Source organism: Adiantum capillus-veneris, chromosome 6 (assembly GCF_014529385.1).
Source record: "Adiantum capillus-veneris isolate H3 chromosome 6, ASM1452938v2, whole genome shotgun sequence".
Lineage (NCBI taxonomy): Eukaryota > Viridiplantae > Streptophyta > Polypodiopsida > Polypodiales > Pteridaceae > Adiantum > Adiantum capillus-veneris.
In genome coordinates, this window is record NC_140936.1 from 37,720,017 (window position 1) to 37,792,105 (window position 72,089).

The 72,089-nt window shown below is 42.4% G+C and overlaps 1 pseudogene; it reads right to left on the bottom strand.

Moving 5' to 3' along the window:
• Positions 1-14,021: 14,021 nt before the first annotated feature.
• LOC147455362 (uncharacterized) lies at positions 14,022-43,735 on the bottom strand (annotated as a pseudogene).
• Positions 43,736-72,089: the final 28,354 nt, after the last annotated feature.

The following is a 72,089-nucleotide window of genomic DNA, read 5'->3' on the forward strand; positions in this document are numbered from 1 at the left end:
TGGTTTAGGCATAAGTGACCTAGTGCCGGCCTTTTGACACAACTTACATGTTTTGCACCAGTGGTGTACATCACGGTTGAGGCTAGGCCATATGAAGCCTGCCTGCAAGATTTTCCTACTTGTTATGTCTAGGGCAAAGTGACCACCACAAACCCCGTAGTGACAGCTAGCAATTACTCCCGTGATTTCCTGAGAGAGAGGGACCTTCCTGAGTATTTGGTCCTTACCCTTACAGTACAAACCGTCATTGATGAGTCGATACCTTGTGGCCTTCCGCGTCAGCCATTGCTTCTGTCCCTTTGTTAAATCTGATGGGCATTCCCCTGTTTCCAAAAAATGCATGATGTCAGGCAAGGCATCACTTCCTTGAAATAGAGGGAGCTTTAGTTTTATTGCTCCAACCACCACTTCCTGTAGTCTTTCACTTGCTAGGGCATCTGCTTCTTGGTTTTGAGCCCTTGGGATATGGTGTATTTGAACTTCTTCAAACTTACCCAACAAGGTTTTTACACCACTTAAGTGAGTCCTTAAACTAGGATTCTTGCATGTCCATGCTCCATTTACTTGCCTTACCAGAAGTAGAGCATCCCCAAATACATTAAGGCGTTGTACACCTTGCGAGACGCACCATTGTAGACCCTTGGTTAGTGCTGCATACTCAACTTCATTGTTAGAATGTGAATCTAACAATTGGCCCAACGAAAATACCTTTGTCCCTTTGTCATCAAAGACCACTATGCCTGCAGCTGCTTTGTCGGACGCTCGCTTGTAGGCTCCATCAAAGTAGAGAGAGTATGCTCCTTCTACCATCGGTGGTACTGGAGGTAATCGGACTTCTCCTTCCTTAGATTGCTTCTCCTTCCTTTCAAAGACTTGGTAGGTCATGAGTCCCCCCAAACTTGCCCTTGTCGTGCTTTCTACCTGTACCGTGTAGTCAAACTCTTGCAGACGAACTAGCCATTTAGTAATTCTAGCAGACACATCCATGTGTTGTACAACATAGGGAAATATTTCATCCGTGGTTAGAATCACAAATTGCTTAGGCAGCAAATATGACCTAAACTTTGTAGTTGCAAATCTAAGAGCTAGGACTAAGTGTTCCACATGGGTGAAACCTTTCTCTCCTGTTGTCATCATTCGACTAGAGAAGTAGATTGGCCTCATGAAAGATGTCGTCGTATCCTTTTGGAGTAGCACAGCCCCCAATGAGTCATCACCAACACTTGAGGTGACATAGAATTTTTCATCCCACTTAGGTGGTGAGATAGTTGGCAGAGTGGCTAAGACCTCCTTTACCTTGTTGTAGTGATGTTCGCTTTCCTCGTCCCAAGTGAAAGTTGATCTTTGAGTGAGTTGTTGCAGTGGTAGAACAAGTTGTGATAGTAGATGTATGAATCTACTTAAGTACCTCACCTTCTGTAGAAAAGAGACCAGTTGACGTGCGGTCGTAGGTGAAGGTAGGGCTATGAGTGCGGACACCTTACTTGGGTCGGCGTTGATACCTTTTGCTGAAATTTCATGGCCTAGTAGAATGACTTTACTCTCCCCAATATGGCATTTATCCACATTTAATTGCCCACCTAGGCTCTGCAACCTGGCCAAACCTTCAGTTACCTTTTCTAAATGTGAAATACGGGAGCTATATATACAAAAGTCATCAATGAACACTCTTATGGATGTTCGAAAGAACGGTTGAAAAACATATGTGACATATCTTTGGAATGTGGCAGGTGCATTTGTGAGACCAAATGGCATAACCCTGTATGCAAAACAACCCCATGGCGTGATAAAAGTGGTTTTTAGCTGATCTTCCAAGGCTATGCGTATTTGAAAGTATCCAGAATAACCATCACAGACGGTATAGCATTCAAAACCCGCTACTTCATTCAGAATTTCATCCAAGAAAGGGAGAGGAAAGTGGTCTCTCTTTGTAGCTGCATTTAGTGGTTTGTAGTCAACACAGACCCTCCACTTACCATTCTTTTTAGGCATCACCACTATGGGTGACACCCATTCTGAGTTTTCTACAGGATAGATGAATCCCGCCTCCAGCAGTTTCCTTACCTCGGCCAAGAGTGCCTTTTCTTGTATGACCCCCAATCGTCGTAGCTTTTGCAGAACTGGTTTTACCCCTTCCTTCAGCTTAATATGATGTTCCACCACTGTAATGCCTGTGATTCTTTCATAGTTGTCAATGAACAAGTTAGGAAATCCCATCAACATTTGCAAAAAACTATCTTTCTCCTCAAGTGTTAATTCCGTAGACAACATACCCTTCAACCTACTTCCTTCTAGGCTAGGTGATTTTCTCTCCTCTTCATTGGGTTTCCCTTTTGGTGATGGATCACCAGTTGTGCTTACCCTTTGTGGATCCTTCATAATGATACCCATCACATCAATGGAACTATCACTTTCGTCGGTGGATGTGGTCTCCTCCTCAGAACTGGAAGATTCGCTAGTGGTTTCATCTGCCGATGTTTCCAGATTCATTTGCTTCTGCTTGCCAATCCTCATGTCGTAGTAGATTGTCTCCCCTTTCTTACCGGTCATGCGTAGAAGGCCAGTACCCCAGTCCTGTTTTTCCTTCATGGCCATCAACCATGGCCTTCCCAAAATTAGTGGATAGCCCTCCCCCTTAGTAGGCATTACAAAAACATCTACCTCTACCTCAGTGTTGAAAGCTTTGATTTTCACGGCACTTACCACACCCACACACTTTACTTTTGCGTTGTTTGCCATCTTTGCCTTGCATGGAGAAGGCCTGTCAACCTCGAGCCCTAATCGAAGCATCATAGCTTCGCTCATTACACAGATTTGTGCACCTCCATCAATGTAGGTGTTTCCAACCCTCTTTCCTTTTATGTTTACGTCGACAATTGGAAGGATGTCATCCATGTTGCATCCCGAAATTGCTCCGGCTACCTTTGTTTTGGAGCGTCTTGTACTTACCATTTTAGACCATTGTCGCCTTACTTTTGGTGCAAGATGTAGCAGTTGTGTCCATGTAATCTTTGGTCCTTGCTCTGCCACATCCGATGTTAGATCATAGGGCTTAGAACTTTCCCCTAGCTGGAAGTCGGTGATGCCCAATTTCCGTCGTGGCCTGGATGGCCTCTTGCTAGTTTCTCCTCTCATGCTTCTCTCATCATCTGATTGTGTAGCTTTCTCCCTTCTAGTTCTTTTCACAGTCATGGCTTCAAGTGGTTCTAAAAAGGTTACCTTCTCCTTACCCTTGTCCCTCTCCTTTGCTCTGGGTGGATCCACTACTATGGCTTTTCCTTTCTCTTCTAGCCTTATGATGTTTACAGGGCGATCAGGTGGTGGGGCTGGTGGAAGAGGTGGGATGGATGCTTGTAGTGGTGTCTGGGGTGGACGTAGAATTTGTGTTGGTGGGGGTGGTGCTCGGGGTGGGGGTGTTCTTTCTCTAGGGGGTGACAATTGGTTCCTCCTACCTCCTCTATTATAGTTTTGTCGTGGTTTGGGAGAGTAGTACATATCGTGACCGTCTTCTTCGCAGTTGTAGCAATGATACTTCCTGTTTTGTCATCGTGCTCTTCCAGGATCTTGATCTCTTTCTTGACTCCTCCCTTGTTGTATTAAGTGGACAGACAAATTCTACAGTTGGTCAGTAATATGGGCCAACATATCTTGTTGGTCATCTCTTACCCCAAGAGCCGGTGGTGGTGGTGGAATGGTGGTTGTCGTAGTTGCTAGTCAACGCGATGTTCCTGATTCTGTTGACTCGGTTTCTTTGGCTTTCATTCGCAGGTTCTTGTCTTTAAGGCGAGCAATCTCAACGGCTGACTCGTACGTAGCCGGGAATCTACCTTTCACCTTCTCCTTGAGAAGCGGCCATAAGCCATGCGTGAACCGATCTTTTTTTAGAAAATCGGGTGCAGCTTCCCCCCTAGCCAGTGACTCAACCCACCATTCCCACAAATCCACAAATTTGGACTCATAGGTGGCATATTCTAAAAGATCCTCCTGCTTCAAGTCTCTCAACTTGTCCCACAACTTTTCTGAAGTGGTACCTCCCCCAAAGCGCCTCTTAAAAGCGGTTTTTAAGGGTTCCCAGTCATCCTTGGTTGCTTGTGGAAGTGCATTGTACCATGATCTAGCTTCTAGATTCATGAGATGCTTAAAGATTCTAACCCGGGATTCATCCGTATCTTTGTTGCTCACTATACATGCTACTTCAAAGTCATCTAGGAAGTCTGTTACCAAATCCTCCCCCTTCTTTCCTTTAAATGTTGGAAATGCTACACTTGCCATGACACACTGCTTAACTTGCAAAAGTTTTTTTTCTTCTTTACAAGGAGGCGTGTATACCCTCTTATACTAGGACATAGATTAAAACTTCAAACGGTACATTGCCTTGTACCAAAGGTAAGACAAATGGTTGATCTGATCCCAGAACCTCCAAAAACCACTCCCCACCCGGCATGGTGTCAATGACGTGATGGTAGTGAGCCTTCAAATCCAGTATTACCTTGATTGAGCGTACACTTGTTGGTATGTGTGATCTGTCTTGAGGTAGGTTGTACTGATTCATGTGAAGCTTAGAGGTGCTTAGTCACTGTCCAAGCTTGTGGGAGAGGGTGGTGTTCTTTCCTGAAACAAACTTAGTAGATCCCTAGTTTCTCTAGTGAGAGTGTGAGCCAATGCTTCCGTTATCTGTGCTGCATCATCAGGTGCGACTTGAAAACTGACTGTGATAATTACCTCGGTGACTTGAGTTACCCGATTCTCAAAGTAGAATAGTGTTGATTCTCTATTGTGTAGAGCTCCTTCCATTTTGTTGTTGTGGGTTGGTTGTAGGTTGCGGACATGGTTTCGACCTTCTCCTTCTTCTTCTTGGCACTTGGCCTATGTATATCCACTGGGTTTGGCGTGTTGGTTGACTCTCCCACTGCAAATCGATTACCGTTACTCGTGGCACTCGAGCTTTGATGGAGATGCGGAGTTTGTCTAGTTGTGCTTGGAGCTCTTCTTCTTCTGTCGTCCAATTAACAAATCCTGCTAGCCATTCATCCATTCACAATAATTTAAGGGTTTCAGTCTTGTAAACTGAAGGGTTTCATGAAAAGATCCTCAGTGGGGGCACCAAATGACGGGAGCAAAGTGAACCCCGAACCCCGACGGCCTCTAAAACACCGGGGACCGAATGGCGCGCCTCGAGCCTGTCATGGTAAAGCGAACAGGGGGGGCACCACCTAGCTTCAGCGGCTAGGACGCAAACAACACACCACCATAACAAAGTTTTCATCCAAGAGAAATGGATGCTTGGGAGTAATGATGAAAAGGAAAGGGAATGAGATCAAGTGAGAGAGAGAGAGAGAGAGAGTGAGGGAGGGGGTATAGTGGCTTAGTACTTAGGCATCACAAAAGGATGGCGAATCCGCACACCCTTCACACATACACAAGCTCACTCCAAAACACAAGACTAGGTGGCGATTCCGCACACCTCACATGGGCAAAACATTGCAAGAAAACATACTCACAAAACCTCAAGCTTTATTTAGAGAATTAGGCGATGAAATGGGGAGCATAGGGTAGGGGAATGAGAAGGGAGAGAGTGGTAGAGCACATGGCGGATAGGTGGGAGTTGATGGCGAAGACTCGCAAGAGGATTATGGCCATCATCCTTCATTTAGTTGCCCTTCATCTTCCATAGCCAAGGGTGTAGAGGTCATGCTCAAGACAAGCATGGTGATTGCGGTGATGGTGATGGTGTGGGTGTGTGTGTGTGTGTGCACTAGGCACACACAGTGCATAGTGTGTTCTTTGGTGATGTTGTGTGTTTTTGTGTGATGGTGACCCCTCTTTATATAGGGGAGGAGGGGGGGGAGAAATTCTAGAATTTAGAAATGAAGAAATCATTATCTACATAGGCCATGTGACTGTGGGCCCCACTTGTCTGGCTGTGTGTATATGTGCCAGAACAGCAGTCTCATGAGAGAGAGACTAAGAGAGAGAGATGGGTTGATGAAAAAAAGTGAGAGGTGACATGGAGAATAAAGTAATTACAAGAGGGGAGAGAGAGGAGTGTGTTCAGAGGTGAATCTGTGTGCAGATGTGTGTGAACACAAGAAAAATCAGGTAACCACCGGGTGGGGATGGGTCTGTGGGCACCTTTTTTTAGTGAAACTGAGTGTGTGTGAGTGTGGGGGAGGTTATTTAGCTACAAGACAAGAGACAGGGCACCCTTTAGAGAGAGGGGGGGGTATTTGGGTCATGGGATATGATAGGAGAGAGAAAGGGGGGGTGGGGTATACTATTTTGGAAGATAGGGTAAGTTGCATGTGAGTTAGGGTGCATTATTGGTGAGTTAGAATGCATTATTGGTGAGAGGTGGGGTAGCTTGAGGGGAGAGAGAAAGGAGAAAGGACAAGGGGAAGAGAGAGGGGGTTGACCTTTTGAGTGGAAGAGAGGAAAAGGGACACACGGCGAGGCAACAGTGAAGAAAAAGGAGGCAAGGTGGGGATGGGCTGCCCCGCAGGCATGAGGTGGACTATTTTACCTTTCTCATATATTTACATAATCATACTTTTTTTTTTTTCTTACTTTTTCCAATGTCTTTTATCACTCCCTCCCGAAGAGGGGGTTTTTATGGGGTGGGGACGAGAGAAGAGGGGTATGGGAGCTTGGCTTGTGAAAAGCCCCCATCACTAGTGATGAGATAATTCACAAACATGGGAGCATCATCATTAGCACCTTCATGTGAAAAATCAAAGCTATCAATGTTCATTCTACTCTCTTAATTATTGTCAGCCATGTTAACAAAATTAATGTATGTACTTAGTGTATGCTTTGGCAATTCAAAACCTTAGTTGCCACTCCTCTTAGCCTTTGAAAATCGGCTCTTAAGTATCTACACCCACGGCTCAAAGTGGTTAATTATAGAGAGTAAAGGAGTAGGTCTAACATAGCAGAGTTGCCAAGGGCTAGCTCCTTTCGGACTACTTATGGCTCAATAATGGTAAAGTCGTAGGCGAGTCTAAAAAGACTCCACTATTAAGTCCAAAGCTCCTGAGGTGTGCACCATCCCCCACATAGTGGGCTCAACAAAACCGATAATAGATCCCAGTTCCACTTACCCTATTATAATTAACAACATCAACCATTTATAGGCTACTTAAGGACCTCTCTTCTTAAGCAAGAAAAGAGAAACCAAATGCTCTGATACCAATGTAATGGAATTGGCCTATTTAACTTGAGAGTAGCGGAAATTAATGAGAGTACTTTTGAGAAATAACTTTGCGAGCATAATGGGTGAACATAGTTGAAGATAGCAACATAATCATAGCAATTAGTTAACTTGGCATGAACAATACTTTTGCAAGAGAGAGAATTGAGAGAACATGACAACAGTTGAGGACCGGATTTATGTGGAGCCGGTCCCCCCTCCAATAGGCATTTGTATTATGATTTCTCCCATTAAGAGAGACTTGTTACAATACAGTCTTTGTGTTCCTTGTGACCTAGGTGATGCAATGAAGATGGAAATCTTCATGCATCACAATGATAACATAACATAAACGTGAAGAAAGCTTTAACTATACCAAGCCTCAGTCCCAAGACCTCAAACACCTTCGAAGGTGGAGAGAGCTAGCAGGGAATGAGCGCAGGGAAGAGGAAGAAGAAACATTTCGTAGGAGAAAGAATTAGTTCCTCACTTATCATACTCTTGTTGCTAGCATACATAATAGCAGAGTAATGAAGAAGAAGGAGATTGAAAGCTTAAGCATCGAAGCATGGCTCTTGGTTGGATTTGCACTCCATAGCCAAGAGTGTTGGTGTAGGCTCTCAACCTCTACTTGCTCGGAGAAGGAGAGGGAGCTCTTGCACTTTGCATAGTACACAATGAGAGTGCTTGTGAGTGTGTGTGGGTGAGTATACCCCTGAAGAAAGCCCCCTCCTTTCTAGGTCGACCCCCCCTTCTAGCTCATAATTGAAGCTCATTGGCTCTTGCTCCGCCTAGCCAATCATGAGCTTGGGCCATTTCTAGCATTAGGTGTAGGCTTGGGACAATTGTTCCTCTTTCCCCTTTGAGAGAGAGAGGACTTGATAAATGAAGAAACAATTAGATAATTCAAGTAATTTATCATTGGACCCCTTTGAAGCCTAGCCAATAGGCTTAAAGCAACACATGAAGGTAACATGGGTAGGGACCTGACATGTGTCCTTGCTGCCTCTTCAAGCTGGGGCTTCCCTTGTGAGTGTGAGTGTGTGTTCTCTCTATAATCCCTAGGAAAAGGGCTCGCCCCCCCTCTTGTAGGGATGATTTTGACTTTAGGAGCTCAAGACCTTAGTCATCAAGAATGACAAAGCACTCACGAAAGCATGTCAAGGCACCTCAAGCACCTTAATCAAGCGGCAAGTCAAGCACCTCAAGCACCTTAATCAAGCACCTCAAGCATGACAAGCACCTCAAGCACGACAAGCACCTCGAGCTTGGGCCGGGTTCCCACCTCAAGCTCAGACCTAGCTTACCTAAGATCAAAGGACTTTTACACACATTATTGGAGGTCTTCAATGAAGCTAACCCTAAGTTCTTATGCTCCATTGGTTAGCAATGCTCTTTGATAGACCATCTCTCATTTGGGCCCCTTTATCATTGGCCCCGTGTTGAGATAGATCTATAAGCACATATCTATATCTTAACACTTGTTCCCCTTTATTCTCCCACATTAAGTGATCAATTTAATATGAGAAAATCATTTGGGTTGGTTAGATATTAGATTTTATGACAGATTCTATTCTCGACTCCTTTAGCTCCTTGCAACTCTGTATATTCAGTGGCGAATAGATTTGGAAATTCCTTGAACATGTCTTCATACTCCTTTTTTTCTTTTTCTGTCAAGTCCTCTCCTAGCATGCTCCTTACATTCACTTTGGAAGGCTCTACAATTCCTTTTGGACTATCCTTCTCCTCCTTGACCTTCACATCATGCATCGGTGCTTCCTTTTCAACACTTATCCCAAAAAGATCAGGACATAATTGAATCAAGCCTTCCTCTACACTTTATTCTGATGATGTAGACGAAGCATCACTATCGTATGATCTGGTTTCTGTCGAATCCGTATCTTGCATCTCCACTAGGGGCTGTGTACGGCTCTTGTGTGTCTTCATGTTGTAGACAATGGTCCTTCCTTTCTCTTTGTCGGGGATGGTGATCAAGCCCGTGCCCCAATCCTGCTTAGCACCAAGGGTTATAAACCACTGGCTCCCTAAAATGATTGGATACGCATTCTCACCCACTTGCATCACGTAGAAATCAACCAAGCACTCAATCCCCAAGACTTTTATCTTCACATCTTTATCTATTCCAAGACACCTTGCCTTTTTGTGGTTGGCCATCCTCATACGGATTGAAGCATTCACTGACATCTTGACACTTTCTTCTTTCTTGATAGCCTCGATCATGACACACACCTGGGCACCACCATCCACATATGCTTGCACTTCCGTCTTCTTTCCTAGCATAGCTTCAACTATTGGCACCATATCCACTGGTTGACCAACCCTCAAAGATGACACCATGCTTTGACACTTTTCCTTATTGGAAGGGAGCCGGGTACTCACACACTTGGTCCACTGCCTCCTCAATTTAGCGTTCAAAGCCTCCAATTGACCAAAAGATATGTTTGCCTTTTGATTTCGTATGTCATCGACAATATCATAGTCTTCAACACCTTGGCCAAGGAGGTAGTCCTTTGGACCAATTTTCCTTCTTCGCCACCTCTTACTAATTTCGGGTTTGTCTTCTACCTTAGCCTTTCCTTTTATTACTCTTGTTTCCCTCTCTTCTTCTGTCTCTTTCTCCCTATCATGCCTAGCTCTCTTATTGGCCCTACCTTCTCCATTTCCAGGCAACAGTTGTGGTGGTTGTTGTGGTGGCGGTGCTTCTAGTGCCCGCTCTTGATGACTTTCTTCTATTCTTCCTCGACCACGTCCATATAAGGGGTATATCCCTCCTCTCTCTCTTGCTGGTTCAAGACAATCAAGGGCGTAGTGACCCTCTTCATCACAATTGTAGCATCTACCTTGTAGCCTGCGTTCCCTGCCTGTCCCAGCTAGCCGCTCCTCTCTTTGGTTCCTATTCATTATGTTAATTCTTAATTCTTGCAACTGACAAGCAAGATCATGCAAAACCCGGGCCGTAACAGGATCTGGACCTTGAACCACTCGCTCCACTCTATCATCCGTTGTCACAGGCACCATTGGTTGCACCACAACTGACTCGGTATGTTTTAGGCCTTGCTCCCACCTTCTCTTGATCTTCTTTCTCTTGGCAATTTCCACATCTCTTTCAAATGTAGCAGGCTCCTCTTGATCGACCTTATCACTTACACTTGGATGGAGACAATCCATAAACTGACGCACTTTAAAGAAATCCCCTGGAGGTACTTGGGATGCCGCCTCTAATTGAACCCAAAGTCCTTTGAAGTGTTGCAAAAACTCTTTAAAGTTAGCATCGACATCTTGCTGCAAACCTCTCAATTTTGTTGTCGCTTCTGTTGTGGTTAGTTTCTTTCCAAACCTTTCAAAAATTGCTAGCTTCACCTGCTCCCATGTTTGCTTTTTTTCTTCCTCTAAACCTTCAAACCACTCCCGAGCTTCTCCTTTGAATGCAAGAGGAAATACATGAAGCTTGGCTTTGTCATTCACAATGTGCATACCAAGAGTATGCCACTCGAAGTCCGCAATCCAATCCTTCACATCCTCCTTCCCTGTAAACACTGGCCGACTATATGCCATCCCTTTGAAGTTGCTTCTCCCTTGCGTGAGTAATTCCAAAAAATTTGAACTCTTGCACCTCAACCAAACCACCACTTTTCTTCAATGAAGCTTGAACTTCACAACAAAACTGCTTCACCTGGGTGCACAACCGGCAAATTTTCGCTCCCCAGCAGGATCGCCAAAGGATGATGGAGCAAAAGATGCCGTGCGCACACTCACACACCCAGACAACTCAACACAACACAAGGAATTTACTTGAATTCCTCACCTCACTCACTACCACTCAAAATCTCCCCGAAAAATCTACCCACAAGCTCAATTCAAACTCCAAACGCCTCGACCTACAAGCCCTTGCCTGCCTCCAGACACTACAATGTGAGTCGAGGTGATCAACACTTGAAATCACGCTTGATGGTGACCAAAATATACAACAAAAACCATAAAAAAACCAAAAACTCCAGCCAGAAAAGGCCACTCTCAAACCATTGCAAAAGCTTCACCAAACTTCACTTTGTTGGACTCTTTGGAGTAGCGCCAACCCTAATGGCATCGATACAGGGTCACATAGTCTTGCAGAAAGCCACACCTTCTTCCCTCAATTCCTTGCACACACACATCCATGGAAACCTCATAACTTTCATAGACTCTGCCAAGTGCAAAATTGAAGAGAGAAAGCTCTCATTGACTCCTCCATACACTCGAAAACAGGACGGGAATGCAACGGGACTGCACTAGACCACCTGTAGGAACCCTGCTTCCTCCCACACACAGAGGGGTGAAAGTGTTGATATTTCTCTTCTAAAGTCCTCCCTCAGCCTGGACCATCATGGCACCGTGAGTGATTTGGCAATTTTAAGACATTTCACACAGTGTCTGAATCGTGTGCAAGCATAAACCATATTGGTCATCACCAATTCAATTTCAGAAAAATCTCTTTCATGAGGAGTCTTTACTCTGCTAGCATAATGAATAGGATTCATATAAAGAGATTCCTTCCCCCTTTGCAATAACATAGCTCCAATAGCATCATCTCCCACTGATGGGTTGACATAAAACTCCTTTTTGCAGTCAGGAGCTTGCACAATAGGTAACGTACTCAAAACCTCTTTAACTTTGTCAAAAATATCATCACAGTCATGAGACCACTCTGAGAGATCATTCTTAACTGTTTGCTGCAATGGATAAAATAGTTGTGATGCCAAAGGTATGAAGTGAGACAGATATTTAACTTTTTGTATGAAAGTGGCCAACTGTTTGGTATCTTTCGGAGGTGACAGTAACAACAAAGCCTCCACTTTCTCGGGATCTGCTTCAATCCCATTTTCTGAAATTACATGCCCCAGAAGCTTCACTTGTGGCTGTGCCAAATGACATTTTTAGGATTGAGCTCACCCCCGCATTCATCATACCTGGAAAAAGTCATTTCAAGATTTTGAACATGCTCTTTCCTTGAAGTGTATACACAGAAATCATCTATGAATCCTTTGACAAAATTCCCAAGAAACGGGGTAAGGACCCATTCTACTTTTCTTTCAAAGGCTCCTTGCCCATTTTTCAACCCAAAAGGAAGGAAACAAAAGCAAAAACAACCCCATGGCATGATAAAAGTAGTCTTTTTCTTGTCTTTAGGAGCAAGGATAAGGTGAAAGTTTTACCCATCACAGACACTGTATCTTTCAAAACCAACCACTGCATCTAATAATTGATCAATAAAAGGCAAAGGGTAAGGATCTTTCTTGGTCACCGTATTTAGTGGTTTGTAATCAACACAAACTCTCCAATTCCCATCTTTTTTTGGAGTGATCACTATAGGGTTCACCCATTCAGCATTATCGACTGGCACAATGAACCCTGCATCCAATAGCTTTTCCACTCCTTCCTTTAAGGCATTCATCTTCTCCTTGACCATTCTCCTTCATTTCTATCGTATTGGATTTGCCCCTTCAACTAGCTCAATCTTCACAAGATCCCCAACAAAACCCCTTATTTATTGATACGAGGTAATGAAAAGATTTCGAAACCTGTCCAACATTGCTAAGTACTCCCTGCTTTCTCCTTGTCTCAAATCAATACTCATGATATTTTGAATCAACTCTTTCTTCACTGGCAGTTCCTGTTTAGGTTGCATCAACTCTTCAAGTTGCTCTAAATGGCTTGAAGCATTTATATTCCCTGATAATTGCAACACTTCACTAACTTGTCTTCAGAACTATCATCACTGGTAGTTTCGGACTCATCATTCTCACTCACATCTTCAAGTGCCATAGGTTGTTTGGTAGTCATATCAAGCACCCTCTTTTTACCCTTCTTGCCATGCACACCGATTGTGCCCTTGCCCCAATCTTGCACGGCACCAACAACTCTCAACCAAGGTCGTCCCAAAATGAGAGGAAAGGATCTTAGACGAGCTGTCATAACATGAAAGTTCACCATAAATTTCACTAAAGACTTCAACTTCCAAATTCTTGATCATCCCCAAACATTTCACCCTGGCATGGTTTTCTAGTCAAATCCAGAACCCACAACTTCCGCATGTAATGAGACCCAGTCTCTCAACACATGACTATGTGATCACACAAACTTGAGCACCTCCGTCCATGTAGGCTTCTCCCATGCCCACACCTTTGTGCCAAGCATTCACCACAGGACAAATGTCGGGTAACTCTCACACGGACAACACTCGAACTTGTCCATGCTTCGGCTCTTTTTCTGGATTCACTAATGACTTCCATTGCCTTTTAAGTTTGGGCACCATATTCATCAACTGTCCAAAAGTACAATCTACTTTCCTCACAATCAGGTCTTCCTTTAAACTGTAAGCTGTTTGGCCTTCTCCCAAAGGAAAATCTGCCACTTCAAATTGTCTACGAGGCTTTCTCTTTCTCTTGACTTTTGCATCTTTGCCCTCCTTCTCCTTCCCTTTCTTTATGCTAGGCCCTGGTGCTGCATAGCCTTCCCTATCTCTTTTGCCTACTAGCAACACATCTGCGTCTTTCTTTTCTACCCGCATAATGCCCACATGACCACCAGAGGTTGAGGCTTGATTTTCTTGTCCAGTACCTTGATCTCCCCGTATATCCAATGAATAATCATTAGCTCTATTAGGAATCTCTTGAGGAAGTGGAAACATATCCCCTCCCATCCTTGTTGGATTTGGACAATAAATGCTGATGTGACCAAGCTCACCACAATTTGAACAAGTAGGAATGAACCTCCTCTGCGGCTCAAAACCACCTTGTCCACGACCCACATTAGCATTTGGATGAGCCTCATATTCCTAAGCTATCCCTCTACCACGGCCACCTCCACCACCAAGAATAGTGAGTCGTAATTCTTGCATCATGGTAATCATGTCGTGCATATTTTGTTGGAACTGTTTGGTGTTAGCCCTTTGAACAATTCGGTCTCCAGCTTCTGCTTGATTCTCCTCCTTTTGGCTACCATTATTTTTCTTAGGGATTGCTTTCCCATATTCATTAAGCCTTGTACAAAATTTGGTGAGTTTTGGAGTCCATTTGGGGTTTTTCTTGCAAACAATGTCTGCCAGGGGTCAAAAAAGGTCACAAAATGACAAAACATGGTGTGAAAAGACTTCAATTTTCCAAATCACTCACTATTACAAGAGTGTTCCAGCTGAGGGAGTGTTTTGGAATCCAAGTCTTGGAACTTTCACCTCTATGTGTGGGGAAGGAAGCAGGGTTCCTACAGGTGGTCTAGTGCAGTCCCGTCCGTCGTGTGTGTGCAAGGAATTGAGGGAAGAAGGTGCGGCTTTCTGCAAGACTATGTGACCCTGTATTAGTGCCATTAGGATTGGCGCTACTCCAAAGAGTCCAATAGAGTGGAGCTTGGTGAAGGCTTTGCAATGGTTGGTGAGAGGCCTTTTTTGGATGGAGTTTTTGAGTTTTTGATTTTTTTTCTTGTATATTTTGGTCACCATCAGGCAAGGACTTCTAGGTCAGGTGTTTGGAGTTTGAATTGAGCTTGTGGGTAGTGTTTTTATTGAGCTCTTGAGTGGTGGTGTGTGGGTTGGAATTTAATCAAATTCCTCGTGTGGTGTTGAGTTGTCTGTGTTTGTGAGTGTGCGCACGGCGTATTTTGCTCCATCAACGTCTGCGGTTGTATCTTCTTGCCATTCTCTTATGTAGAGGTTTTCCACGATCGATTCTTCTTGCACCTCATGACTTCTTCTTAAGTCCAACCTTTACTCTCCAAAGCCGACAATGTAGCGCTCCACCAAAGATTGGTTGTGTATGAGTGTGTGTGTTTGCTTGTATAAGTGTCTGTGTGTGAAAGAGACTGAGAGTGGAGGGGGAGGGAGGTAGAGCTTGAGAGGGAGAAACGGACAGGTGGAGGCAGCAAACAGGTGCGATGACGGTAATGCTTCAAAAGCAAGGTATGCCCATAAAACGCGTCATATCTTGCTCTGTTTCTTTTTAATGATTGCAACTTATTATCGCGTATATTAACCCAAATGGTCAACATTCACAATGGTATCCTAGTCTTTTTCCTATTTTTCTACCCCCTTTAATATCTTTTTATTTTATTTTTAGCATCCCTTCCTTTTCTTACTCATTGCATTTTTTAAAATTATATTTTCAATACTATTTAAAAATAAAGTTTTTTTCTCTTTTCCTACTCATTGTATTTGATTTAAATATACGTTAAGTAATTTCTCTCAATTTTTGTATTCAAAATTGAGTTGACACATAATTTACTAATTGTTCATTGTTAGAGCACATGTTATTTTAATAAATTGTACTACTCATTTTACTTTCTTTAAATATATATTTACTTATTTCTCTCAATATCCAGCTAACACATAATCTACTAATAAATTGTTTATTTTTTGGAGCACATGTGATTTTTAATACGTCTCTCTTTCCCGCTTGTCGAGAAGTTTGTGGTCTTGCCAAGAAAGCACTGGGCTTCTTGCTGTGATAATTTGTGAGGTAGCTCCAAAAACTATATGAAGTAGTTATGCCATATATGCCATGAAGTCTAGAGTTTGGTAAGGAGTGCAACTAGAGAAGACCCATTCTCTCTCTCTTGCACTCACACACACAAAAGAAGAAGTTCAACACAAAAGAGAAAATCAAAACAGCAAAAAGATAAAAATGTCAAGTCTTTGGTCATATCTTATCATGGGTAGGATGAAAGGGTTAATAGATGAGTTAATGGCATTCAACCTTTGCAGACCAAACAAGCTACGAATTGTTCTTTGGAATTGTAGTTTTGTGCTTACTATCATATATATGTTTTGTCTAGTGATCAGGATTAATTGTGTGTACAAATCCTTTTAGTTCATAGCAAAATAACTACACTTATATCAAAAGAAAAGTTATAGTTTAGAAGGGGTAGTATGATACAATCCGGTGAAAGAAGTACTTTACTGATCGTTTCTAGACCAATGAGAAACACTATATGTTTGGAAGTGTATTTTATGGCTAATCCATACTTTAATTATAATAGATCGCACAGAGTCAAAGCGATAGAAATTCACATAATGTGGATTTTTCATCTAGAATATTTATAGTATGTGAAAATTGTAGATGTGAGAGAAGTGAAGAGAAGAGAATTTTCTCTCCCAAACCCTATTCTTGCTCAAAGGCAATAAGGATATTGCAGCGGGGAGAGATGTACCTGTACCAAGGAGAACCTAAAGTTTGTGGAAAGAATGAGCTTCTAAGAGTTAGAGAAATTTGTGAGAGTATGAAGATATATATACTCACCTTTTTCATTAGCATAGCTCTCCAAGAAGGTTGATCATAGCTTTGGGAGAGTGTTACAGCTTGAATGCCTTCAGTAATTAGGACACAAGAGACATGGACACATAGATAGAGATAGAGAGAGAAGTGTATGTAGAGATAGAGGTAAGGGTGGGTGTATAATTAGAAGTGGATAATAGCTAGGTTAGGGAATATATGTAGCAATAGAGATAGAGGTAAGGGTTGGGCTAGAGATGAAAATAAAAATATCAAGAAACCAACAAGATCACAAATCAAAACACACCTTGTTTGATAGTTCTTTCACAAATTTGATGGCGATAGAAGGAGAGGGAAGAACTCCAGCCTTGAATGATGCACCAAATCCATGTCCTTGAATTAGAGTTGATCTTACAAGGATTTCTCACAAGATCGATTAGTATTCCTCAAGGAGCAAGTGTGGGCTTAGACTTATGTTTATGGCTAATTACAATTAGACATTAACCCTATCAATCTCTAATGAATGGTTTTCAAGGAAGAAGAGGTCCCCTTTTATAGGTGAAATGGGTTGTCCATGCATGATGTGGGCAGCAGACTCGAGTCCACCATTTTGAGCATATCTCCTCAGCCGTGGCTCCAAGTACAAAAGTAAAAATAGAGACAGGAAATTAGCTCATAATTTATGACCCCCATTTTATATACTTTTTCCAACTCAGGTTGGAACCATGTGTAAAAAAATCATCAAAATAGGGTATCTTTCTGGCAGCAAAAGTCTTCTTATAATCCCCTTAGTTTAGACTTTCATTTGATTCCAATGGAAACCTCATGAAATATGAAAGCATGGCATTGCTCCTTAACAAGTTTTTGTAAGCATCCTTGCAATAATTCATTAAAATTGGTGTATCTTTGAAAATCATGCAAGCTAGGTTCTCGCTAGGATTTGATTGATTCCTAGTAGCTATTAAAAATGTATTATGAGAAAAACATATAGAATACATAGAAGATATATATATTGAAAATTACCCTAGATATATGATCTAGCTAGAGTGTGAGATGATAATGAGATAGTAGAAAGAAAGAACCAATGCTTTTTTCCCCAAGTTAAAGAGGCGGAGCTATTGACGCTATTTTTTGTAGTACTTTCTAATGATAAAGTAAGAATATGTTATCATTGAGATAAATAATAGGATGATATAGAAATATTATTATGATACGTAGATATGCATATGTACATTATGAAAACTATACTTGTGTATCTAAAAAGTCACAAAATAAATCTCCTAGCATTCGTTCCCACTATGTGCATGCTACCGCACGACATCCACCTCCTCTAAAGCTACACATCCTCTGGTATGTGCCATATTTTATTTTTTGGAGCTTCAACTTGCTTTTTGATCTTCCATGATTTCATCTTCATTATAGATTTAAATGCTTTATCTTCAATTTCATCTTTACCTGTGTTTTTCTCTTCCTCTTCCTCAACATCTTATGGATTACTATCTTCTCTTCTCTTAAATGCTTTGATCCTTTTCCTTGCAATGGGAACCTTTTCTTATGTACCATCTAGTTCATACAAGCTGTAAGTAGCATTTTCATGCACATGCTTTACAACATACAGTCCAAAACATATTTTTGAGAACTTACATATTCTTGTGTGGTGGTTATCAAGGTTACTATCATACACTAAAACCCACTCACCTTTGTCAATTGCTTTGCTCCTGAGATAATGTCACTTATCAAAGTAGTCCTTGTTTTTCAACCTTGCATTTTTCAGTCGCTCTTTTGCAGCCTCAATGTCTCCAGGTCTTCTCTTTACCTGCCTTATATACTCAATGCAAGGAGATCTTCCATGCTAATCCCCCCTTGCCAAGGTAGTACATTCCATGTGGGCATTGTATCTTCAATTGGCATGACTGACCTTTTGACCATACATCAGCTCCGCAAGCATATAGCCATTCACTGAGCTATGTGTTGGACGATTGGCCCATAAAGCATATGGTAACAATTTTGGCCATTCACCAACTCTTCCTTTGCACAAGCCTTGGTCAAATATTTGATGATAGGAGGATGCCCTCTTTCACTATTTCCATTGCCTTCATTGTTGTAAGCTGTAGTATGGGAAATCTTGATTCCTAATCTAGAAAAGAGCTCCCTTGCTTCCTCGGAATCCAGATCACCTCTGTCTGTAGTGATCTTTCCCACACAACCATAACGGAAACACTTCATCAAGAAGAATTTTTTTAACAACTTTTGTGGTTTTTTCTCTTGATGCTCTCACTTCAACCGAGTTAGGTAGGTCCTCTTGTGCAAGAACTAAGTAGCTCATATGCCATAGTCCTAAAGGCATTGTGACTAGATCCACCACCCATTTATAATGCATGGCTAGTGGATATGTAGGGTGCAGCCCATCACGATGTTGAACATTTGAATACATTTGACAGGCTACACATGACTCTAAAAATTGAGATACATCTTTATACATACCCTTCCACCAAAATTTCTCTTTCAACTTGGAGAAGATTGCCCACACACCCCTATGTCCATCCCATAACCTCTCATAAAAATCTTCCATGAGCTTTATTTGAGTCTCTTTTTTACATATAAGCCTTTGTGGTGTAACAAGCTTTTGTTTAGGATGCTTCCACAAATAACCATCCCTCAAAAAGTATCTGTATTCTTTCTTGCATATACTCTTGAATTCTTTCTCATACCAATCATCTTGCTTTGTGAGAGTACTCAAGTAGCTTCCAATAAGAATCCAATCACCTTCATAAAGCTCTTTCAAGAACAATTCAAGTGGATTAGACATGTTACCTTTGACATAAGAGATAGAATAGAACTTCATGTCCATATCATCTCTCTCATCAATCATCTGTGACTCATCTTCATACCTTACCCTTGATAGCATATATGCTACTATATTGTCTTTACTTTTAATGTGCTTAAACATGGGATTTAAAGACTTAATGTAGACAATCCACAACAATATAGCAATGTCCGGCATTGAGCAGCTTGTAATCATCCCAAGAAGTGGTAGACTATTTGTTTCTAAAATTACACATGCACGAACTAGGTACTCTTTCCTATTTTTCAAGGTTGTAACAATACTCCATAACTCTCTCTTTATCTATGGATATTTTCTTTTGCGAGCACTTATTAGCTTTGATCAAAATATCGCCACATAGATGTGTCCTTCATAATCATCTTTCCCTATTGCCCATCCAATTCCTGTAGGATTGGTATCTAATGTCACAATCAATGGCCATTTACACTCATAGTCTTCCTTTCTCAAAGTTGGTGCTGCTTGGATCAACTCATTTACACCCATAGTTTGCCTTTCTCAAAGTTGATAAAGAGAATCAAATACATGTGCATAATATGGACTCCAAATAACATAAAAGACACATGCTCCCAAAACCCTTCTAGCCTCAGTGATGCTAGTTCATGTTTCTTTCATTCTTTAAATGTCATCTACCTTTGTTGGAGAAGGTTTTCTACCATATGGCCCGCACATGTGTCCCACAACGAACACTTCATTGACACCAAACATAGACTTCTTCCCTGACAAAGTAAGATTTGCTTCCTTGAATCTAGACAAAAATTGATCAAAATAATTTATGTGATTTTCCACAAGCCTGTAGCACCCCCTCAGATCCAAAGCTTCATCTTTCTCACTTTGTTCACAACCTTTGATAGGAAAATCATCAATAAAAGGCATTGTGATTTGACAAATAAAGTCACGTAAGAAATTATTTATCCCATTCATCGAATGTGAAACAAAATTGACTACTCCCTATGACAATGTATACATTCTTACCAAATCTAAAGGTTTCCTCATGGTTTTCAAGTCTTTGCTTTCAATTACAAGGTGAAATTGATCATACTCTGAGTGGAGATCTCCCATTGAGTAGATTGCTCTCCCTGCAAACGCCTCTGCAAACTCATCCACAATCAAACATGTAACTACAAGTGTTTTGAATTGGCCTGCTCATTTTGTCTAGAAAGTTCAATGCGGACGATCTTGGCCAAAAATAGCAGGTTTCATGCGCATGCATAAAAGACGTGTCCGAAGTGCTTACCAGGTGGTAAACTACGGTTCATAATTAAATTTGAGCTAAAATGAAGTTCTCCACAAAATATAGGGTTTTTCCTAGCTTGTTTGGGCATTTTACAGACCAAAAGAAGCATTTCTTTGGGGAGAAAGGCAAAAATTGGCCATAAAATGGTCAAAATTGCCTGAAAATAGCACGAAATGGCTCAAAATACCACATCAATGATGATTCCATCGTTGATCAAGTTGAGAAGTAACTAATAAATACAATAACAAGCTCATTTGGGCATATAAGCAAGGAGATACAACCATTACAATCCATGGTGCTAGTGTAGTCCCGTGCTGCTTCCACTACATGTTCCAGGTTGTGAGGCCTCCAATTAGGGTTTCCCCTCATCAATTAACTACTTGGGATTCTCCAATTAAGTTCTAAAGCTTCCATGAAATGGTCACAATAGAATCAAAGCATAAATTTAGGGTTTTTAACAGGTCGAAAGAGCACTGCATTTGTGGAAGCGAGGCTACACCTAATCTTCACACACACAAGAGTTTTGAGTTAATCTTGGTTCTTTTTCAAAGTGGAGCTTTCATGGCTGTATTTTTGTGTGTTTTAAGTGTGTTTTTAGCTTCAAGTTATCTATGCCTTTCTTGATTTTTCTACAAATCCTCAGAGCTGGAGGCCCGACACTAGCCGCGCTGCACACTTCTTGACTCATTTTTTGTGAATCCGATGCAAGGTAGGCTAGGGTGAGGTTTCAAAATCTTCATTGAAAGTCTCAAATAAAATCATTAAAGGTATGGACCAACAAGAGCAACAGGGGGTGTGTTTTGATCCTATCACAATGCAAATGTTTCAAGACTTTGTGGTGTTTATGCAGTAAGCGACTGAAAAGAGGGAGCTTTCATCAACCAAAGTGCTTCAATTAGTGGTGAATAAATTGGACCACTTTAATGGTAAATATGTAACAAAGTATCTTTGTGGATATGTTAGGGAGATGGAGCTACATGGAGTGCCTGAAGCATAGATTGTACAAAGTTTTGAGCTAGTTGTGGTTCCTGAGATCATAAATCATGTAAGGGGAGTTAGAAATGATGATGGGGGAACTTGGGAATCATTAAAATTAGTCTTGAAGGAAGAGAATTTCATGGAGGACTCCAAAAAGGTAACAAAGAGGATTGTTTTAGAGTGGGTAGCTCGGCCAAAAGAGCAGATTTTTCATATCAAATTGCTAAGGGAATTTGAATGCTGATATGATCAATTGTCAAGGATTGAAAAGGCTACCCTAGACTTAGAGAATATGAGCTCTTTTTGCAAGCTAGAGGTAAAGAGATTCAAGAGAAGTTAGAGTTTCTACTTGAGGATAAGGATGTGGAAAATGCCTTGAAGACTAACTAGAATTAGGTCAAAGATGTAATTTCACTACTAGCCAAGACACAAAAATGGAGAGACAAGATGATAGTTAACCCCCTACTCAAGCCCCAATTGTTCCTGAGAGTCCCATAAAGCATTTTATTGTGGTTCCAAAGAGTGAAAAGACGTTCTAGATGATATTGTCAAGGGAATGCAAAAGCTAAAGTTAAATCCTACAAGGCTAGAAGAAAAGGGACAATCATAAAGCCAAATCAACAGGGAAAAGACCTCAAAACAAAGAAAACTTTGTAAATAGATGCATATGGTGTGATAGTACTGACCATGCAAGGAGGGATTGTGAAAGTTTCAAGGATTCCTTGATGAAGGATCTTGTTTTCTTTAAAATGGTAAGATTCACTTAGCTTAAACATGTACGGTCTTGGGAGAAAAGTTTGGAAAGGGCAGGATGAAGAGCCTAGTTGAGGACATGGCTACTAGCCATGCCATCTTGATATTCGAGGTGGCTGCCTATGGGTTAAAGGTGGAGACTATAAAACAAAAGTATCAGTCAAGGCTGGAGAAGAAGAATATAATGGGATTAGAGAGCTATGGCATGTGTAATAGAATTTGCAATGAAGGGAAATATGACTACAAAAGTTTTGCATGGAGCTAGAGATTGCATTCGTCTAGAAATAGGTTAGAATGACCATGTAGATTTTTTGTTAGTGCATGAGTAGATTGCCAAATTTCAATTCAATGACGCCATTGTTGAGGAGAAACAAAGGTGTGATTATGGGGATGAAGGACCTTCAAAAAAGGCCACAATGAGTGGAGGTAGAAAGGACACAATGCCTCGTAGATCAAGTTCTCCACAAAAAATGCCTACCCTTGAGGTGCCTATGCAGGAAGCCTCTAAAGAGAAGAAGAAGGAAGGAACAAAATACGAAGCAAAGGGTTTGGCCTACAAACTTTAATCCGATGTAGAGGTAGCAATGGATCTCAGAAATCCACAGTCTCTTACTAAATCTATCCATGTACAGGGTGAAGGAGAGACTTTAAATGCACAGGGTGTACATGTCTATGGTGAGCAAGGTGAATACATTGTTGTTGGATGCTACAAGTCTAGGGGAGGAGTAAAACATGTTTGCTTCGGATGATGAAGACGAGGTCAAGACTGCCTACAAGAGCTACTGCTTGAAGAGTCACTAGGCAAGAGAAACTATAGAGACCCTGGTAAAACTCAGAGACTTAGAGGAGCCATACATTGTGTTGATAGATCATGGGTTAGAAATTAACCTCATGTCAAAGAGTCTTTATAAAAAAGAAAAATGGACAATTGATATAAATCATGGATGGATGATTCGTGCAGCAAACAACTCATCAAGGGACTATAGGGGATGTGAAAGATGACCATTTTTTTTTTTTGTAGAGGAGATGTCTACATACCCTCTTATCTACATACTTGCTACTTGCATGGAAACCAAGGTGATGGAAAACGGGCCATCTTATGCTAGGATAAGGAGTAGGGATGAGAAGCATGCAAAACATAACCTTACTATTTTTGTGGAACTTGAAAGGAACACTGAAAGTCTTAGAGAGAAACCCTTGCCAAAGACAAACAAAGAATTCAAGCGATACATGGATATGAGGGGCTACAGCCATGTACCATTGTAGAGCAGGATTGTAGCGGTACAAGAACACAAAAGTTCTCGCATGATGTATATGCAAAGGAAGTTTTTTCTATAGGTTTTGTAGGATCAATAGACTATAATCTATTACTTTTACAAACAGTGAATACTTAAAGCGGGGTGAAGGACAGCATGTAAATAATGTACAAAATGGTTTGATGACCAATGGTTTGATATAAGCCAATGAATGCATTGCAGGTGTGTTAAATGAGTGCTCATTTGTGGATACTATGCAAGAATTAGAGTCTTTAGTGGATTGCAATTTGCGTATGGGAAGTGAGGTCATGAAAGTATGCTCAATAGAAATGTAGTGGTTCATAGTTCCAAATAAAAATGGTTATTTATGCTTTAGAATATGAAACCTATAAATAAGGTGAAAATAAAAAATGCAAGTACAATGCCAGTTGTAGATGAGTTTGTATAGGCATTTGCAAGAAGGGCAATATATTCTATGTGGGATTTGTACTCAGAGTATGCTTAGTTCCAACTAGCTATGGAAAGCAGGGACTTGACTACCATGAGAATACCTTTGGGTTTGGTAAGGACGTGCACCTTACCTCAGGGGGGAACTTATTCAGTTGCACATATGATGAACGGAATGAGCAAAGTCCTATGTGACTTCATACCGCAACTACGTCAATTCCGTTTCTTAATAATTATCCAATTAAAGGATGTGTTGTGAGTGATATAAATGTGGCTCTAGACTCAAAGGGGTGCCACAAGTATGCGGAAAATCATATCAATGATTGTGATGAGATCTTGCCAATATTGGAAGAAGTGAACCTTACCTGCCAGGGAAAAAGCCAGTGTTTGGTGTGAATGAAGCTCTTATTGTGGGACATATGTGCGGGCCATATGGTAGAAGGCCTTGTCCAGCAAAGATTGATGTGATTCAAAGAATTCAAGAGACATGTATTAATGTAACTAAGGTTCAAAGGTTTTTGGGTGCATGTGTGTTCTATGTTATGTGGATTCCGCATTATGTGCATGTGGTAGAACCTTTGTATCAACTTTTGAGAAAGAATTAAAAGTTTCAATGCGAAGAAAGCCATGAGAAAATTAAAGAAGTTACTTTCTTATGCCTCCAACTTTGAGGAAAGTAGACTATGAATGTGGAAGATATGTAATTGTGACAGTAGATACTACCCCACAGGAATTGAATGGGAAATTGAGCAAGATGACGATAATGGCAAGCAATATGTGGTGAGATTGGAGCAAAACCCCTAAGTGCTTGTCAATCAACTATCCACAAGTAAAAATAGACTTATGGGGAGTAGTCACAGCTTTGAAATGAGACAAAGAGTATTTGATAGGAGCAAGTGTAATAGTAGAGACTGATTGAAGTGTAATAGTAGAGACTGATTGTCTACCCCTTCTTGGGATGATCACAAGCTGCTCAACTCCCAACATTGCTTTGTCAAGATGGATTTCCTACATAAAGTCCTTAAATCCAAAAATGAAACATATTTCATGGAAAGATAATCCAGTTCCGGGTAAGCTTTCAAGATCAAGGTATGAAAATGATTGTCGAGGGCGATGATGTAGGCACAAGGTTCTATAGTTTCTATCATGCCAATGGTGATCATGTTTGACTGCCAAATGCACTTGAGTCATTTAAAGAGGATTTATATCAAGGTGACTGGTTGCTCATTGGACCCTATTTCAGCACTTCGACAAGGCAAGAAGGGTGGAATGATCAAGATTTCAAAAGAATACAAATAAAATCCTATGGATACTTTTTGAAACATGTGTACCTATGGAATCATCCAAAACAAAGAAATGGAATGTTGTCGAGAGTCATGAATGATAAGGACGCTCAAATGAGCTTATAAAAAATTCCATGTAAGGAGAGGGGTCCTACGGGCAAGGCCACCGGCACGGTTGGACAGTGTGTATGCTAGGGGGAGGCTATAAGATAGCATAGTTGGGTGGAGACTAACACACGCATTACTCGCGTCCTTTCACTGGTATCCGAGCTATTCTTGGGAAAGAAGAAAAACGGGTTTCATGTGCATGCAACATACATCTTCTCTCCCACGATCTGCAGGCACCTCTGTAGTGCAACAAAAAGAAGACATTCATCACAGAGTTTTGTGGGCACTGCGAGGAGACAAACCACAGACAGCAACCGCAACCGCCCCACCTACGTCCTCCACAACGCTCAACCAAGGCAGGCGACCAAGGCAAACTCGATCGAAAACTCTATGGCACTGAGCTTCGTTGATTGCACACATAGGAATGTCCTCTAAATCCTTGCATGAAGGAGGGTTGAACCCACCCCATGAGGGTAAGTGGCCAACACTCTACCATCCAAGTGCCTGCGCTTGATTTTCAACTTGCTCATCAATTGCCCGAATAAATCAACTTGAAATCCAGGTCCCTGATCGGAGAGAATCTCCAAAGGTGTGCCAAAACGACAACAAATGCACTCAAACTAGATGAAATCACTCATGTCCTTGGCTGTGATGTGTCTTGTGGGTCGAGCTTCTGCCCATCTGGTCAGATACTCCACCCCCATAATGATGTACTCCTTACCTGATTGAGTGCAAGGTAGTGGCCCTATTGCATCTATTCCACATTTTTCAAAAGGCCCGTAGGTTTTAATTGGGTGATGATTTTCATGAGCAAGACGCCTTGGTCTGGCTTTTTGGCAAACCTCGCATGTGCGGCAGCAGTGTTGTACATCTCGATGGAGGCTAGGCCATATAAACCCTTCTTGTAAGATCTTCGTGCTAGTGATCTCTTGTGCAAAGTGGCCACCACACACACCTTCATGACAGATAAACAAAATATGGTTGATCTCTTGGGATGATGGAACTCTCCTCATGACAGCATCTTTCCCCTTACAATACAAGTCCTCACTTACCAAACTATATCTAGTAGCCTTTTTTGCCAGCCACCTGCGTTCACTTTTACTCATACTAGAGGGCGCTTCACAATGCTCAAGAAAGTAAAGTAAATCATGCATCTTCTCCTTTCCCTAGTATAAAGGACTTTTCACAAGTATAGCACCTACCAAGAGAGTTTGTAGTTCTTTAGCTGTTAAGGCATCTAATTCTCGATTTTGATCTCGAGGTACAAAGTGAACTCGAACTTCTTTAAAACCCTTCAACATAGCCTTTGCTTCCCTCATCTTAATAGACATTTTGTCATTTTTACAGGCCCATACGCCAACCATTTGCTTAGCAATTAACATGGAGTCACCAAAAACGTTTAGCTTTGTGATGCCTTGAGAAAGACAACATTGTAAACCTACAACAAGGGCATGATACGCTCCCTCATTGTTAGAATGAACCTGTTCTAGGTGAAACGCTTTTGCAAAAATCATCTCCTTTTCTGGACCTAGTATCACTACATCTGTTGATGCCTTGTCTTTTGCTCTCTTGTAAGCTCTATCAAAATATAGATTGTGTGTCCCTAATAGAAGTTCAGGCTCCGGGATAGGTGGTACCTTACTAGGTGCCTCTTTCTTGATCTTCTCATAACACCTTTGTGTGAGGACATCTGCCAAACAAGTACGGGTGGAATCCTCTACCTGTAGTGTGTAGGCCAACTCTTGAAGCTGCACCAACTTTGCTATTCTTTGAGATAGTTCCATGTGTTGTAGGGCATATGGAAAGACTTCCTCAATTGTGATCACCACAAATTGTCTCGAAAGCAAGTAAGCCCAAAACTTTTCCATTGCAAACTTAAGAGCTAACACCAATTGCTTAGTTGTGCTGAAACCCTTTTCAGCAGCACCTGTCATCACTCTACTAGAGAAATAAACTGGTCTCATGAGAGATGTCTTTGGGTTTTTTTGCATCAAGACAGCTCCTAGAGATTCTGGGCCTACACTAGGATTCACATAGAATAATTCACCCCATGTGGGCTGCAGGACGACAGGCAATGAGCTCAAAATGGTCTTAACTTCTTGAAAGCACCTTTCACCCTCCTCACTCCATGCCAACGTAGTGTGTTTAGTGAGATGTTGCAAATGATAGATTGCCTAAGAAAGGAGATGTATGAATCGTCCCATGTAGCAAACCTTTTGAATGAAGGAGACTAGCTGCTTCACATTTGAAGGAGTAGGTAAGGCTAACAATGTCTATACCTTTTCAGGGTCAGCCTCAATACCATCTTGAAACACAACATGGCCTAGTAGAGTGACCTTACTCTCACCTATATGGCACTTGTCTTTATTTAACTGCCCACCCAATTGGGCGAGACGGGTGAAGCCTTCATCAACCTTGGAAAGATGCACTTCCCTAGAGTTGTAAATGCAAAAATCATCAATGAAGACTCATATGGATTTACTAAAGTAGGGTTGAAACACCAAGTTCATAAACCTTTGGAAAGTAGCTGGGGCATTAGTTAAGCCAAAAGGCATAACTCTGTAAGCAAAACACCTCAGGGCGTTATGAAGGTAGTCTTCCTTTGATCTTTATCTGCAATTCTGATATGGAAGTAGCCAGAGTACCAGTCACACACTGTGTACCTTTCATGACCAGCCCCTTCATTTAGTATCTCATCTTGGAAAGGCAGAGAAAAATGGTCCCTTTTTGTGGTTGCATTTAGAGGCTTGTAATCAACACACACCCTCCACTTCCCATTTTTCTTTGGTGTTACCACAACCAAGGACACCCACTCGGAATCTTCCACTAATTAGATAAATCCTCCATTGAGTAATCTTTTCACTTCCTTTAAGAGTGCATCTTGCTGCACTAGACCTAATCTCCTAAGTCTTTGCATCACTAGCTTGGCACCTTCTTTCAATTGGATATGGTGTTGAGTCACTGTTACTCCCTTAATGTGTTCATAATCAGTTATGAAGAGACTAGCATGCTTCTTCAGTACCTACAAATAGGGTCCTTTTTCTTCTTATGGTAGGTCTTTAGCTAACATCTCTTCTAGTCCCGTGACTTTGTCACTCTGGTAATCAGTTATGAAGAGACTAGCATGCTTCTTCAGTACCTACAAATAGGGTCCTTTTTCTTCTTCTGGTAGGTCTTTAGCTAACATCTCTTCTAGTCCCGTGACTTTGTCCTTTTTCTTCTTCTGGTAGGTCTTTAGCTAACATCTCTTCTAGTCCCGTGACTTTGTCCTTGTGTAGGGAGTCTTGAATACCCTCTCCTTCTGGGTCTCGTAGTACTATACCCATTACCTCCAAAGAACTAGCATCCTCCTCAAATGACTCACCCTCACACGAAGAGTAGTTTCTTGTGCTCCATTCATCCACCGAAGTCTCCATATCCGGGTCTTGTTGTCTACCCTGCTTCATGTCATACACAATTTTTTGTTGCTTGCCACCGGCCTTATGACTTGGGCACAACTCAAGGGAACTTGTCTCCCAATCCTGCCTGGCCTTCATAGCCATAAACCAAGGTCTTCCAAGAATTAATGGGTAGCCCTCCCCCTTAGTTGGGATCACATAAGCATCAATTGAGACTGCCACACCAAAAGCTGAAACCTTCACTCCATTAACCTTTCCCACACAAGCCACCCTTACATTATTTGCCATCTTAGCTTGTAAGAAAGCCTGTTCGTTTACTTCCAAACCCAACATGTGCATCGATTTCTCTGTCATAACACAAATCTTGGCTCCACCATCCACATACACATTGGAGACTCGCTGTCTCTTAATCTCTGCATCAATGACTGACACAATATCCTTCATGCCTCTTGCACTAATGGACCCAATTGACTTTGCCTTAGCCCTCCTAGTGTTAACCATCTTAGACCACGTTCTACGCATATTTGGGGAAAGGTGGAGGAGTTGCTTCCATGAGATCTTTGGTCCTTGCTTACTCACATCTGCTATGAGGTCATAGGGTATGGATCCCACCCCAAGTGGAAAGTCTTCTACTCCTATGTGCCTCCTTGACCTACTCTTCCTTTTCTTGTCTCCTATCACTTGGGAGGAACCCTCATTCCCTTTATCCGGCTCTGAATCTTCCATTCCATCAGTTCTTTGTCTCCTTACTCTCTTTATTGGCATGGCAACAGCTTACTCTCCTATGATAGAGACAACCCTATCCTCCCCACCTGATGGTAGTGGAGGGATCTTTGCTGGTGCTTGTGGTGGTGGAGGAGGGGGTCTCAATATTTGAATTGGTGGAGCCACATGTGCATTTTGTCCATTTGGTGGCCTTGCTCAAGGAGGGGTGACTTGTTGGCGGGAGTTCGTCTTTGATTACCATTTCCTTAATAGCGTCGTGGATGAGGGCAATAATACATGCCGTGACCTACCTCTCCACAACTATAGCAAATGTACTCACGGGTTTGCCTTTGACCCTCTTGTCTATTTCATTCATTTCCTGGTTGGGGAGCCTTATACCTTGAACCAAATTGATGGACAGGCTCTCTAGCTGATTGGTGATTTGTTGAAGGAGCTCTTGTTGAGAGGATTCTTGGTATGTTGCTCCTGTCCCTACTACTACCCTTGCCATAGGTTGAGCTAGCAGTGGAGGCTCCATTCCTCCTTGTAGCTAAGCTTGGAACTTTAATTTCCTATCCTTCTCTCTTGCATAATTCATAGCTTTCTCAAAGGTATCTGGGAATTTACCTTTTACCTTTTGTTGAAGGAGGGGGTAAAGCCCTGCTAGGAAACAATCCTTCTTTAGGAACTCTAGCACCCTTTCCCCTGTTGGGGTATAAAGCCCAATGTGGTCGCCCAGGTAAGTGGGCGGGCCGCCAGGTATGTACACATATTCTTTTGTTAAAACCTAATAAGAACTCACTTTGCTCTACACATTACAGTAGAGCGAGTTCACCATATCGTCGTGTTCTTCTTCTCGCACTCTCTCTCGTGTCGCACTTCCGCTCGTACTCCTTCAACTGGTATTAGAGCTCAGATCGAGGCTCGGGGCAGAACTGCAGGAGGCTAGAGTCACCAGCTCAGATTGGAGTGAAATTCATTCTGAGGTCATCTCGGTCACCGTTCGGCTTCGACAAAGTTCTGCGCAGGCCATTTTTGACTACGTGGTCTTAGCGGGTGCAGATCCGACTCTGCAAATTTGGGGTTTTCGGCCTACAATTACAGGTTCTAAGGATATCGACACTCCCAGAGTGTTGATTTGTGGCTGTCTACAAATTGAAGGACGGCTCATAGTTCTTGGAGGCGTGTCACATACGACACGGGCGCATCTACACACAGACTGTAGGCGACATCCACTAGTTCATCAGGTAGCTTGTGTTTGCTGCTTGATATTCCAGATTTCATCCTGACATTGTAGGTACTTCCACATGGGATGTATTGTCAGAGATGATGTATGTCTGTTGAGGGTTTGCTGGCTGTGAGTCACGCAGCAAACAACCGCCACAGCGGTTACAGCATACAGTGGGAAATTTGTGGATGTATGACTTTGTGGGAAGTCTATGTTAGGAAATAAGACGTAGCTAAATAGATAATTGAGTAGATTACTTAATGGAGAGAGACAGATTTATATACACAAGATTATAGAGTAGAGAGAGAGAGAGAGAGAGAGAGTACACACGATATACGTGGTTCACCCAATGTGGGCTACGTCCACGGGAAAGCAGCCACTCAATGACTTTAGTACTTCAAAACAAGAAGTAGTTTACAAAGGGATTATACCCTTAATGGAGCTCCTGCCTTGCTTCAGTCTCACCACCTCACACTCACCTTGTTGCATCAACTTCACACTCTGAAATGTGTGTAGAAATGGCCTCCTTTTATAGGCCAAAAGGGCTGCCCTCTCTTATGAGAGACAGCCATGTGTAGCCTCCCTTGTGCAAATAAGTCCAAATCGGACCCTCCAATCCGCCCATGTGTGGCCGCCCTTGAGAAGACAAGTCCGCTTTTGAATTCGGCCACCGGCCACCGGCCATTGACTTCCGACCACCGGCCATCGGCCATTGACTTCCGACCACCGGCCATCGGCCATTGACTTCCGGCCACTGGCCAACCGACCGGTTGTTTTCCGACCACTTTCCGGTCGCCGTCCGGCCATAATATTCCGGCGAAAAAGAATATGCCCCTGATTCTTGTCCGTGAAAATTTTGGTTTCCGGTGAGTGATTTTCCTTCACGCACGATGGCTTCTCCTCATAATGGGGGCCTTACAAATGTGCGCTTTTACCACAGAAAATTACAAGGGTAAATCAGGCTCTATACTTAACAGTCTATGTACTGTCAGATTTACTGCAGCCTTTGTTGAGGGTCGAGTGAGGTTTTATTGAGCTGGGGGATTCTCGAATGTTGAGATCCTTTCGGTGATACAGGTCTTGGAGTGATCCCTCGAGCACCCTTAGATAGGCAGCTAGGATGTATTGACTGTGAGTTAGACAGTTGGGATTGCATCTTTGCTTTACTGCCGTTGAGTCATTGTCATAGTCTATGCTTACAGGACAGTGACAGGACAGTGAGAGACAATACAGGTGCAGGACAGGTTTACCCGCAGCTTACAGTGTCAGAGAGACAGTGTTTTTTGAGCTGTTTTTTGGTCTGTTTTTAGTACACCAGAGCCATTTTACAAAGGAGACTCTCCCGAAATTTATGCAGAATATGAAGCTTTCTTGGTTCATTTGACAGGTTGATATTGGTTCAGAGGTCAGTTTACAGGGGAAACTCTACCGAATTTTTCCCTGGAAAGTAAACTACTGTGAAGCGTAGCTATGGCTGGATCACAGGACACTGCTCTTTACAATATCAAGAAGCTGGATGGAACCAATTTCCCATTATGGAAGAATCAGATTTGGCACGTGTTGGTACAAGAAGCAGATAAAACCTATAAAGCTCAAGGGGATAAAACCAGAAGATATGGACGAAGATGAATGGAGCGAAATGGATGAATTGGCACTTTCTACCATTATGCTGACTTTGGCAGAAAGCGTTTACTTCAATGTAGCAGACGAGATGTCGGCTTATCAAGCATGGTTAAAGCTGAGTGATCTTTATGAGAATCAGAGTGCAGCTTCACACGTATACTGGCTTAAGAAGCTTGTTGACTTGAAGATGAAAGAAGGGACACCTATGTCCAATCATCTGAATGAATTCAACACAATCTACAGTCAGTTGTCAGCTCAAGGTGTCAAGTTTGATGAACTTGTCAGAGCTATGTTCCTGTTGATCACATTGCCGGAAAGTTGGGACACTTTTCGCACAGCTTTGAGTAGTTCTGCACCTCCAGATGGTTTGAACATAGCAGGTGTAGAAGGAAGTCTGCTTACTGAAGAAACCAATAGAAAGACAATGGACAAAGGCAAAGGAACAGCCTTAGTTGTCAGAGGAAGGACCAAAGAAAAGTACAAAGGTGGAAAGTGGAATCAGTCTCGTAGCAAGTCCCACAGTGCTAAAGGCAAGAGTGACATAGAATGCTACCATTGTGGCAAGAAGGGTCACATGAAAAGAGACTGCAGAGAATGGAAAGTAGAAAAAGGCAAAGAGAAAGCTGAAGACCATGGTGAGAAGAATAAGTCCTCAGTGAAGATTCAAGAAATAAATGTGACAAACACTGTTGCAGAGGATGATAGTCTAGTGTCAGGAGACATCTACTTCTTGAAGAATACAATGGACTCAGCTCTTCTTACAACATCTGATGGAAATGCACTGAGTGACTGGATTATAGACTTAGGGGCATCACTTCATGTGTCTCAAAACAAGGAGTGGTTTACCTCTTATGTGACCACTAAAGATCATGTTCGGCTAGGCAATGGGCAGACATGTGAGATCTTAGGTGTTGGAGATGTTCAATTGAAGTTTCAGAATGGCTCTTCTTTCACGCTGAAGAATGTGAGACATGTTCCCGCAATTACAAAGAGCTTGATCAGCACAGGTTTACTTGATGATGCTGGCTACGTCACCACTTTTGGACAGAACATGTGGAAGATATCCAAGGGTTCTATGATGGTAGCACAAGGAGTAAAGTCTGGAGGACTTTACATGATTTATGTATCAAATGTCTCTAAAAATGTAATCAATGTAACCGAGCAGCCGATTTTTTCTTTGTGGCATAGCCGGTTAGGACATATGTCCAAGAAGGGAATGGAAATCTTGTCTTGTTCTGGTTATTTGCCTGGCTTTTCATTTAATGATTTTGAATTCTGTGAACATTGTCTGTATGGTAAGAAAACACAGCAGCCACATAAGCATAGAAGTAGTAGAAGAGATACACAGTTGGCACTTGTTCATAGTGATTTGTGTGGACCTATGCCTAACCTATCTCTAGGGGGAGCTTCTTACTTTATGACATTTATAGATGATTACTCGAGGAAAGTATGGGTTTACTTTCTCAAGCACAAGGATGAAGCGTTTAGTGTTTTCAAAACGTCTGTGACACTTGTGGAGAATCAGAGTGGCAAGAAGCTTAAATGCTTACGCACTGACAATGGTGGAGAGTATGTTTCGAAGGCCTTTCAGGACTTTTGTGAGTCAAAAGGTATAAAACGTGAACTTACTGCTCCTTACAATCCTCCTCAAAATGGTGTTGCTGAGAGGATGAATAGGACCATACAAGAGAAGGTCAGAAGTATGTTGTCTAATGCACAGCTGCCAAATGGGTTTTGGGCTGAAGCTGTATCAACAGCTGTTCATCTTGTAAATAGATCTCCTAGCAAGGTTTTGCATAAGGATTCAGTGCCAGAGATGGTATGGTCAGGCAAAATGCTCTCATACAAGCATCTCAGAGTCTTTGGCTGTGAGCCATATACTCACGTTCCAAAGGAATTTAGAAACAAACTTGAGCCAAAGAGTAGAAAGTGCATCTTTCTAGGCTATGGTAATTCTGGTGAGATGGGGTACAAACTTTGGGATCCCGAATCCAGAAAGGTTGTCCGCAGCAATGATGTTCACTTTAATGAATCCAAATATCATTCTAAACCAGAGAGGGTTGAGGAGATTAGAAGAGTTTTCTTCCAAGAAGATGGACCTGCGCGTGCAAGACAAAATGTCAGGGCTCAAGAGGAGCAAGGACAGGATAGAGTGGAACCACAGGTTGTGGCTGAGCCTGAGCCACCTATTGTGCGTAGATCTGGACGTATCACGCGACCTCCTGATAGGTTTGTTCCATCTATGAACTATGTCATGTTGACTGATTGCAATGAGCCTTCATGTTACAAGGAAGCAGTGCAAATGAAGGACTCCGGGAATTGGCAATTGGCCATGCAGTCAGAGATGACAGCTCTGCATAAAAACAAGACATGGAAGCTAGTTAAATTACTACAGGGCAAAAAGGCTCTACCTTGTAAATGGGTTTACAGGTATAAGATCACCGCTCATGATAGTCAGCCAAAGTACAAAGCAAGGCTTGTTGCCAAGGTCTTTAAGCAAGAACAAGGCATTGACTTTGATTAAGTCTTCTCTCCGGTGGTCAAGATGACTACATTGAGATGCTTTATTGCATTGGTTGCCATATTAGATTTGGTGTTGCACCAAATGGATGTCAAGATGTGATTTAGATGTGGAAATTTACATGCAACAGCCAGAAGGGTTTGTTGAGAAAGGCAAGGAAGATTGGGTATGCCAGTTGTTAAAGAGTCTTTATGGCTTAAAACAATCACCGAGGGCATGGTACCATAAATTCCACAAGTTTATGCTTTCTCAAGGCTACAAATGTAGTGAGTTCGATCACTGTCTATATACAAAGAAAGCTAAGGATGGTAATTGGCTTATCCTTATTTTGTATGTGGATGACATGTTGATTGCTGGCAAGCACTTGGAAGAAATTTCAGCTTTGAAGTCAAAGATGACAAAATCGTTTGACATGAAAGACATGGGTGAGGCAAGTCATATACTTGGTATGCGCATTGAGAGAGACAGATCAAAGAAGTTGATTTGGTTATCTCAGACAGAGTATATTGACAAGGTTTTGCAACGTTTCAATATGGAGAAGGGAAAGGCACTGAGTGTTCCATTGCCACCATATGTGAAACTTAGCAAACAAGATTGTCCTGGGTCTGAGGAAGAACAGGCTGAAATGGATAAGATTCCATATGCGTCTGCAGTGGGTAGTTTGATGTATGCAATGATTGCTACTCGCCCAGACATTGCATTTGCAGTGGGAGTAGTAAGTCGATACATGTCAAACCCAGGCAAGAAACATTGGGAGACAGTGAAAGGAATATTGAGATACCTGAAAGCTACAAAGAGTATGCGTATATGCTATGGGAGTCAGGAGCTAAGTGTAAAGGGTTTTACAGACTCAGATTATGCAGGTGACTTAGACAACCGAAGGTCTACGTCAGGGTATGTCTTTACATTGGCTGGTGGAGCAGTATCATGGCGTTCTAGATTACAAGATTGTGTTACTCAGTCTACTACAGAGGCTAAATATGTTGCAGCATCAGAGGCATGCAAAGAATCAATTTGGCTTAATCGACTAGTAACAGATTTGGGAATCAAAGAAGAGATGCCTGTGTTATATTGTGATAGTCAAAGTGCTATACAATTGGCTCGCAATCCAGTTTATCACTCAAAGACAAAGCATGTGGATGTGAAGTATCATTTCATCAGGGAAATGCTCGAGGATAAGCAACTTCAGCTGGTCAAAGTTCACACCACAGAAAATCCTGCTGATCTACTTACAAAAGGACTTCCCTCAGAGAGCTTTGCGCATTTTCGCAAGCAGTTAGGTGTAGGGTAGTACATCACTTCTCTACATCTCTTGTATATTAGCTTGTATAGTAGCTTCTCTCACACATAAAGTACCACATTGGACTTTAAGTGGGAGGTTGTTGGGGTATAAAGCCCAATGTGGTCGCCCACGTAAGTGGGCGGGCCGCCAGGTATGTACACATATTCTTTTGTAAAAACCTAATAAGAACTCACTATGCTCTACACATTACAGTAGAGCTAGTTCACCATATCGTCGTGCTCTTCTTCTCGCACTCTCTCTCGCGTCGCACTTATGCTCGTACTACTTCATCCCCTTCGCCTAGTGATGCACACCACTTCTCCCTCAAGCTGGAAAATTTCCCTTCATAGCTTCTATAGTGATTGGGTGATGTTTGGCGTAGCTCTAAGAGTTGTCTCCATATCTCCTCTGGAGGCTCATGATGGTGAAATTGTTCAATGAAGGCGGTTTTAAAGGCTTCCTAGTCTCTTCTTTCTTCGGGTGACAAAGTTTGATACCATACTTTAGCACCTTTCCTTAAGACTAGTGGAAAGGCCCTTAGCTTTGTGGCCTCATCATCCCTTCCTGACACTAAAAATGATGTTGTGGCCGTTACGTCGCTGGGGGTGGCTATTATAGCGATAACTCAACCGACAAACAAGAATGTCAGACGAGGATGGAGCTTGACCCGCAGGCGCATGGAAACAAATAGACGAGTGTCAAATCATCTACTCGACCTTCTAACAACAAGCACTACCAAGGAAATCAAATCTAAGTTCTCAAATACGCAAGTGACTGAAATACGTTGGTGCAGCTAAAGCTGATCAGAGCTAAGTAGTGGTCTATGCCAGGAAAAGGGTGCAGTCGAGTGCGGTGCAGAAGGCTAGGGCAGGTGCCAAGGCCCTTGGCAGCCAAAGGATAGCGGAAAAGTATGCCTGATGCGGTTTTTTAGGCCAAAAGTGCTGGGAAATGGTCTAGATGAGATGACAGGTCAAGATGTTCGAAATTCCAAAATCGTGTCCTGAAAGGTAGTGCTTAGTGTGCTCCAGAAGCCGGTCTAGACGGCTCGTCAAACGGAGTTCCAGGGCTCTAGATATTGCAGTTTAAAGAAAGGGTGTGTAGCAGATCCCCGACGGGTAGGGCAGTTGGGGACAGATGGCTCGGGCTGATGTCAGTGCATATATGTGTAGTGATCGAGTTATGGAGCATGCCTGTCTTCTCGGATCATGAATCGGAGCTCTGGATAGCAAGTTATGGCCATTTGAAGATTTTTCGGGGCCGGGTCTGAGCCCACTTGGCCACATTGGAAGATGTGTCATCTGGCGGTTTTTGAGCCTTGCCAAGGTTCTCGGTGGGAGTGTTTACCATGTGGAGCTAGTCGAAATCGACTGCACGTCCATCGGATGCTTGGTTGGTCAGATACAGTGAAGTGAAGTTGGGAGCATTTGGGCGGTGAACAATTGCAAATGTTTTTCCTTGTTTTGAAGGCCTTAGTTCGAGGGCGCCGAGGGTTTGGAATGCAGAGATGACAGGTTAAACGGGGCCGGGAATGTGGGGTTTCTGTTGGTTTCTTCTGCTTGACAATCGGGTCCGGGACAACAAAGAGAAGCTTGTAGAGGGAGGCTAAAAAATTTGAGTGGTTTTTATTTTCCATGCGAAGTATTTCATGGGGTTTGAACCTAGGGGATTCACCATTAGTTCCGTATGGGTATCACGTGAGTGTAAGGGAGGGGGTTTTGATAGGGAGGGGAGGTATTTTTTTATATGGTATGGTCCATATATGGGGAGATTTTTTCCGTATATAGGGGTAATTTTCCATTTTTGGTGCACGCAGATGACGTCTCACCAATATTATTAGTGAATCCCCTGGGGGTTTGAAGGCCAAGGCACTAGAGGGTGCCACGTGGCCCACTGTGTAATCCCACATGCGGAGCTGAAACCGCCGAGCTCGGGCTATATGAGCAGGGCCGTGAGGCCCTCATAGTATCACAAAGGGAGAGAGGGGCTCCTTGGGAGCTCGTGGCCATGGCGTCCGGCCATGGCTGTTGGGGTGGCGCTGCGCAGGCGGCGGGTGGCAGTTTGCGACGGTTTTGGGCGGCTCCGCTAGCGCGAGGAGGGTGATGACATGGCACCCCGCCCATGGGGGGGCCGTTCCCGCGGACAAATTCGGGCCAAAACCATTTTTGAGGGAAATGTGAACCCCTAAGGGGCAACGACGGCGCCGTCGTTGCTCCCTAGAGGGTGCTTGTGTGTAGAGTGAAGTATGAAGCCTCGGGATAAGCACCAAGCTAGTCAAAGTCAAACTGAGCCTCCCAAGGGGAGTGCCACATGTCGACCTACCATGAAAAATGCCTAAAAACTAAAAAAACGAGCCCAATAAGGGGGCAAAACTTTTTGTAACAAAGACTTCTGAGTTTTTGCATTGTACATGAAAGGAGAAGAGAGAGAAGCTCAGATAAGGATTGTAATGGAGCTTGGAAGCCATTAACGCACAACCCTTTTGGTTTATGGTGCCGTGTCGCATCCCCCTTCCCCTTTTCTCTTTGTCGTCTCGTCTGTTGCCAGCCGCGGTGCCGGTGAAGCGTATGTACGCCCGGATCGTTGGTGCATTGCAAAAGAGAGAGAGAGAGAGAGAGAGAGAGAGAGAGAGAGAGAGAGAGAGAGAGTAAGTGTATGTGTGGAGGGAGGCAGAGCAGGTGCAGTGAGGTGTTGGCTCCTTTTGCGCTCCTGGATAGCGTGTGTGCGATTGGGAATTGAGCAGGTGAAGCGGATTAGGTGTTGATTGTCATTTCGAAGGTGTTTTTCGAGTGGATTGGGGTGCTGTGTTGACCCTGAGCTATAGAGAGGCATTTCTGGTCGTGCCGGGTGTCGTCCCCATTCCCCCTCTCCAACGTACTACGAACGAATGCTATCCAAAACATAACCTAGAGTCATCGAATCAGCCTCAAACTCAAAGGGGGGTCTCTACACTAGGTAAGAACAATACCCTATGAACCTACAATACAATCTCAAGCTGTAACCACTCTGTGCCATAAACACGTATCAAGACAGGCTGAAAAATATAGGTGACTGAATCTCGACTCCGATGGTACTAATGTGTAGCTCTGAGTTGCTACGGTTCTATAGATATATGGCACGCTCGATTCCGACACAGAGGTGGGGAGACAAATCACATAGAAGCTCGTGGGAGCTCACCTCGCGTAGAAGCCAAATGCGCGCAAGCTTGGTATCGGTGCGTAGCTCTCACTGTTGCTAACACAATGGTGGTGTCGCTTCTCAAATGGTGGCTCCGTAGTTCCCGTAGCAAGAAGATAGACTCTCCCTCTCTCACACACTCTCTCTCAGACACAGTCACGGTGCTCAAAAACTCACCTTGATTAATGATTCAGAATTGTGCCTTTATGTTTACAAAAATTGGCTCTTATACCTCAGCCTTGGAGGTGTGAAAACAGCTCTAATCTGATTACATAAGCAAGTGAAACTACTTGGGAAATACAAGCTAGAAACTCAATTGAGTCCCACTAATTACAATGAATCGGCTCCATGAAGAAAATGAAATATCGCAAAGACATTTATTACAATAAGTGTTAACAAAAACATGAGTGTGAGAAAAAAATGTATAGGTGTGGTCCTCCGCTCAACACTCCCCCCCTCCGCGTTCATGTCGTCCCTGGCATGACATCCTTGCTTTATCTTTAGTGGAGTCCCGTCGATTTCAACATCTGAAGATGTGACTCGTATCTCAGGTTTCCAATGGTCAATGTAGGGCCGAATATCTTACTTTCATGAGTAAGTAGAATGCCTCCTCAAAGGCCTCCATGTGGAAGCTCGGTATAAACATCATTCTCTGATAAAAGAGGTGTAATACTTTTGGAGATGGCTGCAAGGCTAGATCATACATCATATATGTCATTGTGTCGGTCGTTGACAACAATGTTGAGCTGGTAGCTTTATCCGGCGCGAACACTTCAATGCAAGCCAAAAATGTTCTGCAAATCTTTTTGAGCATTTGACACGAAAGATCAGGAGAGTCAGTAAAGAGCTTAATGGTGCCCGTTAGGGTTTTCACCATGTAGGCCTTACTTATTCTCTCTCACACCTTAGGTCCTAGCATCATGGGGTAATTAAGCCAATTTGGCTTCTTTGCTGTGATTCTGCCATGCTCTTGCCAACTCCTGACTCGTGGCACCGGACAGAATGTTGCATCTTCTCTAACTTCCTTGGGTGCCTCCACCAAATAGATTAGGTAGGTTGGATACTTTGTCAACCACCCTTTCCTCCATCTCGGCTGGGAGTCTACTATCTTCTTTGATTCCTCCTCTTTTGTGATGTCGCCTTCGTATAGCGCGACATACTGCTATTCTTCTAGCCTTTTCTTTGTTTTCAACACTTCAAACTTTAGTAGAGAAAGGGGCAATGTAGGTTGCATCCACTGTTCTTGCAACACCTAAGTATCCAACCCTTGAAGTCCGATGGAGAACAAGAGTCTTCTTTCCCACTCCATTCATGATTGCCTTTGTATGCAAGATTGACTTTGAGTGCTCCGTGAGGATGGTACATAAATCTGACCTTGGAGGGCACAAACGCAACCATGTGTCATCATGCTTACATCTCACGCTAACAAAGCTTTTGTCTTGGAAATCATGTAGTGTGGCTGCAATGACTTCAAAGTCCCAACCTATATGCAAATAGAACACAAAAAAGTCAAACAAGTTACAAAACCAACTTTCCAGAACCATTCTATCTTTTGAACATTTCAGTAGCTTTATAACAGTTGAACACTACCTTCATTGGTCTCCATCAAAGAGCGTAGAGTTTCTATTGAAGCCTCTATTTCTTTCCTGTGATCTTGTTCTTCATCAACCAATACACGGTGCATCGAATCCTTTCCAAGCCCACGAAATGCTATATAATTTTTTCATGTCTTTTGCTCTCCAAAATGTGGGTTCTCATAAAATTAGCAAGACAGTTATATGTAGCATGCTTCCCTTCTATTGAACCTTTGCCATAAAAAGAGCTACATTCAAAACACCAAATTCGCACTTGGGCTTCCCCACTGACATCTTCACTACATGATTCAAACCTATCATCCCTTGCAACCTTCATTTGTTTCAGCTTTGATCTTATTCTAACACATTCTTGTTCCCATTGCTCAAGAACATGTGCACTTAACAATTTTCTTGTAAGCTTGGAAGTGGGACCACTCAAAATGTCCCCTTTCTCATTATTAATTTGGTTTGAGCATTGTTGCCTACTTGGAGAAGGAAGTTCATGCATCCTATCGGCACTCCTCTTAATGTGTACTTGAACCTTATCGTTGATTGTCCATCGCTCTTCTTGTTGTTTCTTTATAATATAATTTTCCTCTATGAAGACAAAGGATCCAATCATAAGCTCATCGCCCTCTATCTGTTCATAAACTAGAGCAAAGGTGGGCTTGTCTTCATCTTTCTTTAGCCTCACAAGGCCTAAATTGTCCTCATTATCATCATTAATCACTTGAATCTTATAAAACAATCCCATCTAGCCTGCAACACAAAGCATGTTTAGGGGCTATGATTGTAGAATGCCATATCTACTACAAATAAGAACTAGAGAATCAAAAAATCTACTAGAGCTAAAAAATCTGCTGTAAATCAAAATGAGAAACCTGCAGTAAATCAGAAATAAAAAATCTACAGTAAATCAAAGATCAGAAATCTGCTGTAAATCAGAAATAAAAAATTTGTCATAAATCTGAAATCAGAAATCAGAAATCTGCTGTAAATCAAAGATTTGAATGTTGTCGTCCTCATGCTGGTCCTATAACCTCCCCATACAAGTGCATTTATGTGCTGTTTTTGGACTGTTTTTCAACCATACAAATGCCAGAAGCATTGGGAACAGTGCCTCATTGTTAGAGGACAGTAATGGGAATGTATAGGACTGAAAAGAGAGGGTTTTTGTCATTGGAAGCGAGTTCCGGATTGGGGGTTTGTTCAGGGCAAGTTTTGAAGCCGTTATGCTGCCAAAATTTTGCTAGAACAGGTGCTATCTAGTTGGATACAAGCGTTATCTAGTTGGATACAGGTGGAGATCCCCAGAACTCTTCTTTTGTAACTTTACCCTCCAAGAAAATAAAGAAATACCGAAAGGGACGCCAATGCAAGCACTTTAGCAACCTACTTGACGACCTACTTGCACAATAGAAGACTCTCTATTTGCCTTCTTGAACGCCTCAAACAACGTGCATTGAGACATGTCCACGACCGCTCTAAACACTAATATAAATCATGAAAAGAAAGACAAACTTATGTCAAAAACTTGTTTGACAAAGTAGATTCAAATCATGGACATGGTATCGACAAAAAAGGAACAAGATACGAAGCAAAAAAAGGTTTGTTGACCCGTGATTCGTGAACAAGCTTTACAACCAAAGTACTCCAAGCTTTAACAATCTTGTCGCTTTCCGAACATATCTCTGCGTCCAAAAATGTACTACACACACATAAACAAGGTTCATGAGTGCTTTATTGATTGAGAAGCACCTAATTTTTCCACATCAAATAATACAGTTTTCCAGTTCTTAGCATTTGGCACCGAAGCATAATTATCAAGACTGGAAGCCAGTTTTTAGATGAGAAACTCTGCCTAGATGTCGATTGCCACAAGTTACAACTCGCAGCTTTGAGTCTGTAAAGAAAACTTGGTTAAGTGTGAAGTTTGAATACATGAAAACCTTTTGATTTTCAGTTTCCAATGCTGAGTTACTCCAAGATTCAAATACATTAAGCTATTTTAACAGTAATGTACAATGTACACAGAGGACTTAGGAGGGCGAGTTACAAAAGATGGAATCACAATCTCACAGCCTACAGGGCCGAGTAGGACAACTTGCAAAGTTGCAGCTGGAGAGCCTAGAGCCTGGAGGTGACGGTCGACCTCGTGACTGCTGCAGCTACATCCTTCTCTCTTCACGCACGCCGCGCGTTCTCTTCTCTTCTCTGAGCTCTCTATGCGCGCGCTACCTGCGTAGAAACAATCTCTGCGTATTCTTTTGCAGCCCGCGGCTTAGCCAAATAACGAACCAGGTCTAATAACCAGGTTTTTCATTGGCAATTGGCCTTGTTGCCTTGGGTAGCTGGGCTTTAATGGCCACTTTTTTCTGGACTCCAGGCCTCCGACCTCTAAAATTCGCATTTCACATCGCTTTGAGACTCTATAATAACCAGCCTCGGGACTAGAGTTTATATAGCACTAGAGTTTATATATATATATATATATAAAATTGAAGTTGGAACCCTGGCATGAAAACTAGGCATCATCGTTGATGCTCGTCTAAATTTCATGGGCATCAGATGATGCCCTATATGGCACTTGATGCCCAATTTGGCTGGCGGGGGGGGGGGGGGGGGGGGGGGGGGGGGGGGGGTTGTGTGTGTGTGTATGTGTGTGTGGCTGGCAATGGTAGAGAGGAGAGCAGAATGGGGATGGCGTTAGCAGAAGAGAGAGGAGAGGATCCGAGAGATGGGAAAAAGGTGAAGGGCATTGAGTGGCCCGAGTGTACCTCAAAAGGTCCAAATGCCAAATGTTGTCAACTGATCAAATACATCATTAGTCAAAACGGGATTTTTTCCCCAAAAAGACCTTCTGCCAAAATTCTTTTTCATGATTCGAAAGCTTTAACTCGATCCACCATCCAAGAAATCCTATTATACAGGACGCTCATAAAACAAGACCTTCCCCGATATTCGTAGAAAAAGGCCAAAAATACTTTTTCCTATTTTTAGCAAGGAAAAAAGAGAAGATGACTATAGGGCCTTTGCCCTTTGGGCAGGCCAAAAAGAAGAAATTCATACTACAATATCAAGATAGAAATCTTTCCAAGATTTGAACCTAAATCCATTGCTTTGATAGATTAAATCTTTCAAGTTAAACCACTACACTTACGCCTCAAAAAGTTATGGTCAATTTTATGAATTAAAAAGTCCCTTATGTAGATACATATATATGGTCTAAAATAAATCCTTCTGTGAATAAATATCTGTAAGTCAATTATTTTTTTCAATTCCTTCTGTTGATTGCACGTGATACACAATTTTTATACTAAGTGACCCACGGCACTAAAGGGCACGGGTAGAAAGAGATGGGATCGGCGGCCGAGGTTGAAAAGGGGGATCTCGAGGAAGATTGAGGGCGGAAAAAAATGGGCTACCGTTGCAGGCACGGAGACCTGAACCCTCGCCACCCCCATGAGAGCCCAATGCACTAACTGTTACGCCCGCGACGGGGAAGTTGACATATGGGCAAACTATATAATGATAAATAAACTTGGATAGGTCCCGCTGCTTGTCCAAGTTTACTTTTCCATGTCCTAGTTTACCCCGGTATCCTACGGCTGCATGCATCTCGATCTTTACGTTCGAACTTTGTTGCCGTGGATCCCACCGCCTGGGCTTCATTAAATGGCCCGTGCCCTTTAGTGTTGAGGCTAAGTGATCCCCCCCCCCCCCCCCCCCTGAGTCAAGATGGATTTCCTACATAAAGTCCTTAAATCCAAAATTGAAGCATATTGCATGGAAAGATAATCCAGTTGCGGATAAGCTTTCAAAAGCAAGGTATGAAAATGAAGGAGACATGATTGTGGAGGGCGATGATGTAGGCACAAGGTTCTATAGTTTCTATCATGCCAATGGTGATCATGTTTGAGTGCCAAATGCACTTGAGTCATTTAAAGAGGATCTATATCAAGGTGAATGGTTGCTCATTGGACCCTATTTCAGCAGTTTGACAAGGCAAGAAGGGTGGAATGATCAAGCTTTCAAAAGAATACAAAGAAAGGCCTATGGATACTTTTTGAAACATGTGTACCTATGGAAGCATCCAAAACAAATAAATGGAATGCTGTCGAGAGTCATGAATGATAAGGACGCTCAAATGAGCTTATAAAAAATTCCATGTAAGGACAGGGGTCCTACAGGCAAGGCCACCGGCACGGTCGGACAGTGTGTATGCTAGGGGGAGGCTATAAGATAGCATGGTTGGGTGGTGGAGACTAGCACACGCATTAATCGCGTCATTTCACTGGTATCCGAGCTATTCTTGGGAAAGAAGAAAAATGATTTTCATGTGCATGCGACACGCATCTTCTCTCCCACGATCTGCAGGCACCTCCGTAGTGCTACAAAAAGAAGACAATCATAGAGTTCTGTGGGCACCGCGAGGAGACAGTCAGACCACGGACAACAACCGCAACCGCCCCACCTATGTCCTCCACAACGCAAGACCAAGGCGGGTGACGAAGGCAAACTCGATCGACAACTCTATGGCACCGAGGCTCCATTGATTGCACACATGCGAATGTCCACTAAATCCTTGCATGAAGGAGGGTTGAACCCACCCCCCGAGGGTAAGAGGCCAACACTCTACCATCCAACTGCCTACGCTTGATTTTCAACTTGCTCATCAATTGCCCGACTAAATCAGCTCGAAATCCCGATCCCTTATCGGAGAGAATCTCCAAAGGTGTGCCAAAACGGCAACAAATGCACTCAAATTAGATGAAATCACTCACATCCTTGGCTGTGATGTGCTTAGTGGGTTGAGCAATATTTCAACAGAAGTTACAGAAAGGGTAAAAAATTTGACCAATATAAGTTACATAGGGATTTATAAAACAGATCATGATCGTACGCGATTTAGGCAATTTTTCTAAGTGACCTCTTGGGATGATACACACACTATGGGACACCACTCGGCTCACACAACCCACCTAGCCGAGACAGGGAACACATCGATGGAGTGAGAGGAAAGAGACTATCTATTTGCCCACTCAACACAGACGCACACACACACACACCCCCAAAAAACTCAGCTCAAAAGAGGAAGATTTTTTATGATTAGATACAATTGAGCTTGAGCCAACAACAATGGGGAAAATAGCTCACATAATATGGCTGAAATATGTCAGATACAATCACAAATTGGAGCAAAGACTTCGCTCATGTAGGAGAAACTTACACAGCCAAAATAGTTTAAAAAAAAGAGAAATATGGAAAAATGGACAGCACCATTGCGTCCGGAACGGTCAAAAACCCAGTATATGATATCAAAGTGCTCAAATCCGACCTCGGATGAGCAGTTTATGGCCAAAATAGGATCCAAGCGGTTGTTCCTCCTCTCCTCTCCACATATTTTTGGTCTTTTTCTCAAGTTTTTGAGTGTCTAGACTTCACTTTATCCCTTGGGAACCTTTGGACTTTTACTTGACCTCAAACGGACCCCGAACAGGCCAAAAACTGGCCACGCAGAGCATTTTTGTCACCCTCCTATATCCATCCGCACTGACCCCATTCGACCTCCTGACTCCACTAGATACCATTTGACGCATCTGCTTACCTCATGGAATCAACCTGCGGATAGCTTCCTTGAGAATTTTTATGCGCTACCAACTCCTCATTATTATAGAAAAACACACTGGTACCGGTGATAATGAAAATCGATGTACTATGTACATGATGTACTACCTGTACACATGTGGGCCCCACACCTGGCTTTAGAAAATGGGCAATCTTTTATTTGATGCACCATGCATGTGTATGTACATATGTGCAATCACTTCTTCCAAAAAACTCCTAACATTGGCACCCATTGATAGAATTCTTTGGTTGACAACGGTGATGACATTTCAAAGCCCTCCCTCTTGATGCTCTTGATTTGCGATCAGCATGAGCAATGTGGTATGGGGAGATTACCTCTTGGATATCGTCAATGCCACAACCTGGAAATAGCACTTCGATAAAGGCAGTCAGCACTTCTTCAATTTCTTCCTCCTCCATTCTCCAATTGGAGAATTCCCGCAGCCATTTGTCCATGGTGGACGACCTGCATCTCTTTCAGCGTTGTAAACTCGAGGTTTTTGAAAATCCTTCCTCCATGGGGGCACCAAATGACAATCTCAAGCACAAAATGGACCCAGACGGCCTCAACGGTAGGACTGTGCACGTCAAACTTGTCACAAAAAATAAATAGGGGGCACCACCTAGCTTTGAGCGGCTAGGACACAGATAGTGGTGATTAAAATAGCACTAACACTGCACACCATAGAGAGAGGGATAGTGAGAGAGAGATAGAGAGATGTTAAGTATGGAGTCTGGTTTACCCCTTGTAATTTTCTGTGGTAAAAGTGCACATTTGTAAGGCCCCCATTATGAGGAGAAGCCATCGTGCGTAAAGAAAAATCACTCACCGGAAACCAAAATTTTCAAAGCCATAAATGAGGGGCAAATTTATAGGCTTTTTGCATACACCCCCACTCGGTATTTTTCACATGTAACCTCTCCAAAGAAGCCAAATGCTTTTAGTGTATGAACCACCTCTAGCATTTCTATCTTTAGCACTTTTTTCCTACTAGTAGATTTGGCTTGTTTTTCCTATTTTATCTTTCAAAAATAAAAAAACCCATCATATTTATCTTAATAAAAATGAACACTTTCCACATCATTACCTTTTTTTTAAATATTTTTACTATTTATTATCTCATCACTAATTATTTTCCCTTCATTTTGCTATATGTTATTTCCTATTTTCTAATTTCATTATATTTGCATATCTCTATCATCATCTTCTGTAACATTTAATGGCCTAATAACTTATGTGTAGCGGAAATTAGCATGAACATAGTGGGCATTTCATTAGAATAGATTCCTAATGAGAATTACAAGAGTGCTTGGGTGGAGAGAGCAACAAAAAGCATAACACCCAGTTAGATAGCATCGACAATACTTTCAAAAGAGAGAGAAATTAAGCTATTGACAACAGTTGAGGACCGGATTTTCATGGAGCCGGTCCCCCCTCCAAAAGGCTTTGTATTATGGTTTCTCCCATCAAGAGAGACATTGTACAATACAATTCTTTGTGTTCCTTCAAGACTAGCTAGTGCAATGAAGATGGAAACTTCATGCACTAAGCAAAACACTTAACAAACGCAACTTGAATTATCCCCGTTCTCAGACCCAAGACCTCACACACCTTCGAAGATGGTGAGAGCTAGCAGGGTATGAGGGTAGATTGAGAGGAAGAAGGAGTATCTTACGAGAAAGATGTACATCTCCTCACATAATCACTCATATGTAGCATAGCTTAGCTTAGTAATTAGCTTGGTAGAGGAGATGAGCATGCATTGAAGCTTGGCTCTTGGTTGGATTTGCATCCACATGCCAAGAGAGTGTTGATGTAGGCTTCTATCTCACAAGCTTGGAGTAGGTGATGAGTTCTCCATTAAATCTTGGGAAGAGATAGTCTTCTCTTTCTTCACACATGAGCTTCTGTGAGTGTGTGTGTGTGTGTGTGTGATAATGCCTTGCAAAAATCAGCCCCCTCTCTCTCTTGGGCGAGCCCTCTTGCTAATTGCTCTTGCTGAAGCCTCATTGGCCCTCCCCAAGTCAAGCCAATTACAATTAAGCAGTATAAGTGATAGCCTTCTGACATGTGTCCCCCTTTCCCCTTTTGAGGAGAGCTTTAGGTAATTAAATAATTAAACTAAAATCTCATTGGACCCCTTTGCCTCCTGGCCAATAGGAATCAGGCAAGCCATGGGGCTCTTGAATGCTCATTGGACCCCTTGGGAGACTGCCCAATAGTCTTTTAGGAGACTTAATTCTCATTGGTTTCTTTTATTAAATGTTTTTAAATTAATTAAACTAGATTTAATCTAGCTTAATTCTCATTGGTCCACTTCAAGGGTCATCCAATAGAAATTGGGCACACCTTGTGGGCATCTGGCCTAGGAAGCTGACATGTGTCCCTCATTCCCTTTGTGTAAAGGGAGCCTGTGTGTGTGTGTGTGGCTTTCTCTCTCATCCCCTACCTTTAGGGCTCGCGCCCTCCCATGTAGGGATGTGCAAAGACTTTTAGGGAACACACAAAGCATCCAATTTTCCCTAGGATTGACCTTTGGACACAACCTTTGAATTTTGGAACCTTAACATTTTGGAAGTCTTAATGGGCTGAACCTTAGGGTCTTTTTAGCCCATTGTTGCACATGGCTCTTTTGCAGATGGTCCCCCCCTTTGGATCCCTATTTTCCCTCCTTTGGATCCCTACTGTGGCCGGTCTGCTAGCTTAACCAATATTCTAGCTTTTTCACCCCTGGCCTTCCCCACATTAAATGATCAGTTTAATATGAGAAAATCATTTAGGAGAATTAGATATTGATTATTATGACATTACCTTGGATGGTTGCAAGGTGATTCATGGGTATACATCATGCTCACACAAGGCATCAATGAGACATCTTTGGAAGCACAAGGAAAGGTAAGGTCATATGGTCCACCAAAAAGACTTTTGGGATGTGGAAAATACATGTTTATTGGCTCGAATTTTAACACCTAGCGCCACCTCGAATTTGTCAGAGTGGCATGAATGAAAGTTGTAGCTGGTGAGCTCATCTCTTTGCTAGTATTTTTATTTTACTTTTTGGAGCTCTAAGCGAGGAGCTATGTCCAAAATGGTGGGACCCTATTGGTAGCTCACAGTGACAGGTTTGCCTACCTTGTTTTCCCTGCTTCCACACACACACAACCACTTTACCCTCAACCCTCTCTCACCCAACCTTGTGAAAAACCCCCTTTCTCTCTCACCTTTGTACATCATTATACCTCACTTACCACATCATTTATCCTCTAGCTAGAGTGGTCACTCACATGGCTAGAGGCATCTTTTAGGCCTAGTCACCACTTGGCCATCATGCAAAAAACCAAAGTGGTGGGGAGGAGCTTCCTCATCACTGCACCATCCGCTTTGAAAAAGTTAATTGAAATTAGCAATTAACTCCATCTTAATCAAGCTTCCCCTCTCCTATATAAAGAGGCCTCTTCTACACACAAAACACACAACACAACAGGGTAACAAGTTGCTAGAGGGTTACGCTACACACACCACCTCTTAAGCCTTGGTGCTTGAGCTTCATGCCTACACTTGGAGTATCCCTATCTACCCATTAAGTCTCTCTATTGTAATTACGATCTTGTGTTGATAGTTACATGGTTTCCTTATGCCATATTTCCACAAATCTCTCTCATGGTTCTTACTCTTACTTATTGTGCATGATGTATTGCTTATCACTTGGTGGTATGTGAACTCCTAGCCCTAAAAATCCCTCTCCATCACTCTCGTGATGGAATACATATACAATACCTAAAACACAGCCCCATAACTCTCTCTTTGTCACTCTTTCTCTCTCTCTCTCTCTCTCTCTCTCTCTCTCTCTCTCTCTCTCTCTCTCTCTCTCTCTCTCGCTATTTGTTTATGTGTATGTTCAAGGTCATGCAAATGGTAAAGATGGTTCCACTCTCTTCTTCTCCCATGGTCTTGGGGATTAGTGAGTGATGTTTTTATTTAGGGTTTTGGTAGAGTGATCTCTCTCTCTCTCTCTCTCTCTCTCTCTCTCTCTCTCTCTCTCTCATGACAAGAAGCATTCCATATGGTCCATTGCATAGTGTGTTACCTACTCACTCTCTTGCATCCTAGCCGCACACAAGCTAGGTGGTGCCCCCTATTTTTTTGGTGGATTTGTCTTCCCCATTTCCATTGAGGAGGATCGGCAAGGAGGTGTAGAGGCCACCCCCTGACAGCTCCACATTCCCGCCCTCATTTTGGTAGAGTGCTCTCTCTCTCTCTCATGCCAAGAAGCATTCCATATGGTCCATTGCATATTGTGTTACCTACTCACTCTCTTGCGTCCTCGCTGCACACAAGCTAGGTGGTGCCCCTTATTGTTTTGGTGGATTTGTCTGCCCCATTTCCATTGAGGAGGATCGGCAAGGAGGTGTAGAGGCCACCCCCTGACGGTGTGAGCGGGAGGAAAACACACACAGCGCCTCTATAACGACCCGACACACACTCTTGGGAAGATACACATACACACTATGGGGCACCACTCGGCTTAGACAACACACCTGGCCGAGACAGGGAACACACCTCTAGAGTGAGAGGAGAGAGACTATCCACTTGCCCACTCCACACACACACACACACACACACACACACACAAAATCAGCTCAAAAGAGGAGAATTTCTGATGTTTAGATACAATTGAGCTTGGGCCAACACCAATGGGGCAAATAGCTCACACAATATGGGTAAAATAAGCCAGATACAATCACAAACTAGAGAAGAAACTTCGCTCATAAGAGAAACTTACACACAAAAACAGTAGGAAAAGAGTGAGGAATTTGGAAAAATGGACAGCGCCATCGCGTCCGGAACAGCCCAAAACCCCAGTCTACAATGTCAAAGTGCTCAAATCCGACCTCGGATGAGCAGTTTACAGCCAAAACAGGCTCCAAAATGAGCAAAAACACACCTGCGGCTGTTCCTCCTCTCTTCTCCACGTTTTTTCTGGTCTTCTCTCTGTTTTTTCAGTTCCCACACTTAGCTTTATTACTTGGGCACCCTTGGCCTTTTAGATGACCTCAAACGGACCCCAAACAGGCCAAAAACTGACCTCACAGTGCATAGTTGTCACCTTTTTTGCATCATCCGCACACCTAGCACTCAGCTTTCCCCAATAATGCATCCCGCAACCACGTGAAGTGGCGCCAAAAAAAGGTCCTCATGATGACCTTTCTGCATAATTCTCACAAGCAAACACCCACGTTATGTCCGTCCTCATCTGTGTGCAAATATTGACCTCGTTCGCCCTCCTGACGCCACTAGATGCCATCTGACGCACCTGCTTACCTCATGTCGTCGGCCCGCGGATAGCTTCCTCGAGAATTTTTACGCGCTATAAACTCCTCATTATTGTAGAAAAAACATGCTGGTACTGGTGATAGTGAAAATCGATGCACTATGTACATGCTGTCCTACTTGTACACATGTGGGCCCCACATAACCACCTGGCTCAGGAAAATGGGCAATCCTTTATTCCATGCACCATGCATGTGTATATACATATGCGAAATCCCTTGCTCCAAAAAACTCCTGACATAATTTGCCCACCCCCTAGCCTGCTAGAGCATTCATGCTCAGCAGCAGCACTAGTAGATGCTCATTCCACCTGGATCAAAAGGCCAAAGGCATATCGCCTGATTCAGAAGAAGCATCATAACACCACACCTACATTTGTCAACAATCAACCAAAATGCACCATAGGCATATCCAACTAACACATCCGCCCTGTCTGGAGTTCCAAAAACATAAATATTGCATGCCACATTTAACCCAACCGATAGAGACAACTCAAGTGACTCATCACCTCGCATCTTGGCTTCACCAGCCATAGCAACAACCTGCAAATCATGCACCCAAGTAGCTAAAAGCATTGTGTGAAGGTAAAGTAGCTGATATCCAAAGCACAAAAGTATCCCCGCAGCACACATATCCCTAGCATAGGCATCCACATAGCTGAGATTGGACTCATATATGCCAAACCCCTTCTCATCATCATAAGCATACTCATCATCACACATAACTTCATCCACATCATAATCATGGCTAGCACCACTATCCATAGCTTCTAGCATGGGTTCATCAGTCTCCAAGAATACAGATCCCTGCTCTAAACCACAATCATGCTCACAAATCGGTTCAATCACTGCACATACATCAAAATATGGCTTCAAAACAGGCTCCACATTCAACAAATCCACAAAATGGCTCTCAACCTTGCCCTCTTCCCTAATTTCCAAGGAACTAGTATCCAAAGATACGTGCTCATCATCAATAACCTCGACCTCACACTCACACCCAGAATCACAAGGTACACAAGTAGCCAATGCATCCTCTTCAAGACTTTTCAATCCTGTATCCAAAGCGTTACTCACCTCTTTAGGCTCTTCCATAAACCTGTCAACCTGCAAGACCTCTTTACGCTTCACAATAGACCTTGGGAAGAAACGAGAAACATCATAGGATAGGCTACTTTTCACCTGCTTAGGCTTAACTTCATCTTCCATGCCAAATCCATCTTGCACATGCATACCTGTACTGATACCATGTTCCTCAAGACGCTTAAACTTCCATTCCTTGTGCTTTGCAATGCATACTGCATCTTCAAAAGACTCGGGCGTCTTCAACTTAACCTCGAACCGCAACCAAGGTGACAAACCATCAACAAAAGAACTTATCTTCAATGAACAAGGGGGGGTCTCATCCTTAAGAGAAACACACCAACGAGTCCATAAATCTGTAAAACCTTGTACATAGGCATCAACACCTTGACAAGAACCTTGCTTAAGAGCATTGAGCTCATTCCATACTGCATTTGCATATTCAAAAACCTGGAAACGCTCTAAAAAAGTTTCTATAAACTTGTCAAGACTCAAACCATAAGAAGAAGCCACTGCTTCTTTAGCTTCCAAATCCATGAACCAAACACGGGCCTCATCTTTCAAAAGCAATCCAAATAGCCTCAAAATCTTGTCCTCATCACACATATTGTTGCTTATGCATGCCACCTCGACTTGCTCCAGAAAGTCTTCCGCATCTTCACCACTTCTTCCATGAAATTCCGGATAAGAGAAAGACATGGCTACCCAAGTTTAATGCTTTGAGAACCCCTTGGAACACACGTGCAAGAACCCAAGACTTTTGACTACCCAATCCCCAGAAACTTCAATGGAGCTCAGCTTTAGATAAGGACAAACACATGCACATCAAATGAGTTTTCATAGTTGATCATCGGAATGAAAACAGGCAAAGGACATTCCAGGATCTCTCTCAATCTTCTTGGCCCAAACATAAAGACTATGCGCTGCTGGAAAAAGATCTTCCTGGACACATGAACATTAATCTGAATTCTTTGAGTTAAATGAAAAGGAGTGAACTGAGGGCCATTTTGATCATCCATTAAAGCCAACCATGAAGCTCCCAAGAAGGCACACCTGACTCAACCTCTGATTTTGCCAAAATTTCAGCAGCATAACAGCATAAATGGCTCAAAATACCAAAAAACCAGCCATCATAACTTGGGAAAATTTCGACAGAGTTTCCCCAGAAGTAGAGCAGTAGGAACCCAAAATATAGACTGTCTATGTATGCATAAATTGTCAACAATAGAACCCGAGCATCAAGTAGGACTCACTAGTACATAGCCTATGGCAAGGTCACAAAAAGGGTGCTCCAGCTATCTGTATCACCGAAAGGATCTCCACATTTGAGAATCCCCCAGCTCAATAAAAACCTCACGCTATCGACCCTCACACGAAGGCTAATGCAAATCGCGTATAGTCAAGTCTCAGAAATGACTATCTTCCAGACCAAGTCTCAGAAATGGCTGGGACTGCCAAATACAACCAAGTATGGCTCCACAAAGGCGTACAATAGCAGTTTCCACAAGTAACGTACAATCCACCAGACAATGCGCTCAAACAGGTGCTAAATGATGCATACCCACAACAGCTGCAAGTGACACCACTGCTAGTATATCACTGTACTCCAGCTACCTGTACCTGTGTGAATCACCTGTACCTGTACCTGTCCCTGTAACCTGTAATCTGTAACCTGTAGTCTGCAATTTGTAATCCCGAATCTCGAAGCTTGAAGCTCGAAGCAGAAGGTACTCGAAGAAGATCCTCCGTGGGGGCGCCAAAAGAATGTGAGCAGGAGGAAAACACACACAGCGCCTCTATAACGACCCGACACACACTCTTGGGAAGATACACACACACACTATGGGGCACCACTCGGCTTAGACAACACACCTGGCCGAGACAGGGAACACACCTCTAGAGTGAGAGGAGAGAGACTATCCACTTGCCCACTCCACACACACACACACACACAACCAAAAAACTCAGCTCAAAAGAGGAGAATTTCTGATGTTTAGATACAAATGAGCTTGGGCCAACACCAATGGGGCAAACAACTCACAAAATATGGGTAAAAGATACCAGATACAATCACAAATTGGAGAAGAAGCTTCACTCACCGGAGAAGATTACACAGAAAAACAACAAAAAAAGAGTGAGGAATTTGGCAAAATGGACAGCGCCATCGCATCCGGAACGGCCCAAAACCCCAATCTACAATGTCAAAGTGCTCAAATCCGACCTCGGATGAGCAGTTTACGGCCAAAACAGGCTCCAAAAAACCAAAAAACACACCTGCGGCTGTTCCTCCTCTCTTCTCCACGTTTTTTCTGGTCTTCTCTCTGTTTTTTCAGTTCTCACACTTAGCTTTATTACTTGGGCACCCTTGGCCTTTTAGATGACCTCAAACGAACCCCGAACAGGCCAAAAACTGACCTCACAGTGCATAGTTGTCACCTTTTTTGCATCATCCGCACACCTAGCACTCAGCTTTCCCCAATAATGCATCCCGCAACCACGTGAAGTGGCCCCAAAAAAAGGTCCTCATGATGACCTTTCTGCATAATTCTCACAAGAAAACACCCACGTTATGTCCGTCCTCATCTGTGTGCAAATATTGACCTCGTTCGCCCTCCTGACGCCACTAGATGCCATCTGACGCACCTGCTTACCTCATGTCGTCGGCCCGCGGATAGCTTCCTCGAGAATTTTTACGCGCTATAAACTCCTCATTATTGTAGAAAAAACATGCTGGTACTGGTGATAGTGAAAATCGATGCACTATGTACATGCTGTCCTACTTGTACACATGTGGGCCCCACATAACCCCTGGCTCAGGAAAATGGGCAATCCTTTATTCCATGCACCATGCATGTGTATATACATATGCGAAATCCCTTGCTCCAAAAAACTCTTGACAACGGCTCCGCATTCCGGCCCTCATTTTGGTGCCCTCACTGAGGAGGGCTACATAGACCTTCAGTTCACAAACAATGAAGGTGTGCAATTTTCAACATGGACGAGTGGAGTAAGAGTTTGCAAATTGGAGGACAAATTAAGGAGGAGGAGGCTCTAGAGGCCCGAAAAGCTTTCATCGAGATCTTGTTGCCTAGATGTAGCATCATCGAAATTCTAGAAGTAATTTCCTCTCCTTGCCTTGTTTGTTATCATCGCCAATGAAGAAGAATGAGGAGAAGAGCTTGATTTACCTCTCCTCTTAACTATGAATGCTCCAATAACCCTCGATGCACACACAATTGAAATTCTCTACATCAATACACACGAAGGTACCGTGACGCACATTAAAGGAAGAGAGAGTACTACTAGACCTCTCTTCCAAAAAAGGTAATTAAGAAAAGGAAGATCACATCCACACCTAAGTAGCCTAAAGTTGCAGCACATGCTCAAGTGTGGAGGTGACGTTTGGTCTCATCTCATTTAGTGGGGGTTACATAACCACTTTTGGTAAGAAAAAGGCCAGTGAGCAACCAGCTTCAACATCAAACCTACAACCACGAATTTCACCCCTAAACCCTCAGGAAGCAAAGAGGCGGAGGCTGGCCTATAAGATTGCTGCTCGTATGCATGTGCTCCCAGTGCACTTTGTGAATCCAGACGCCACTAGTCCTAAGCCAACCTCCTGTCCGCGTGAATATTTCTTTAGATATTGTCCAAAGTGCTTTGGTGATCGGGTGAAGAGCCTTCCCGCTTTACTTTTGTTGCCAATTTTCAATAAGTTATCTCAATCTAAAGAGACTATCCTTGTTGGTGATGTTTTGCACATTAATGGTGTAACTTTTGTTCGTCATGCTGATTATGGAAATAGCATCCAACTACTACTTGCAAAAAGGCTCGGCATAGTAAGAAGTGTTGCAATTAGCCCCTACATCTTCACATACGCGTCAGGAAGAGTAGAAGTGATCCAAGGTGCCGACCTTCTGTGGCTGATCAGGCTCATTGGTCCAAAGATGGTGCAACTAAGCTAGTCTATTTGTGTGGGTAGGTATGGATTCCAATAATGATCCACGGATGTTTCCTTTACATTTTGTGCTTCATATGCGTGTTAATATATGTATTGATAGGAAATTATTCTATCATCAAAGAATAGCCTTGTTGTTTGGAGCTGAAAGACTTGGGGAAATATTGCGCTCTGCTCACTCTATCATTCTACCCTTACTAGATTATCACCACTCCTTTGATGTGTCAATATTCATCCTATTTTGAGCTAGCTACGCTAAAGCTCCAAATTGTACTTACCATACTCTACTTTCAATAAACTGGAGCTCTTTGTGTAATTGTGTACTCTCTCAGTTACATTATGGCATTCCCTAATTTTTATGGTAAGCCTGGGGAGGTGCTTCAGACTTTTTGGATAATTTGGAAATGGAATTTGTTGAGCGGAGGACCACACCTTTACATTTTTGCTCACACTCATGTTTTTGTAAACACTTATTGTAATAAATGTCTTTGCGACATGTCATTTTCTTCATGGAGCTGATTCATTGTAATTAGAGGGACTCAATTGAGTTTCCAGCTTGTATTCCCCAAGTAGTTTCACCTGCTTCTGTAATTAAATTAGAGATGTTTTCACACCTCCAAGGCTGAGGTAAAACAACCAATTTTTGTAAACCTAAAGGCACAATTTTGAATCATTAATCAAGGTGAGTTTTTGAGCGCCGTGACTATGTCTGAGAGAGAGAGAGAGAGAGAGAGAGAGAGAGAGAGAGAGAGAGAGAGAGAGAGAGAGAGAGAGAGAGAGAGAGAGTCTATCCTCTTGCTATGCGATCTACTGAGCCGCCATTGGAGAAGAGACACCGCCATTGTGTGAGCAACGGAGAGAGCTACACACCGATACCAAGCATGCGTGCATTTGTCTTCTACGCGAGGTGAGCTCCCACGAGCTTCTATGTGAGTTTTCTCCCTATCTGTGTGTCGGAATTGAGCGTGCCATATATCTATAGAACGGCAGCGAGTAGAGCTACACATTAGTACCATCGGAGTCGAGATTCGGTCACCAGTATTTTTCGGCCTGTCGTAGCTTAGGTAGGACTTTATTTGATCTTGATCTAAAGCTATTAATCAGTGATTTATTTGCTTGATGTGTTTGTTTGCATGTTAGATCACTAAACCGTTGATTTGGTAGTGAAACTTGCATAAACAAAGTTCAGAGAAATGTTTTGTGAGACTGAGTGTTGCTAAGCACTTAGGAGAGCTCTTGGAAGAGTTCTGTGTTGAAAAACTCGAATTTTGCAACTTTAGACATCATACGCGTATGATGTCTTAGGGGCTAAACAGAGACCAAAACAAAAAAATTTGATATTACCAAAGTGTTTAGAAGGGGGGTTATACCCTAAGATCAACTTAAAACAAGGGCTTTAACAACCTTAGAAACTCAAATTACCAAGTCAGAGCGCAAAAACACAAAGAATAGGGAAAATTGATTCAAAGCTCATTTTTGCATTCAGACTTGATAAGAACACTTGAAACTCAAAGATAAACACTTGGAGAAGCTTAAAATTGAAAACTGGAAAAATCTGGGACAAAAGACATCATACGCATATAATGTCTTTTCGCACTTGCTAAAGTGATTTTTCAAATTTGACTTGACAACATTGTTACAAACACTGTGAAAAGCTTAAATATTGAATCTTGACCAAAATTGAGCAAAAAGACATCATACGCATATGATGTCTCTAACCTAATTCTGGGCATATTTTGTTATTTTGCTAACACAGGTCCTTTGTACTAGTTGTCTAGAGCTTGTATTTCAAGTTTTATATCATTTGGATCACATTTGACCCAAAGTAAGTCAAAAATTGGGAAATTGCCAAGAAAAGCCTAATCTGGCCATAACTTGCACAAACAGAGTTCAAATTGAATTTTGTGAGTGGACAGAGTATAAGGGTGCTATTGGGAGTAAGCAAACAAAAAATATCCAAAATCTGTGAAAAAAGACATCATACGCGTATAATGTCTTTTTGAGCAAATTTGATACAAAAATTTCACTTGAGTAAACAGAAGTCTTCCAACTGAGAAAAAAAACCATTTGACCAAGCATCATTCAGTTTGGATCACTTTTTATCACAGAGAATTGGGATAAACAAACTGCCGAGACTGAAAAGGTAGATTCCTCTAGGGGGATTGATGAATTTGAGATCCAATAGATATCTCCAGAATAACAAACCGAGACAAAGAGAACAAGCGAGTGTTATGTCAATCGAGGAGAGTGTAAACCAAAGTGTAGTGCGACCGTTAGAGCCGATCCTTGAAGGAAGTATTTCCGATACTTCTTCAGAGAGATCTTACGAGATTTTCACTGAACACTTAGGATACTTGAACCTAAACGAAAGAGAAAACATGGCAGCAGTACCATCAAACCCTTCAACCACAATGAAGCTATTGTTCATAAAGTATCAATACGACAATGAAGCTATTGTTCATAAAGTATCAATACGACAATGAGCAAGGTGCCAAGATCTACAGAGATGGTATGGACCGCTATTGTGTAAAGATAGAAGATAGACCGAGTGAGTTCAAGGACTTATTGCCTGTGAGCTATAGCGGAGATAGTTACCTAGATGATGAAGGTATCATGTACTTGGTAGTCCTGAATCCTAACATTGTGGACAAGTGGGGATTGATGGGCACGAAATCCAAAGTAGATGAGGAACCTGCGGGGAAAGCACCCACAATGAGCTTCCCTAATGCTAGATTAAGTCGAGAAAATAAAACTTTGAGAGTCAACACAGACAACGTCTACGTGGGGTTATACAAGTATAATAACGGAGAGGAAGATATCTATTATAGATGCAAAGAACTCTACGTTGATGAGTTGACAGAGCGGAAAAGACTTTATGTCTTCACCTACATAGAGGGATAAGAAACGAAAATTGTCGCATACGACAAGTATGGGAGACGATACGCAGCAAACAATCGATAAAAAGGAGTTGGAAGGATATACGTACTTTGGGGGACCACTCCACCATTATTATGTCACTCCAAGCCCAATGAGACCAGCACCTACAACTGTCATGCCAGACCCGATGGCAAGAGGTAGAGATAGGACTTATGTAACTGAATCTTTCAGCCGACCTCATTATTCTATGCCAATCCCCATGGGAACATTACATTCTAGAGAATCAATGGCTACGAATCAAGGTAGTGCGGTTACTATCTCTACACATACCGCAGTAGGTCTGATGTTTGCAGGAGCTCGATCACATTTGCCTCCTAGTAGTAGATTCGTGGCAAGGGAGCCAACTAGAGCATCCCATGAAGTCCATGACGCAAGAGAAAGTTTTAGTCGGGATACAAGAGCAATGAGATTGGTGGCAGACAATAGACGCATGAGACCATCTCAAGTGGCCAAGTGTATTCCGAAGAAGTATAGTGGCTCAGGAGATCCGTATACACATGTCTCACTCTTTAAGCCAGTCTTAAGAGCTAAGCAGATAACAGATTTCCACACACAATACAAAGGATTTGGCCTTACTTTAGAAGGGATGACATTGACGTGGTTTCAACCACTGAATGGCGGAGGTTTCCATGACATTGACCATTTGCTGTGAGAGTGTTGACCGCTGCGTCAACAACACAACATAACTCAAGTTTCGTACCAAAGTCTTATCTTTTGCGAGTTATGAAATGCTGCGAATTATGGCTATAAACGTCATTTGTAATGAGTAGTTATTCTAGTTCCAGAAGCCGGGGTGCAATGGCACTTCCACATTGTAAATACAAAGTCATTTGACCCTTTCAACCCCATTTTTGGTTAAACCTAAGGTAGCCTTAGTATATAAGGTACCTAGGTCATTTTGTAAGGGGAGAATTTAATCATAATAAAAAACTTTAGCGCTGCCGTCTACTGTGTGTGAGAGAGAAAGAGAGTGAGCATGAGCTTTATCCTCTAGCTACGCCCGGCTCGCTCAACACATTGGAGATCTGACTACACCATTGTTGTAGACTCGAGGAGAGCTACGCGACAACGCCAAGCATTCCATGCGAGACAAAGAGCACACGCCGATGCATCTACGAGCTATTTGTGGCTGTAAGTGTATCAAACGATGCCTGTTTTCTACGTGCTAGTAGTCTATAGAATCTTGGAGACATAAGCTACGCATAGGTACTCATAAATTTCAGTTTCGGGCACTTTCAAAATTCTTCTCGGTCATCCTACGCGTTTTCCGCAGATGGGTTTAGAGTGAGGGTTTTGAGTGTAGAAGCTTAGGGACAGGTGTATCCTAGTGAGGGGATGGTGTTCCTTAAGTTTCGTACGAATCTGGCACGATTAGGTGAGTTACCTTCTGTATGTGTGTATGTGGCTCGATGGTGTAGTTGAGAGCAGTGAGGTTTGTGATTGTGGTTTAGTTGGCCTTCTAGAGTGTTGTATGTGTAGGATGGTCTTAGCCGGACAAGCTAAAGATATTTCATCCGTGTACCTGTCGTGTCATCTGTGTCCTTGATTGACATTATGTTAATCTAGGTAGTGTTTGCATGCACTTCATGGGTGTGTGAGTCGCTCCCGCAACATTGGTGCCGTTGCGGGGGACACAAGGACCTAAGTAGGTTTCCTACTAACACTCGTGTGATGGTTGCTTGATTTAGTTTCGGCTAAAGAAAGCGTTTTTCTTAAGTGGATCCGAAAGAGGATATTCTGTGATCAAGTGGATATCCAGGAAGCATGTGTCTTGCCGAGGGTCTGCGACTAGCTAGGTTTAGTTAGGATCTGTGGATTAGAGTAGTTGTTGGTGGTCGAGTGATTTGTGAGGTGATAAAAGAGTTTACTAGTCCGTGTGTGGCAGTGAAGCGTTTTTCTACTCATAGATGCAAAACCCCATATGATTTGTAGGAGTAGCTTTAGGTAAGTGATCCGATTCTGATCTAGAGCTATTCAACACTGAATTATTTGCTAAAGTGATTTTGAGGGTAAAAATGCATTAAACAAGCTTTTGTGGATATTTTTGTATGACTGACTGATGCTGTGCATATAAAAGAGCAGTTGTAAGGGTTTTGTGAAGAAAACCTGCAATTCTGTAAGCATAGACATCCTACGCGTAGGATGTCTCAAGGGGGTTTTGGAGACCAAATTTGAAAGTTCTGACTGCACCAGTGTGTTCAAAAGGGGGGCTTTACCCTAAGTATACATTGAAGCTAGAGTTTTGACCAACTCTTGACATCCAAAAGACCAAAGACGGAGTGTCAAAAACGCGAAAACAAGAAACTTAAGATTCTGAGTACAATTTTGCATAAAAACTGGTAGGAATGCTTGAAAAGTAGTGCTCAAGACTTGGGGATGCCTGTGGATGAATTCTGCCAAAAATTTCATCAGTAGACATCCTATGCGTAGGATGTCTCCAGGGCACTTTTGGAAGGGAATTTGGGAAAACTGAGGTTACCAATGGGTTCAGAGGGTAGATTTTACCCTAGTAATACATTGACTTGGGTGTTTTCCCCTAATTTTGTTGACCAAAAGCCAAAAGGCGGAGTCAGAAAACGAAAAATTTCAGAAAAGGCTTAAATTGAGTGATTTTTGCATGTTTTTGCAATTGTGAAGCATACTTGCACTTGCTGAGAGCATAAGGAAGCATCAGGGACACTTTGGTTTGAAAAAATAAGCAGTAGACATCCTACGCAAAGGATGTCTACAGGGTGATTTGGGCATTTTTTTGAAAATCTGAGGTTATCGGTGTGTTTAGAAGGTAGGTTTTACCCTATTTTCACCTGGAAAGTGGAAATTTGACCAAATTTTGACAGATCAAAGCCAAAAGATGAGAATTGCCAGACATCCTACCCAAATTGTGTCCAACGCCTAATTTTGAGACCAAACCATAGGATGACTCCATAGGCATGTTCTAAATGTTGTATTGAGTGCATGTGATAAATTTCATCTCATTTGGGTCAGTGAAAGGAAGATTGAACAAACTTTAGCATTTTGACTGAAAAAGGCAAGAATAGCTAGTTTTGGGGTCTTTTGACATCCAAACTCAAATCTAAGCATACCAGTGGGTTGTTAAAGACTAGGGGAATCTTTGGTCCAAGTTTGGATTCATTCTGGGCAAAAAGACATCCTACGCGTAGGATGTCTACTGCATGATTCTGAGATCAAAATTCTCCTTTGACCATACCATGCTATCATATAGGCTTAGATAAGCCCCCTAGAAAAATTTAGTCCAATTTGGAGTTGATTTGACTTGGGAATTCATCAGAATAGACATCGGGCTTTTGGAACAGATTCTTGATCATTTGACCAACCTATAGGTGCCAGAATCAAAATGTAAAAATAGCTGTGAGTTTAGCACATCAAGGGGAAGCTATAGTGCAAGTTTGAGCTGAAACAGAGAAAAAAGACATCCTACGCGTAGGATGTCTCCAGGGTCATAAAGTGTTCAAAATTCTACTTTGGCCATATAGGGAGGTTCTAAGTGTCTCAAGGATTCCAGAACTTTTTTCAAAAGTGAATTTGGACCTTGTTTGGCCTATTTACCAAGCAAAGACAAGAATTGTCAGACATCCTACTCTTGGAGTGCACTAGAAGCTTATGCAGCCCAAATCAGGACCAATTGGCATCCAAATTCAATTTTGAGCATACCATTGGGTTTCTGAGCACTAGGAGAATCTTGGGATCAAGTTTGGACAAAATCTGAGTTGTTACATCCTACGCGTAGGATGTCTCCAGCTTGATTTAGGACTCCAAACCAACCTATGAGCACACCACTATGATCAGCACATCAAGGAGAAGCTCGGGTGAAAATTTCAAGTCATTCTGAGCAAAAAGACATCCTACGCGTAGGATGTCTCAAGGCCATTTTTAGGTCCAAATGAAATTATGAGCATATCATTGTGTTGCTGGACTTAAGAGGAGTCTCTGGACCAAATTTTGTTAAATTCTGACCATATAGACATCCTACGCGTAGGATGTCTCTAGGCCAGTTTTAGGGTCCAAATGTACTTTTGACCATACAGGAGTGTTCATAGTGTCACAGAGATCCCAAATCTTCTTTTAAAATTGAATTTGGCATCATTTTGACCAGTCTAAACTACATTTCACTATTTTGGCCATAACTTTCACAAACGGTATCGGATCGGAAAAGTTTTTATATCAAAACGTAGCCTGAGAGTGACTCTACAGATCTTAGAGCAAAACTTGAACTCTTTAGTTCAACTTTGATAAAATACGTTGTTTGAGGCCTCAAAATACATCCGCAAGTTAGGGGTGTCTAAAAGCGACAATTTGCGAGAATTGTGATGAAACGGTTGCGGTTTTGGACATAGTTTCGACTTTTCCCTAACCAAAGAACTTGAACACAATGAGCAAAGTCTACTTGAACCAAGAAAAAGCTATTAAGCCCGGAAATCATGTCTACCCTAGATTCAAACGCAGCTTACACAAGCTTGGAGGTCCCGACGATAGAGGAATATCCTCCCAGAATGGATCTTCCAAACTTGCAATTGATAAAGATCCATCTTGTCGAGAGAGTTTGGATGATTAGTCATGAGAGTGAAGGACTGTATAACTACATTGACGACAATGAGGTCAATATTTATAGGTGCTCAGATCCATACCTAAAAGAGATTGTTGAGAGAGAAAGAGAGAGCACAGAAATAGAACCCCAAAGTGTGTAGAATACACACATGAGATGATGTATATATAGAGGGGACTTGGGTGCCATATATAGAGAAGCCATATATTGAGTAGCTTCACATATAAGCTCAACACCCCCGCTCAAATAAGGGTCCCTAACTGTGGATGAAAAAACCCTTGGGGGATCAAGGGAAAAACCCACAGCTCTATATACACCCACCGTTATATTATTAAAATCATTGATTATACAAATGTTCATGAGGAGCTACATCAATCCTTTTACAATGAATATTTTATGAGCAGCTACATCACTCCTTTTACAATGAATGTTTTATGAGGAGTTACATTACTCCTATTGATAGCCGTTTTTCTTCTCTCCATAATTGCCATAGTAAGTTACTCCACCCTACCAAATTCACCCAAATGCTATGGCTATCCCTACCATTTCACTGTACATACGCGTGTGTGAGTTAGGGGGCTTTTCCCATATCTTCTTAAAAACCCTCAGCTAGCTAGTCACTGCGCTAGTTGAGCCAAAAAAATAAAAAAAATAAAAAATAAAAGTATATTATGGCCTCTTTGTGTGTAAATATTTCATTGTATATATGGCCTAAATATAGGGATTTTTTATAATTATTTTGGTATTTTATTTAAATATTTCTACTTAGGTGTGTGTTTTATTGAACCTATGTACACCTTCTTTCACCCTCTTACACCATAATTATATTTTTTTCCAATATGTACATACTCTAACCTCATATTTTTCCTTTATACAAATCACTCCCACATTTTCACCCTCACCCTCGTGAAAACAAAAAATTGATTTCTACTCATTGGTTACGTTTATTATATTATTTACTTGCATACCTTTTCCTCTTTCACCCAAAATAATTCAAGGAGGGACCATATCATATGATGCCAATATCCTTCCATATCCATAACTCCTCCATATTTTTATTATTATTTTTACTCATTATTCTAACACCATGTGCTCATTGAGCTAAAGTCCATGAATAGTCCATACACTAGTCCCACCATGTATATATTTCTTTATTCACCAATAATCCTCCTCCATGCATGGGTCAAGGGAAACTTGGATGCTTTGTATTATAATATGACAAAGGAGGGGCTCACTCTTGGATGCATTGTACAAATTCAACAAAGGAGGGGACCACTAAAAGACTTTTGCAGGCATAAAAGACAGGCTTTTTGGTGAGAATTTTGGCACCTATCTCCACTCCGAATTTGGAGCGGTGGTCAAAAGAGAAAGTGTAGCCCACGCTCTGAATAATCACCTTAAATGTTTTCATGGTTGTTGGAGCTACCAGCGGTGAGCTATGATTTTTTGAGTGGACCCCAGTCTGCCCACTTTTCTCACAAGTAGCTTTTAGTCTTCTCTCACCCTTCCACACACCTACTCACTCTTACACATCCCTCCCTCTCCTTCCCTCACTCAAATCTGCAATTTCCATGGCTTCTCCCACCCTCTTCACCATTACCCTTCTCTCTCATCCCTATAGTTCTTTTATGAACCTCTACATACATACACCCTCTCCATGTCTCTCTCTATTGCTTCTGTGTTACAATTTCATTTACCTCTCCTAAAAATATCTAAAATTCAGCATCTTAACCATGATAACTTCTGCAAATTGAGGATTTTTCATCAACAAATCCTCTTTTCATCGTGGTGGTCAACCGTGGCGGCGGCGTAAAGAAGCGAAGAAGAAGAAGAAGACCAGCGGTCGTTTTTTCCACAATCTACACAAGGGTGAGTTCAAGCTTCTTCAAAGCTTCACCATCTCAATGATTCTCTTTTAATTCACCCCTCTTCCTTCATCAAATCAACTCATCGTACCCATTGTAAATGTATCACTAACAATTCTAGTGATTATTACCACTAACAACTAACTTCTCTTGTAAAAATGCACCCATACTATCAACATATGGAGTAGGCAACCGCACAAGTAAAACAAATTCACTCACTCCCATGGAAGTTTCTCTCCTTTCACCACATCAATAATTCTCTTACTTGAGCCCACATCCATGTGACTCAAGAGAAAAGAGAGACCCCATTCTCATTTGAAATTCATAAAAATTCATAATCCTTGATCTTTCCTAATAAAATTGATTAGGCTTAATCCTAATCAAGGCTTCTAAAATCTATAAATAGAACCCATTCCTCCTTGTAAAAGACATCACTATACCATTGCACACTAGATTGAACATACCACACGCCAGTTCTATCTTGGTTGTAAAGAGAGAGTAAGCTTTCTATACACCATCACCTTGGTGCATAGAAAAGCTTGAGCTAGTTTGAGTGAGTGCGAGTAGAAGATATTCTTTCTACCATTGTTGTATCTACCCCAACATCAATGAATTGGTAGTTTTGGGTGCAATTCATGTCCAAAGGCTCACGCTTCTCCTCCAATTTGGCTTGGCAAACTCATTCAGCTTCATAAGGTGACTTGTTTCATTGAAGGTTGTTGTTTTGTTGCTTGTGATTCATTGGCTATTGTTTGGCTACCATTGTAAGAGAGTGGATGGTGAGAGGGCTCCCATAACCCTAAGACAATGTGCTAGTGATGCTATAACCAAATCTTGTCACTTGATTCCGCAAGGTCTAAGTTCCTTTTTGTGCAAAATATAAAGTTGAAGCTAAGTTGTACACCATCTCTCTCTCTCTCTCTCTCTCTCTCTCTCTCTCTCTCTCTCTCGTGTTTTAGTGTGTGAGAGTGTTCCATTGGTGTTAGGGTTAGTGTAAATTCCTTGCTTGTTTGTGGGTTGCTCTAACGATTCTCCTCTTTTGCGTCCTAGTTCGCTCTTAAATTAGGTGGTGCCCCTTGTATAGTTGGGATTTGGCTGTGGGTTTGTTGTTTTGGTTTGTGTTGTGTTGTGCCCCAGCCCCATTGAGCAGCACGGGAGCGTTGAAGGGTGTCTAGAGGTTTCTCTTTTTGTTGCCCGCCCCGGACCGCCTCAATTTTGGTGCCCCCACTGAGGAAAACAACTCGTGTATGTTTTTGTGTAGGATCAACTTTTAGCATAGTCAAGTAGTTTGCATGAATCATGAGAGTTTGTATGATCCTTTCATTCCCATTGCAAGGCAAAAGATACACATAATTGTAGTACTAAGTTGCAATTTCAATGGGTAATTCGTAGGATTTTAGGTCCTCTTCGGTTAGCCGAGATAAACACTTTGGTAAATCCTTTTATTTTGCCTCTCATTAGGTACGATATTAGCTTGGACGTCTATATTTTTGTGTTATTTTAAGCATTAGGATATGCATAGGCCATGGATAATGGCCCGGGAATAGAGTTTTTTCCCTTTCATTTTACTCCACACATTAGAATAAACGTTGCAATTAGTAGAAAGATCCATTTTCAACAACGTATGGTATTCATGTTTGGTGCCCAAAGAGTAAGAGAAATTCTCGCGTCACCAAACCCTGTCATTCTACCTCTTATTGATTATCATAGGTCATTTGATGTGAATATTTTTATTTTGTTGTAGAAGAGATTGGAATTTAGAAAATATTATTGTGTAAATCTTTTAAAGAAAGAAAAAACAAAAACGCGTCACTTTGAAATCAATTCAATGGAGAGCCAACGCCAAATGTCTAGATATCCTCTTTTCTTTGGAGAGCCTGGAGAGGATGCAGAATTATTTCTAGCGAATTTCAAGATGTCTTGCCGTATCAAGAGGATAGTAACTGATCAAGAACGTGTAGAAATGTTTGAGGTGGTCCTTAGGAACGATGCTAGCACTTGGTTTGACTCTTTGCCTGAGGAAGTTAAAGGGAATTACACGGAAGTTTTGAATCGTTTCAAGAAATACTTCTTTGATCCCCAAAACACTCAGAAATTATGGCAAGACATTGTTTCTCATAAGCAAAAAGACTTAGATGAATACTACTTGTACAAGCAAGAGTTCCTACGTCTTTGGGCTCTATGGATACGAAATGTTGCTAACCCTGGTGATGGTGCAGAATTTCTAAAGAAGGAGAGGTTCATAGCCGGACTCTTTCCTGACCTTAAGGTAAAAGTTGAGGCGGGTGCACCTGCTACCTTTGATGCAGCTGAAACTAGGGCTGCTGAGAAATATAGGAAACTCAAGTGCTTAAGGGGGGGGGTTCCAATAGAAGGTCTTAGACCCAAAGGTAAGTCACAAGCATCAACATCTAAGGAGCTTCCTGAGGTAACGACGGAAGTGATTGAGAATTTAAATGAATCTTTAAGCAGCTTGTCAATTCACCTTGCACAAGCTGTAGGTCCAAAGGGACAAGCAAAGAAGTCTGAAGAGCGAGACCCACGACCTAGGAGAGTCTTGCAATGTTGGAATTGCGGTGAGTCTGGACATGGGATGTATAATTGTCCTTGGCCCAGTGGGGAGCCAGGGAGACCTAACTTGAATTACCCAGTGATGAATGCAGGTGAAGGAACTAGTCAGCAACCACGGCTTATACAAAGGCCAAATGGAGCAAGACCACCTCCACAAGGAGTGGAAGGAGTTCCACCTTTGCCAGACCCAAATGTGCATGTGGTAGAGGTGACAAATTCAAGAGAGGTTGACATGGAAGCAAATGGCATTAAGCGTGGCCGAGGGAAAGGTAAGGAGAAAGAAGGAGTTACATCACAAAGTGACCATGGACGAGAAAAGAAGGCAAAGGAGACCAAGGAAGCTAAGAGGACTCGACGTCGTATCAACCTCCAAGACTTTCCTCTTGGACATGGAATGGCTCCATACAACCTGTTGGAAGACATGAGAGGTAAGGGTCCTGATATCTCATGGCCTCAATTTCTTGCATTATGTCCACAAGTTAGGAGGGATTTAACAAGGGCAGTTAGCACTAGGAGAAAGGTAAAAGAGAGTGTGCCTGTTGTAAAAATTGCACAAGCTGAAATGAATGAGGACATTACACCTGTGCTAGATTGTTACATAAAAGGGAGATTGGTTAGGAAAGGTCTAGTGGATGGGGGTGCACAAATTTGCATCATGACAGAGGGACTCATGCAAAAACTAGGCATGCACATCCATGAGACACCTGAAATTAAGGTCAAGATGGCAAACAATAGCAAGGCTAGGTGCATAGGCATTTGTAAAAATGTTTTTGTGGAGGCCTTTGGCATTAAGAAGGCAGTGGATTTCTATGTCATGTCTACCAAAGGAAATGGTTACCCATTTATCCTAGGGAGACCATGGCTAATGAAAATGCGAGCTTTGCAGGATTGGGAGAGTGGAAAGCTAATTTGCAGGAATGACAATCATAAGAAGGTTGTCTTTGACATGAAGGAGCAACGCCAAGAGGAGCTCCATGAAGAATCATCTCAAAGTGAGACGGAAGAAGGTTGGACCGATAACACTTCAGAAGAAGAAAGTAGCGGCAGCATTACTGAAGAGGAGTCTTCCATCGAAGTCATGGGGGTAAGGTTTAAGCTAACCAACCAAGAGACCTCTTGTCAAGGTTTGGAGGAGGTAGGTTCCCAAGAGAACCAAAAAGTGGAAGATGAAAGAATGCTAGAAGGTATGCTATCTACAACACTTACAAAGGATGAAAGAGAGGAGTTCAAATGTGTGCTAAGGAAATTTCCTAGGATTTTTGCTAAAGACTACACCGATGTGCGTGGAGTAGATGCTGTTCAACACAAAATTGAGTTGAAGCCAGAGGCCACACCTAAGGCTCAGAAGCTACGAAGGCTAGGAGTCATCAAGGAGCAGGCTTTACTCTAGGAGGTAAGAAAGCTTCTAGCCGCAGGTTTCATTTATCCAGTGGAGAATTCAGAGTGGGTATCTCCCGTTGTTGTCACTCCTAAGAAAAACGGAAAGTGGAGGGTGTGTGTGGATTACCGTCCACTCAATGAGGCAACAAAAAGAGATCACTTTCCCCTCCCATTTCAGGATGAGATACTAAATGAGGTAGCTGGTCATGAGAAGTACACTGTGTGTGATGGCTACTCAGGCTACTTTCAAATAGGTATCGCATTGGAAGATCAATTGAAAACAACCTTTATCACTCCTTGGGGTTGTTATGCTTTTAGAGTCATGCCATTTGGTCTGACAAATGCTCCTGCAACATTCCAACGTTTCATGAACATGGTGTTTCAAGCATTCTTTGGAAAGTCAATTAGGGTGTTCATTGATGATTTCTGCATTTATAGCTCAAAATCATTGCATCTACAAAGGGTAGAAGAAGGTTTAAAGAAGCTCTACGACATGGGAGGTCAACTCAACCCCGACAAGTGCCACATAGGTGAGGATGAAGTGATCTTGCTCGGTCACAAGGTTTCCTATAAAGGCATTGAGGTGGATCCTTCAAAGGCAAAGGCTCTTATTGAGCTCCCATCACTGAAGAGTCTTAAGGAAGTTATCTTTTTCATTCAGAAGGTGAAGTATATGTCACGCTTCATTCACTTAGCCTCGGAGTTGCTTCATCCTTTGCAAAAGTTGACACAACAAGTAGAATTTGCATGGTCTGATGAGCTTGAAGAGTATTTTTGTAACATTAAAGTCATTTTGTCAGAGCTACCAACACTCATGCCTCCTTGTTGGGAGTACACATTCTATGTTAGCTCTAGTGTTGGAAGGGAAACAATTGGTGCTGTGTTGCTACAACAAGATCCCCACAGTACAAGATGACGGGAGCAAAGCGAACCCCGAACCCCGACGGCCTCTAAATCACCGGGGACCGAATGGCGCGCCTCGAGTCTGTCATGGTAAAGCAAACAGGGGGCACCACCTAGCTTCAGCGGCTAGGACGCAAACAACACACCACCATAACAAAGTTTTCATCCAAGAGAGATGAATTCTTGGGAGTAATGATGAAAAGGAAAGGGAATGAGATCAAGTGAGAGAGAAAGAGAGAGAGTGAGGGAGGGGGTATAGCGGCTTACTACTTAGGCATCACAGAAGGATGGCGAATCCGCACATCCTTCACACATACACAAGCTCACTCCAAAACACAAGACTAGGTGGCGATTCCGCACACCTCACATGGGCAAAACATTGCAAGAAAACATACTCACAAAACCTCAAGCTTTATTTAGAGAATTAGGCGATGAAATGGGGAGCATAGGGTAGGGGAATGAGAAGGGAGAGAGTGGTAGAGCACATGGCGGATAGGTGGGAGTTGATGGCAAAGACTCGCACGAGGATTATGGCCATCATCCTTCATTTAGTTGCCCTTCATCTTCCATAGCCAAGGGTGTAGAGGTCATGCTCAAGACAAGCATGGTGATTGCGGTGATGGTGATGGTGTGGGTGTGTGTGTGTGTGCACTAGGCACACACAGTGCATAGTGTGTTCTTTGGTGATGTTGTGTGTTTTTGTGTGATGGTGACCCCTCTTTATATAGGGGAGGAGGGGGGGGGGAGAAATTCTAGAATTTAGAAATGAAGAAATCATTATCTACATAGGCCATGTGACTGTGGGCCCCACTTGTTTGGCTGTGTGTATATGTGCCAGAACAGCAGTCTCATGAGAGAGAGACTAAGAGAGAGAGATGGGTTGATGAAAAAAAGTGAGAGGTGACATGGAGAATAAAGTAATTACAAGAGGGGAGAGAGAGGAGTGTGTTCAGAGGTGAATCTGTGTGCAGATGTGTGTGAACACAAGAAAAATCAGGTAACCACCGGGTGGGG